The following is a 69307-nucleotide window of genomic DNA, read 5'->3' as shown; positions in this document are numbered from 1 at the left end:
GGGACGATTGAGGATAACACTGGGTAGGTACGTTTTTAAGACAGTTAATGGTGTTCTACTAACATAATGTTAACTTTCTCTAGCCGACTCTTGACGAATTACACGATTCCATTCAGTATACAGGGTCCAAAAATTAGTGTCATCATGATCATCGCGATCGGCCCTACTGTTATGTTTTCTCTTATCACTCGATCACTTGCAAGGTCCCGTAGGATCCACCTGTATGGCTGATGGTGATGGTAATTTAGTTTTGCCTGTCCTATAGTGCCAAGCTCCAAAATCAAGATCACACAAAGGCATCATAGCCCCCCTTTGCGGAGGCTATACTGCCATTGTCTGGGTTCTGCCAGTGAGGAACTTCCAGGCTTGGACTGGACGTTTGCTGACTTGTCATCTTCTATTGTCACCGGGGTGTACGGGTTACAAGGGTGTCCGATGATCCAGTCCTGTGAACAAAAACTCACAGTTTTCATTAGTTTTATTCTGGCTAGTATGGTGTGAAGAGCCACCTGGATCGGGGTTAGATGTTCTTCCTTCGCGACATGCTTAATCATGTTCGCGATACTCGACCCCGCTGGTAGTGATCGCAGGATTTCTTTGGTTGTCGAATTACACTGCTGACGTAAACATTCTGCTACGACTGGGCCTTTTGCCTCCACAGGCAAGGCCGAAGAATCGACCGCTGCTTGGAGACGATCCACAAATTTTGTGAAGCTCTCACTTTCACTTTGCTTTATTGTGGACCGTGGCGATGGTTTGGCAATGACTCTAGAGGCCATGCGAATAGCTTCTCTGGCTGCACGAGTGGTTGCCATAACTTCATGGGCCCGCAGGGCTTGGGCTTGTGCTTGGGGAGTAATCATTGTGGGATCTGTGCCCATTAATCGCTGCAGGCTGGAGCCATGCAGTGGATGATCCGCCCCAGTTACTTGGGCCAGTTGCTTTGCGCAGTTGTCCTCCCATTCTTGTTTAAAAACGATCATCCCTGCCCCGTCAAAGATCAATCTACAAGTTCGTTTTATATCGAACGGGAGCATATTGTCTCCCCTGAATATACCATCTATGAGGGCGGAGACCATGGCAGAATTAAGGCCTTTATCCACGATTGCCTTAACAATCGCTTGTATATCTTTAGGGTTTATCGGTGTGTGGACCCTCTGTCCCCCGTCCGTCACCCGGACCGGGAACGCTAGCGCAGCCGATGGGGCCCAGTCGGTGCACGCAATCTTTATTTTCCTCCAGTCCGTGAGAGGGATTTCTCCCCCTCGTGGTTCCTCTTTAATTTGGATGGGGATATTTTGGCTCTTGACTTTATTTATCTCTGTTTCCTTCTCTTCTAAGTTTAAATCAGTTACGAGCCACTCGTCCCCGCTAGTGTCTGAATCGGAGTCGGAACTCGACTGACTGGTGACTTCCGGTCTCCAGTACCTTTTTGCCGAGCTCCGGCCCCCTCCCCTATGGGCGGGCTGCTCCTCCCCCCCGGGCCCGCCCTGCCCTCCGCTCGGCGGGGTGCCCACCCCACAGGCGCACCTTTTGAAATGCACGCTCTGGTTGGCTCTCTGCCCCCCGCTCGCCCCCCTTTTCTCTTCTGCCTCCCGTTTGTGGGCGCTTGATAACTTTAGCGTTTCCTCCCTGTTATCGCGAAAGGAATTTTCGCCTCGCCCTTCTCCTTTGTGCTCGGCGCCATCTTGGGGCGCATAGGGCGGTGGTGTGGGCCAGACTTCCTCAGACTCTGTTTCTTTCGCGGTGCCCCTAGCCTCCTCGGCTGACCCGCCCCAGAAGGGTTTAGCTTGTTTCTCTCCCTCTGTAAGCGGGTCGGGGTCCGGGAGTTGAGGGGACGTGTCACCCTTTTGCTGATTTTTAGGCTCAGCAGAGCCATTATCGTCTGGGGGTGCAAAGTCTGTGTGGCTGTCCCGATTCCCAATTTTGGGGTGGCAAATAAACAGTTATTTGCCGCCTTCCAGGTCTCCTGCTCTTGTCTAGCTTTCTGCAGGGCCTGCACGACTTTCCCCCACGACTTAAGGTTTTTCCCACAACCCGAGGACATCATCTCCTCGGCTAACGCTTTAGTACACTTATCCCACACTTCAGGGTGGAGAATATCCACCGGCTGGTCAATGACCCCAATTTGCAAAAGCCTCACAACTGCGAGTGTAAAATCTTTGGGCTTACAATTGATACCCCACTGCTTATGTAATTGCGATACGACCTTCACAAGGGCTTCCATCCTCCTTGTTGGTCCGGGAGCGTCTTCCCCGCCGGGCTGGTCCTGCCGCTCCGGCCGCCGTTCACCCGATTCCAGGCTAGTCTTTCCCGGGTTTCGGCACCACTTGTTGCCTTCGTAGGCGTGGCGACCTGGTTCAGGGACGGCTCGGCGACCACCCCCCGGCCGCTCGGGCCATCAGCTCGCAGACACCAATGTGGTGGACAGCAAATGGCATTTATTGATAAATAACACAGCATTATATAGCTTAGGTTTACAGCGTCACTTCCGTCTGCTTACGTCATGGGCTAAGCGCTATTGGCTATCAGGAGAGGAGGGGGGGCCTACCTTTCCGTACAGCGCGACATCTTCCGACCGCCAGGCCCTAACTATCCACACCCCATCCCCCAGTCATCTCAGTAGCCAAACTACACCCAAGCAGTTACTCCATCAACGTCAAAGCTCTACAATGGTATGCTGGTCTCCAGTTCCTCTTGTCTGTGCACCAGCCAGAGTACAGTGGTGCACATGTGGCCTGCAGCCCCTCAGCCCCCTCAAGGGCCAAGCTGAGATATATCATGGGGAAACCTGGTATGCAGTGCCCAAGACCCTGTGTGTGCAAAAGCTTTGCTTTAGAGCAGAGACATGCAGGAGTAGATGGCAATGTAAAGACGAGATAAGGTGCCCGCACAGAGAGCAAGGAGAGCAAATTCTGCTGTCCCAAGGTCAGAGACAAACAGGGCTGAGTTGTGCAGCCCTGGCAGGAGAGGTGTTTGGTGTTTGTGGTGTCTCTGGAGCTCCTGAGGGCCTGTAGCAGAGAGGAGGCACTGATCTCCAGGAAGGATGAGGTGGTGCTGAAAGTGTCTTTGGATGTGGACATGCTGTGATCCATGCACACTGTGAAAATCGTTGACCTGTTCCTTGACTGTGTCATCAAGGGGATGAGTAAAAGGTTAGAGAGAGAAGTAGGTGTGTAGGCCCAGGAGCAGAGACCCTGGTGCAATGTGCTTCTTGTTCACGGACTGCTTGCATCTACTGGATGGAGATAGGACAGACCTGGCATCACTGCAGTCATGGGAGTCATTCACTTGCACACAGACACTGGATCTTTCTGAGATGCCCTGTGATGTCTCTTTGCTCCCACAATGAGCAAGATCAGATTTTGTCTTGGTCCTGTGCTGTCTCAGCAAACCCGTATGCCCTTGTGCTGAAGAGCCTTGACATCTAACGTAGCTCTCACTGCTGCATGTATCTGGCCATAAAAATGAATAGCTTTAATAAACATGTGGTGTGCGTGGAGGGAGCTGGGTACCCTTCCAGCCCCAGGACTACAAACCCTGACTGAGATGGCCCCATTGACTCAGCTGGAGAAAGGACATCCCTCCCTATCGCTCTCCAGGTGTCCTGTCTAATAGTGGGAAGAGGAAAGGTGATTATAAAACCTAACTGTCTCTGAAAGAAGAAAAGACATTGCTGGAAAGCAGTGTCTCTGCAGAGATGAGAGATGGAAGATCAGTGATTACTTCTGTTTCTTTCCAAGTAGTTTCCTGGAGAGCTCCAGGGACATCTGGAGGGAGCTCAGAGTGGGGTGGAGAAGGTAGAGAGAGCGATGCCTTCAGCTAGTCCTCTGCTGCTGAGTTGTGCTGGGCTCCTGGGACAAAGGGACCTCTCCGCAGCTAGGCAGTCCTGCAGAGAGACAGCTCTGCTGAGGAGAAGCTTCTTGGCAAAGCACAGCAGGGCTGAGGGCACTGCCTGCAGGCACCAACAGAGAGGAGTGAGGCAGATAGAGGTTAAAGGCAGTCTGGGGTGGGAGGATGCTGAGAGTTCGCTGGGGGAGAAGCCTTTGCAGCCCTTGATGTGGTAAGTTCCTGGGTGCAGGGCGATGCAACTGCAGTTCCTCGGTGGATCTCATAAATCTGACATAGCCCACAGCCTGTGGTATCTGGTAGCTGGAATCTCAAATCTTTTTGGTGTAGTGGAGGAGGGCATCCTCCAGAGCAGGGCTTCCCTGCTGCACCATCAGAGGGACAGCGCATGACAACTCCCTTCTCCTGTGGATGACTGCAGGGCTGTGCGTAGAAGTGTGCAACCAGGGGTGCCCGGGGCTGTCCATTAGGCAAGGTGCCTGCGCCCCAGGGGTTGTGTGCCAGGGCAGGGACTCTGCCACCTAACAGGGTCAGCACTCGGCCTGCCTGGGGAGCTCCCCACAGCACCGTGGGGCGAAGCCATGGGTAGAAGGAGGGCAGGGCAGGGTCCTTCTGCTGTGGAGAGGGTGCTGCATGGGTCAGGCTTTTTACAGCTCCAGATCACCCCAGAAGATTTCCAAGGGGACTTTTCAAGAAGGACATCAAGACAGGGGCTACCTGGAAGGAAGTTGTCTGCTGGGGTCTATGCTTTCAGTTTCCTGCTGTGATTGTGGGGGAAATGATAATCAAGCTGTTACATTTGCACAAGAGATCCAGACTCCTACAGGATTACCCTGAGAGATCAGTAGGTCCGTGAGGAACCTGATGCAGACCCTTCACCCATTCCTTTGCCTACAGCCAGTCCTGTCCATTCTGTGGTCTCCTCAGCATTTATCCAACCTGAGGACTTCCCAACACAGTGCTGCTCCTGGGCAGGTGTCTGCATGGCAGAGGTGAGTGCACAGCAGATGGGACGGGGGCTGTGAGCACTGGCAGGGAGGAGACCTTAGTACAGGGAAACAGCTCCCAGCAGAGACAACTCCAGACAACAGAGACAGGGCCAGGGGCTGAGAGGAAACTGCTGACAGCAAAGGGTGGGAGGAGGGATTTGGGCACCCTTCTGTCAGCGCATCAGTCAGTATGCTTTTCCCCTAGCAAGTCCCCTGGTTTAATCTCCCACTCAGCAAAGCCTCTGCCCTCAAGGCGGTGGGGTCCAGGGCAGAAGCAGCTTCCTCTGTATGCAGAGCTCCAGCAGAAGGGACTTACTCTCCTGAGTGCCTATCTATCACTCCCTGGCCTTGTCTCCTTTCAGAGAAGCGCTGGGGCATTCCTCCTTCTTTCTCCATCCACTGCTGCTGCTGCTGTTCTTGTTTTTGGGCTCTCTGGGGATGGGGTTTGTAGCTGCAGCTCAGAAACTAAGCCTGCAGGTCCTGCCATGCAGGTGGGTCCATGGGAGCAAGGTGTCCAAGCTCCTTCAAACCTGTCAGTCTGGGAAATGGGGTCCACGGCGGGGGATAAACCCAACTCTCCGTTCAGGCACCCCATCTTCAGGGTATCCAGAAGTGCAGGGCTCTTCTCTGGGGAGGGGATTGTGCAGATCATCTACACTTTAAAACGGGACTCCTCTGCTCTCAGTAGTATCCAATTTCCTTGCAGGGGAACATCTGAGTGTGATTGTCCTCCAGCTCAAATAGGTGAAGGCAAGAACAGCTGACAGCAAGACTGACGGACAGACTGACTCTCCTACCTGTGCACTGCAGGCTTGTCCCTTTTCTGCCCAGTGCTCTCAGCATAGCACTCACAGTGTAGCAGAAATACCAGGGATGTCTGCCTTCACAAAACACTCCCCAGATGTGAATGGGGAAAGGGGAACAAAATAAAACCCCCACAGATCTGTTCTGCAGTCAAGTGAACTGGGAGAAGCAATGCTGAAAAGCTCTTTGATGTTGTGACTGGATTTAATCAGAGAAAACTTTTGGTTCCCATTTGTCTCTTGGTGCACAGCAGGACTGACTCCTCCACAGAAGTGTTCCCTGCTGCCCATTACACCCCAAGCCAGCACTAACCAGAGCTTGGTTCAGGGAGATGTAAAACGTCTTAATAGAAAGACAGGCTGGGGGCAGGGGAGGGGAGGGGGAGGGTACGGGGAGGGGGAGGGTGGCACCTTGTGTAAGGAATAGGACAGGTTTTGGTTAAAGACTGCCCTCACTTGTCACTGACTGTTCCTCTTTAGCTAGGTCCCTGTGCCCCAAGGAATCTGATGTCCAACAGCAGCTCCATCACTGAGTTTCTGCTCCTGGCATTCACAGACACACGGGAGCTGCAGCGCTTGCACTTCTGGCTCTTCCTGGGCATCTATGTGGCTGCCCTCCTGGGCAATGGCCTCACCATCACAGCTGTAGCCTGTGACCACCGCCTATACACCCCCATGTACTTCTTCCTCCTCCACCTCTCCCTCCTCGACCTGGGCTCCATCTCCACCACTGTCCCCAAAGCCATGGCCAATTCTTTCTGGGACACCAGGGACATCTCCTACACAGGATGTGCTACACAAGTCTTCTTCTTTCTTCTTTTCTTGTCAGCAGAGTTTTGTCTTCTTACTGTCATGGCCTATGACCGCTATGTTGCCATCTGCAAACCCCTGCACTATGGGACCTTGCTGGACAGTAGAGCTTGTGTCCAGATGGCAGCAGCTGCCTGGGGCAGTGGCTTTCTCTATGCTGTGCTGCACACTGCCAATACATTTTCACTACCCCTCTGCCAAGGGAATGCCCTGGAGCAGTTCTTCTGTGAAATCCCCCAGATCCTCAAGCTCTCCTGCTCAAATGCGTACCTCAGGGAAGTCTGGCTTCTCATGGTTAGTGGCATTTTACTCTCTGGTTGTTTTGTTTTCATCGTGCTGTCCTATGTGCACATCTTCAGGGCTGTGCTGAGGATCCCCTCTGAGCATGGACGGCAGAAAGCCTTTTCCACGTGCCTGCCTCACCTGGCTGTGGTGTCCCTGTTTGTCAGCACTGGCATGTTTGCCTACCTGAAGCCCCACTCCATCTCCTTCCAGTTGCTGGACCTGGTGGTGGCAGTTGTGTACTCAGTGGTGCCTCCAGCAGTGAACCCCCTCATCTACAGCATGAGGAACAAGGAACTAAAGGATTCCTTGAGGAACCTATTTGAATACATGCTACTTCAGCATCACTAACGTTCCAATCATCCTCACAATAGCTCTGGGGTATCTCAGGGAAAGACATGAGTATATTATGTTCTTCTGTGGTTTTGGGTGTTGTTTTTTAATTATGATTCTACAGCTGATAATATTATTTCCCTTTAGATAATTATATTCTTGGTCTCTTCCTTCCTTTATTCTGACTCAAAGACATCATGTACATATGGAACCTGTCTCCCTGATTAGGCAAACTCAATAAAGAAACCAATAGAAAATGGTTTGTCTCCATTCCCATCTCTTGTATCTCTTCTTCAGCCAGGGGTGCAGCACCAGCGGGCAGGAGGGATTTAGAAGCCAAGAGCCCACTTGTCTTATGGAGAAGCCCCAGTGGCCCTTGGGGGCTCAAGACACTGCCCTTCAGTGAGTCAGTGGACAGACTCTGTGACCTGCAAGTCAGGGCTGCTGGTTCCCAGGAGTCACGGCCATGGCAAACAGCAGGATGCCATTCAGTGCTGGTCTCTCCTCAATTCCACACTGTCCTGATGTGCCATTGCCTTTTCGTTATCATTAAGGTGTTGTGTAACTTGTGACAGTCCTGTTGCCTCCCCAGTGGTATCCCTATGGTTGCAGGCAGGAGCTGGCAATGTAAACCGCTGTGTCAGAGCTGATGTCCCTCCTAACACAGTCGTGACCATAGGGTCTCCTCAGAGCAGGGCCAGAAGACCATGTGCCTCTTCCAAAGCTAGTTTCAGGAATACACCCAAGGAGCTGTGTCATGAGAAGTCCTCTTGCTGTTCTGGGGTCCTCAACAGATTCAGAAGGACAAACTCAGAGTCCCAGGGAAATCTCCTAGGGATCAAGTGCTGGATCAAGAGCTCCCTTCTTGGTGGCATGTGCTCAAGCAGACAGCAACTGGTCTTTGACTGATCTGTATGGCACTGTCCCACCTGTGATGGGGCTGATGGCAGGTGGCATCCTGGAGAGGAACTGGGATCTGCCAGAAAAGCTCAAGGGATCTCCAAGAACAGTGTGTGAGTCCAAATGGGTGAGTGGCAAATCATAAAATGCGCAGGAGCGAGGACGCTGGCCTGTGTCGTTGGTGGCATGGACAGAGCAGACAAGATGCCCAGGGCATTCATCACCACCCAGCCTCTCCCACCACTCTTGCCAGCACTGACCACTCACCCCAGTTTATGGCTGAGGTTTGCTTTCTGGCCATCTCTTGCTAATCTCCGTCAGCCCTGACAGGCCTTTGTTCTTGCCCAGACCTTAGCAGCACACAGAACTGGGCTGTCTGCGAGCCCTTGCGTGGGACATGACAAGGACTGGGAAGGGTCCAGGCACTGAGGGAGGACAGCAAAACAGGAGGGCAGACAGGGACAGAGGGCTGTCAAGGTACAGTGCCATGGGGACGTGAGACAGCTGTAAACACACCCATCCTGTGCGGTGGGACCATTGGACCGTGTGTGGGGTAGGGACAGGTAACTGATAGGGGCCTGTGTTTGAATCCTCCTGTGTCTTATGTGACCATCTAAAACAAGTCAGGTGAACATCTCCTCCATTCTGCTGACTGTAAGGCAAGCCTGGGAGGCACTGCCTCAGGCAGCTCTGCATTACCCCTGAAGCTCATTGTGTGCACCTTTAACACCCTCAAAGGCCACAGCTGTATCATGAAGTTCCTGCTTGTAGGTTTTTGGCATCAGGGAAGCCGAATGCCACCTGTGACTATTAAATATATTCCTGGTGTTCATGGACAGCAAGGAGTTCCTCCTTCCGGTACACCTCCACGTCACATGGACTGTAAACTGGGAAATTCTTGGCCACGAGCTGGCAGGGCTCATTGAGAGGGCTTTAAACCAGGTTCGAAGGGGGAAGGGGATATTGCCCAGCTCACTAGGGATGAGCCTAGGCTTGGAGTGCCAAGGCCAGGGGTGAGATTGACAGCCCAGCTCAAGTGTGTTTACACCAATGCATGTAGCATGGGCATTAAACAGGAGGAGTTGGAAGCCATTATACAGCAGGACGGCTACGACTTGGTCGCCATCACAGAAATGTGGTGGGACAACTCACATGACTGGCATGCTGTCATGGATGGCTACAGACTCTTTAGGAAAGACAGACCAACAAGGAGAGGTGGGGGAGTTGCTCTGTATGTGAGGGAGCAACTGGAATGCATTGAGCTTGGCCTGGGGGCAAATGAGGAACAAGTTGAAAGCTTGTGGGTTAGAATTAAGGGACAGGCTCATAAGGGTGACATTACGGTGGGTGTGTACTACAGGCCACCTGACCAGCAGGAGGAGGTTGATGAGGCCTTCTACAGGCAGCTGCAAGCAGCCTCACAGTCACAGGCCCTGGTTCTCATGGGGGACTTCAACCACCCTGACATCAGCTGGGAAGACCATACAGCTAGGCAGGCGCAATCCAGGAGATTCCTACAGAGCATCGATGATAACTTTCTGATGCAAGTGGTGGAGGAACCAACAAGGAAAGGCGCGCTGCTGGACCTTGTGTTAACAAACAAGGAGGGACTGGTGAAGGATGTGAAGGTCGGAGGTAGACTCGGCTGGAGTGACCATGAAATGGTCGAGTTCAGGATCCTGTGTGGAGGAAGCAGGGCGATAAGCAGGATCAAAACCCTGGACCTCAGGAGGGCTGACTTTACCCTCTTCAAGGAGCTACTGGGAGGAATCCCGTGGGCCAGGGCTCTCGAAGGCAGGGGGGTCCATGAGTGCTGGTCGCTCTTTAAACAACACTTCTTCCATGCACAGGAGCAATGCATCCCCCTGAGAAAGAAATCGAGCAAAGGAGGCAGGAGACCTGCATGGTTAAACAAGGAGCTTCTAGCAGAGATCAGGCAGAAGAGAAAGGTCCATGGAATATGGAAAGAGGGGCAGGCCACTTGGGAAGAGTACAGAAACGTGGTGAGAGCATGCAGGGATGCGACGAGGAAAACCAAGGCCCACCTGGAATTGAATCTGGCAAGGGATGTCAAAGACAACAAGAAGGGCTTCTTCAACTACATCAGCAGCAAAAGGAAGGCTAGGGACAATGTGGGGCCACTGCTGAATGAGGCGGGTGTCCTGGTGACGGAGGATGTGGAGAAGGAAGAGTTACTGAATGCCGCCTTTGCTTCAGTCTTCAGTGCTAAGACTGGCCCTCAGGAATCCCAGGCCCCGGAGGTAAGAGAAGAAGCCTACAAAGAGGACAACTTTCCCTTGGTCGAGGAGGACTGTGTGAGGGATCGCTTAAGCAATCTGGACGTCCACAAATCCATGGGCCCCGATGGAATGCACCCATGAGTGCTGAGAGAGCTGGCGGATGTCATTGCTGAGCCACTCTCCATCGCCTTTGAGAGGTCCTGGAGGATAGGAGAGGTGCCCGAGGACTGGAAAAAGGCCAATGTCACTCCAATCTTCAAAAAGGGCAAGAATGAGGACCCAGGGAACTACAGGCCGGTCAGCCTCACCTCCATCCCGGGAAAGGTGATGGAGCAGCTAATCCTGGAGGCCACCATGAAGCAAGTGGAAGAAAAGAAGGTTATGAGGAGTAGTCAGCATGGGTTCACCAAGGGGAAATCATGCCTGACCAATCTGATAGCTTTCTACGATGACATGACTGGCTGGGTAGATGAAGGGAGAGCCGTGGATGTTGTCTACCTTGACTTCAGCAAGGCTTTCGACACAGTCTCCCATGATATCCTCCTAGGGAAGCTGAGGAAGTGTGGGCTGGATGAGTGGTCGGTGAAGTGGATAGAGAACTAGCTGAATGGCAGAACTCAGAGGGCTGTCATCAGCGGCGCTGGGTCTAGTTGGAGGCTGGTAACAAGTGGTGTCCCCCAGGGGTCAGTACTGGGCCCAGTCTTGTTTAACTTCATCAACGACCTGGATGAAGAGTTAGAATGTACCCTCAGCAAGTTTGCTGATGACACCAAACTGAGAGGTGTGGTAGACACACCAGAAGGCTGTGCTGCCATTCAGCGTGACCTGGATAGGCTGGAGAGTTGGGCAGAGAGGAACCTGATGAGGTTCAACAAAGGCAAATGCAGGGTCCTGCACCTGGGGAGGAACAACCACATGCACCAGTACAGGCTTGGGGTAGACCTGCTGGAGAGCAGCTGTGCGGAGAGGGACCTGGGTGTCCTGGTGGACGACAGGTTAACCATGAGCCAGCAGTGTGCCCTGGCTGCCAAGAAAGCCAATGGGATCCTGGGGTGCATCAAGAAGAGTGTGGCCAGCAGGACGAGGGAGGTTCTCCTTCCCCTCTACACTGCCCTGGTGAGGCCTCATCTGGAGTACTGTGTCCAGTTCTGGGCTCCCCAGTTCAAGAAAGATGAAGAGCTACTGGAGAGAGTCCAGCGGAGGGCTACAAGGATGATGAGGGGACTGGAACATCTCCCCTACGAGGAGAGGCTGAGGGAGCTGGGCTTGTTCAGCCTGAAGAAGAGAAGGCTGCGAGGGGACCTAATAAATGCTTATAAATATCGCAAGAGTGGGTGTCAGGAGGATGGGGCCAAGCTCTTTTCAGTGGTGCCCAGTGACAGGACAAGGGGCAATGGGCACAAACTGAGGCACAGGAAGTTCCGTCTGAACATGAGGAAGAACTTCTTCCCTCTGAGGGTGATGGAGCACTGGAACAGGCTGCCCAGGGAGGTTGTGGAGTCTTCTTCTCTAGACATATTCAAGACCCGCCTGGACAAGGTCCTGTGCAGCCTGCTGTAGGTGACCCTGCTTCGGCAGGAGGGTTGGACTAGATGACCCACAGAAGTCCATTCCAAACCCTACTATTCTGTGATTCTGTGTTGCTGGGTCTTTTAGTTTGCAATGTGTGTTGAGTCTTTTATGTGGCAATGTGTTGTGTAGGGTCTTTTAGGTGGCAATGTGTGTTGGGTCTTTGAGGTAGCAATGTGTGGTTTGGGGTCTTTTTGGTAGCAATGTGTGTTGCTGGGTCTTCTAGGTTGCAATATGTGTTGTTTTGTTTTCAATGTGGCAATGTGTGTTTAGTGTTTTAGGTGACAATGAGTACATTTAGGTTTTTTAGGTGGCAATGCTGTTGGGTGTTTTAGGTGGCAGTGTGTGTTGCTGGGTCTTTTAGGTGGCAATGTGTGTTGGGCCTTTTAGGTGTCAATGTGTGTTGGTTCTTTTAGGTGGCAATGTGTGTTGTTGGTTTTTTTAGGTGGCAAAGTGTGGTGGGTCTTTTAGGTGGCAATGTGTGTTGTTGGGTCTTTGAGGTGGCAATGTTTGTTGGGTCTTTTAGGTGGCAATGTGTGTTGTCGGGTCTTTGAGGTGGCAATGTTTGTTTGGTCTTTTTGGTTGCAATGTGTGTTGTTTGCTCTTTTAGATGGCAATATGTGTTGGGTGTTTTAGGTGGCAATATGTGTTGGGTCTTTTAGGTGGCAATGTTTGCTTTGTGTCTTAGGTGGCAATGTCTGGTGTTGGGTGTTTTTGGTGGCACTGTTTGTTGCTGGGTCTTTTAGGTGGCAATGTGTGTTGTTTGCTCTTTTAGGTGGCTATGTGTGTTGTGTCTTTCAGGTGACAATGTGTGTTGCGTCTTTTAGGTGGCAATGTGTGTTGTTGGGTCTTTTAGTTGGCAATGTGTGGTTTTGGGTCTTTTAGGTGGCACTGTGTGTTGCTGGGTGTTGTAGGTGTCAATGTGTGGTTTTGGGTCTTTTAGGTGGCAATGTGTGGTGTTGGGTGTTTTAGGTGGCAGTCTCTGTTGTCGGGTGTTTTATTTGGCAAAGTGTGTTGCTGGGTCTTTTAGGTGGCAATCTGTGTTGTCTGATCTTTTAGGTAGCAATGTGTGTTGGGTCTTTTACGTTGCAATATGTGTTGTTGGGTCTTTTAGGTGGCAATGTGTGTTGGTTATTTTAGGTGGCAATGTGTGTTGTTGTGTCCTTTAGGTGGCAATGTCTGGTGTTAGGTCTTTTAGGTGGCAATGTGTGTTGCTGGGTCTTTTAGGTGGCAAAATGTGTTGTGACTTTTAGGTGGCGATGTGTGTTGTTGGGTCTTTGAGTTTTCTATGGGTGTTTGGTCATTTAGGTGGCAATGTGTGTTGTTGGGTCTTTTAGGTGGCAATGTGTGTTGCTACATCTTTTAGGTAGCAATGTGTTGTTGAGTCTTTTAGGTGGCAATGTGTGTTCTTGCGTCTTTTAAGTGGCAATGTGTGTTGCTGGGTCTTCTATGTGGCAATGTGTGGTGTTGAGTCTTTTAGGTGGCACTGTATGTTGCTCGGTGTTGTAGGTGGCAATGTGTGGTATTGGGTCTTTTAGGTGGCAATGTGTGGTGTTGGGTCTTTTAGGTGGCAATAGGTGTTGTTGGGACTTTTAAGTGGCAATGTGTGGTTTTGGGTCTTTCCGGTGCCAATGTGTGTTTGGTCTTTTAGGTGGCAATGTGTGTTGGTTATTTTAGGTGGCAATGCGTGTTGCTGGGTCTTTTAGGTGGCAATGTGTGGTTTTGGGTCCTTTTGGTGGCAATGTTTGTTGCTGGGTCTTTTAGGTGCCAATGTGTGTTGGGTCTTTTAGGTGGCAATGTGTGTTGTTTGGTCTTTGACGTGGCAATGTGTGGTTTTGGGTCTTTTTGGTGACAATGTCTGGTGTTGTGTCTTTTAAGTAGGAATGTGCGGTGTTGGGTCTTTGAGGTGGAAAGTGTGTTGCTGGGTCTTTTAGGTGGCACTCTGTGTTGTTGGGTGTTTTAGGTGGCAATGAATGTTGGGTCTTTTTGGTGGCAATGTGTATTGTAGGGTCTTTTAGGTGGCAATATGTGTTGGGTCCTTTAGGTGGCAATGATTGCTGTTGGGTCTTTTAGGTGGCAATGTCTGGTGTTGGGTGTTTTTGGTGGCACTGTTTGTTGCTGGGTCTTTTAGGTGGCAATGTGTGTTGTTTGCTCTTTTAGGTGGCTATGTGTGTTGTGTCTTTCAGGTGACAATGTGTGTTGCGTCTTTTAGGTGGCAATGTGTGTTGTTGGGTCTTTTAGTTGGCAATGTGTGGTTTTGGGTCTTTTAGGTGGCACTGTGTGTTGCTGGGTGTTGTAGGTGTCAATGTGTGGTTTTGGGTCTTTTAGGTGGCAATGTGTGTTGTTGGGTCTTTGAGTTGGCTATGTGTAATTGTTTATTTAGGTGGAAATGGTGGTTGTTTGGTCTTTAAGTTTCAAGTTTTGTTGGGTCTTTGAGGTGGCAATGTGTGTTGCTGGGTCTTTTTGGTGGCAATGTTTGTTGCTGGTTCTTTGAGGTGGCAATGTGTGGTGTCCTGTCTTTTAAGTGGCAATGTGTGTGGTTGGGTCTTTTAGGATGGCAAAGTCTGTTTTCTGATCTTTTAGGTAGCAATGTGTGTTGGGTCTGTTACGTGGCAATATGTGTTGTTTTGGGTCTTTTAGTTTGCAATGTGTGTTGTTGGGTCTTTTAGGTGGCAATGTGTGTTGGGTCTTTTAGGTGGCAATTTGTGTTCTTGCGTTTTTAGGTAGCCATGAGTGGTTATGGGTCTTTTAGTTTGCAATGTGTGTTGTTGGGTCTTTTAGGTGGAAGTGTGTGTTGGGTATTTGAGGTGGCAATGGGTGTTGTTGGGTCTTTAAGTTTCAAGTTTTCTTTGGTCTTTCAGGTGGCAATGTGTGTTGCGTGTTTTAGGTGGCAATATCTATTGCTATGTTCTTTAGGTGGCAATATGCGTTATTGGGTCTGTTAGGTGGCAATTTGTGTTGTTGGGTCTTTTTGGTGGCAATGTGTGTTGCTGGGTCTTTTAGGTGGCAATGTGTGTTGTTAGGTGTTTGAGGTGGCAATGTGTGTTGGAGCTTTTAGTTTGCAATGTGTGTTGTTGGCTCTTTTAGGTGGCAATGAGTGTTGATTCTTTTAGGTGGCAATGTGTGTTGTTGGTTGTTTGAGGTGGTAATGTGTGTTGGGTCTTTTAGGTGGCACTGTGTGGTGTTTGGTCTTTTAGGTGGCAATGTGTGTTGTTGGGTCTTTGAGGTGGCAATGTGTGGTGTTGTGTCTTTTAGGTGGCAATATGTGTTGTTGGATCTTTGAGGTGGCAATGTGTGTTCTTGCGTCTTTTAGGTGGCAATGAGTGTTGTTGGGTCTTTTAGGTTGCAATGTGTGTATTTGGGTTTTGGGGTGGCAATGTGTGTTGGCTGTTTTAGGTGGCAATGTGTGTTGCTGGGTCTTTAAGTTTCAATATGTGTTGGGTGTTTTAGGTGGCAGTGTGTGGTGTTGGGTCTTTTTGGTGGCAATGTGTGTTGTTGCATCTTTTAGGTGGCAAGGTGTGGTGTGTGGTGTTTTAGGTGGCAATGTGTGTTGCTGGGTCTTTTAGATGGCAATGCGTGTTGCTGGGTCTTTCAGGTGGCAATGCGTGGTGTTGGGTATTTGAGGTGGCAGCGTGTGTTTTTGGGTGTTTTGACCCACATGAACACGGATGCACAGACGTGAACACGCATGCCCAGCTCTCCCCAGCCGCCCTTCCGACCCTGCACTGCTGCCACGACCCCAAACCCTCCGACCCTGCATCCCGAGCCCTTCCCAAGCTGCTCCTCAGTGCCGTGGCCCTCGGGTGCTGCCGCCAGCCCAGCCGCTCGCCCACCGGCACATCCTGGGGCACTCGGCACCCCCACACCCTCCGGCCACTGCAGCCTCGGGGCCAGCCTGAAGCCACGCCAGGTCACACTGCCCTGCAATGAGTGCCAGCGCTCTTTAAAGGGGGGTCCTTCCCTTCCCACAGAGCACCCCCTTATTCCCGCAGGGGTATTATTTTTTGGCTGCTCCAGCCGCCCTGGAGACCCTACCCTGCCCTGCACCTCCACCAGCCACTGGTGAGCCCCCCCCTCTGAAAACAGGGGTGCAACGCCTGACCCAGCGCAAGAGCACGTCCCCAGGCGCCTGAGCATCCCCCCGGCTCTGACCTTACCCCCGGGGAGCCGCCGGCCGGAGCGCAGGAGGAAAGGAAGACATTTCTCCATGCCCTGCAGAAAAGCAGAGCTGGCAGTTTAAAACCAACAATTAAAAAAAAAAAAAAAAAAGAAAAAAAAAAGGGGTGAGTAGCTGAAAGCAGGCTGCCGAGGAGAGAGGGCGGCTCAGTGGGACGGGAGCTGCTCCCTCGCTGGCACCGTCTCTCCCCGGCCCGAGCTGCTCCCTGCCCGCTGCAGCCCCTCGAAGCGCAGCTGGGGATGTCCCCGAGCACGGGACGGCGTGGGTCCCTGTGCCCGGGAGATGCCTCCCAGACCCCCGGGAGGGGGATTTGTGGGATCGACCCCAACATCAGAGAAAGACCCGCAGCTCCGAAGGGAGGGACGAGGTCAAAACGCAACTCCCGTTGTCGAAAACGCGACCGAGGGCCTTTTGTTCACAGCATGAAACGAGCTGAACTCGGCAAAGCGGCCGCAGATACAAAGAGTCCTTTGGAAAGCTGGGCAGAGAGGAACCTGATGAGGTTCAACAAAGGCAAATGCAGGGTCCTGCACCTGGGGAGGAACAACCCCATGCACCAGTACAGGCTTGGGGTGGACCTGCTGGAGAGCAGCTCTGCGGAGAGGGACCTGGGTGTCCTGTGGGAAGACAGGGTGACCATGAGCCAGCAGTGTTCCCTGGCTGCCAAGAAGGCCAATGGGATCCTGGGGTGCATTAGGAGGAGTGTGGGCAGCAGGGCGAGGGAGGTTCTCCTCCCCCTCTGCTCTGCCCTGGGGAGGCCCCATCTGGAGTCCTGTGTCCAGTGCTGGGCTCCCCAGTTCAAGAAAGATGAGGAGCTACTGGAGAGAGTCCAGCGGAGGGCTACGAGGATGATGAGGGGACAGGAGCATCTCCCCTACGAGGAGAGGCTGAGGGAGCTGGGCTTGTTCAGTCTGAAGAAGAGAAGGCTGCGAGGGGACCTTATAAATGCCTACAAATATCTGCAGGGTGGGTGTCAGGAGGATGGGGCCAAGCTCTTTTCAGTGGTGCCCAGTGACAGGACAAGGGGCAATGGGCACAAACTGAAGCACAGGAAGTTCCATCTGAACATGAGGAAGAACTTCTTCCCTCTGAGGGTGACGGAGCCCTGGCCCAGGCTGCCCAGGGAGGCTGTGGAGTCTCCTTCTCTGGAGATATTCAAGACCCGCCTGGACAAGGTCCTGTGCAGCCTGCTGTAGGTGACCCTGCTTCGGCAGGAGGGTTGGACTAGATGACCCACAGAGATCCCTTCCAACCCCTATTATTCTGTGATTCTGTGATTCTGTCAGGGAGGGAGGAAAAAATGTCAGAGGAGAAACCAAGAGTCGGGGAAACAAAAGTCCGTGTGTCAGTCAGATGTCCTTGAGCATGTCCTGGGTGAAGCAACCTCACGTTTGATTTAATACCTTAAAAAACAAATCTTCAACAAACCCTCCCAACCCCAGACCTACAAGATCAGCAAAACCCTGGAAACCAGCCACAGGGACGAGTCCTGATCTTGTCAGTAGCCAGAAATGGTGGGGGGTTGGGGGGGGTGGGAAGAAAGAAGGAGGATGGGGGGGACGTGGGGTACAGCAGGTCCGAGGGGTGCAGCTCAGGCTTGGTCAGCCACCAGGACCACGGGGGCTACCAGGTGCTTCCCAGTAGCCACTGCCTTGACCAAGTTGCTCTTCTGCTGCCGCTTGGCCAGCTTGGACTCAGAGTGGGGGTAGAGCTGCATGGCCCATGAGGTAGCACTGATGATGTTGGGCCGTGCTTCCTCCTCCGCCTCCTCTTCCTCGTCCTTGTCGCACCATGTCAGCTGGTGGTTGACAGCAACGGCCTCTGCGGCGAAGGAGGTGAGCTCTTTGGCACTGCTCTTCCTGCGGGGAGAAAGTGGCTCAGGGTGGGATGCGGGGGGCTGGAGGGAGGTTGGGGGGCAAATATCAGGGTGTCCCCTCGCGCGCATGCCATGCCAGATGGGTCAGGCACCAAAAACATGGCTCCAGCCCGAATCACGTGCTGCAACCGCTGCCCAGATGGCGAGAGCCGCAGCCGAGCAGAGCCGAGAGCAGCTCACTGGGGAGAGGAGCCAGGATATGGGGGGCTGGAATGTGTCCCCCACCCCCACCCCAGGGCCACCCATGCTCACCTCTACAAGATGATGGGGGTCAGCAGGGTGTTACCCAGGGCACACTGCAACGAAACGCAGCCAGGTCAGAGCCGAGCACCCCGCAATGGGGTGTCCCCCCACCCTGGCATTCGGGAGTGGAGGGGGGGAGGGGGGGGCAGCAGCACTCACCCCCTGCACCCAGGGGTGCTCCAGGACCTGGGCCGCGCTGAGCCGCTTCTTGGCATCTCGCACCAGCAGCCTGGAAATGAGATCTTTGGCCCCAGAGGAGATGTGCGCCCAGTCCTTGTCGCGAAACTCGTACTTCCCGTCCTGGATGCTCTCCAAGAGCATCTCCTGGGTGGGGGGGGAGGAAATAAAAAAGGGGCTGAGCTGGGAAGGGTGCTGCCAAACCAGCGGCGGGTTTCGGCACTGCCGGGGTCCGCCACGCACCTTGCAGCTGTCGCACGACCCGCCGCTGTCCCAGTCGCAGCCGCAGTCGCCCATGAAGGGGGGGTACCCGCTCAGCATGATGTACAGGAGGACACCCAGGCTCCACAGGTCGCAGCGCTTGTCGTAGGTGGGCGTCTCCTCGTTCTCATATAAAGTTTCCACCACCTCCGGGGCCATGTACTCGGGGGTGCCGCACTGCGGGGAGAGGCGGGGGTGAGCCCCAAAGGACAGGGGAGCGATGGGGCAGAGCTGAGAGACTGGGGGGGGCGTCTGCCAGAACTAAGGGGCTACCCCCTCCAAAATGAGGGTGCAGACACGGCCGCTTCCCGGGTTTGGTCCTGGCAGGGCAGATCATCCCGGCCAGGTTTCCCATCGCCACGTGGGAGATGCCATAGCCCTGCCACCCCGAAAAAAATAAAACCCTGAAGGGGTGCAACACTCACCCCAGACCCCCCCCCAGCACTGCCGCCACCGGGCCGGCTCAGCGGGGCAGCGTCCGTCCCATCACCCAGGACACGGCGGCGGGGACGGAGCCGGCTCTGCCTGTTCCCCTGCCTGACGCGGGCAGGGCCGCCGCAGCGGGCGCCGGATCCGGTGCCGGAGGAGCTAACGCTGACGCGAGGCGAGAGCCAGCGGTCCCGTTCCCCCACGGTTCCCCCACGGCTCCCGGGGCTCTGGGGCTTTCCAGCGCACGTGACCCGACCCGCAGCCCGCACCGCCTCGTGACCAGGGGAGAGCAGAGCTGCAGCCAGCAGATAATCACCCCGTAACATAACGAGAGGCCTCCTAACGAGACGCCTCGCCAGCCCTGGCAGCTGATGCCACCGCAAGAAGAAATAAAAAACCCCACGCAAGCCCAACCCGCAGCAACCCTGCATGGGCTTCCACCCGGCAGGGACCACAGCACCCACCCCCCTCTGCCCCCGCTGCTGAGAACGGGAAACTCGGGACACCTCAGAAATTCAGGTCCTCCCCCTGGCGGAGGGGAAACGCGGAGGAACGAGGAGGGGGGGGTGTTTTGGCCCCCACCTCTGCTGTTGGGCACCCTGCGTTGGCCAGGCTCTGCCCCCTCCCCAGCACGTGAGCACCCCAGAAACACCGTGAGCACCCCGAAAACAGCGGGGCACAGGGCAACACCCTGCGCCGGGGGGGCCCTGCTGCTGGTGATAAGAGGAGCAGGGTTTTCTGCAGGGGGGGGCAGGCTTGGTATGTGCCCCCCCCCAAATGTGAGACAGCTCCTTGCAACACAGGGGTTCCCCAGAAGCTTTCGGGGTGCCCACCCTGCAGGGGCTGCACCGCACGCAAGCAGCCCCAGCTCCCTCTCACCCGCAACCAGAGTAGGGGGGGGGGATCACGGTGGCCCCCCCAGCCCCTCGCCTGACCCACTTCTCCCCAAAAGCACAGCCTCTGCACAGCTGCCTCCGCCGGGGCCGGCTGTTGCTAAGGCTCACAGCAGCCCGGGCTCTGCGCCAGCCCCCCCTGCGCCGCCCGGCCCCCCCACGTTACAGAACCGCATCTCGCCCGCCGCCGCCGAGGGGGGGTCCCGCAGCGATGGGAGCGACGAGCAGCGGGGGGCTGCACGCAGCCCCAAAGCCTGGGGGGCCCCTCCAGGGACATTCCCCCCTCCATGGACATTCCACCCCCCCCCGAACCCCCCCATCGACATTATAGCCCCTCTGCCCCGTGGTTTGCACGCTTACCAGCGAGAGCAGCTCCGGGGTGGAAATGGGGGAGCAATTGCCATTGAGTCTGATGCCGCTTGCCAGGTCAAAGTCGCAGATCTTTACCGGGAAGACCTGGGGAGGGGGGGGAGCAGCGGCCAGTGACCCCCCCCAGCAGCCCCCAGGTACCCTCAGCCCCACGTTCGTGCCCCAGCTGCCGCAGCAACATCCCCCGCGGGGAACCAGGGCCCCCCCAGCCCCAGCAGCACCCCCTGCTCCCCGCTCACCTGGTCCGGGCGCTCGCACAGAATATTTGCTGGTTTTAAATCCCTGTGAGCAATTCCTGGGAGGGGGGAGAAGAGGCGATGAGTGGAAAAGCCTGCCCACCCCCCCCCCCCAAGATTTCCACAGCAGAAGGTCTGCACCCCGGGGTGGCTCGGCTCACCTTTGCTGTGCAAAAAGTGCAGGGCGCTGGCGATGTCCCGCACCACCATGCTGGCCTCCAGCTCGTTGAAGCGGCATCTCTGCAGGATGTGGGTCACGATGGAGCCTGCGGCCGGGCGAGAGCGGAGTGGGGGCTCGTGGGTGTTGTGGGGGCTCCCTCCGCCCCCGCTCCCCCCGCCCCGGCACCGCACTCACCTCCCCTCATCTTCTCAACCACCAGGTAAAACCTCTCCTCCTCCTCGAAGAACTCGATCAGCTGGAGGATGTTCCTGCGGGGACGGCGGCGTCAGCCCGGCGTCCTCCCAAAGAGATCGCGGGGTCCCCCCCTCCCCGCAGCCCCCCACCCCGCACGGCTCCCCGGGGGAGGGCCAACGGAGGAGAAAATCGGGTTTCCAGCGACTGAAACCACGCGGCTGGGGCCCCCGGCCACATTCCAGCAGGGAGAGGGGCTTCCAGCGCCGGGCCCCGCTCCCTAATTGCTCGCAGACCCTCCTGGCTCGCTCGCCCCGCTCCAGAAACAGCCCCGCTCAGCAGCTCTCCGCGGCGGGACGGCGAACGCCGCGGCGGCAGCTCGGCTCGCCCCTCGGCACCACTCCAACTCGGCCGCCGCGGCCCCCGTCGTCATGGCAAGCGGCTCCACGTCGCCTCGGGATGCTCCCGGCGAGGCCACGCGGAGGGAGAGCCGCGCAGGAGGGCGGCCTGCCTGCCGCCCATGGGTGTCGCGAGCGTCAGCCCGGTCTCAGCCCGCGCCCTGTGCCCACGGTGGGGGACGGGGACGGCGGCTGCCCTGCGGTACCTGTGTCCCTGGCACAGATTCAGCATCGCCACCTCCCGGAAGACCCTGTTGCGGACTCGGCCCTGGCGCTTCTCGATGATCTGCAAGGCAAAGCGGGCGAGACTCAGGGACAGGCACCGCTGCCGGGGAGGGACCGGGGCCGGCAACCACCGCGCCCCAACCCAGCCGGCGCTGGGGACCCCCGGGGCCGGGCAGAGGCAGGCAGGGTGTGCCCGAAGAGGTTAAGGCAGCAGAACAGGCTGTTCCCGGCGGCGGGGCCAAGCCGCTCCCACCCGGGGCCCGCGGCCAAGGCGAGCTCTGCGGCCGAGCCCCGGCGCAGCCGCCCCGGCAGCGGAGCACGGCCCTTCGCCCCGCCGGGCGCTGGCACAGCGGGTGCCTGGTGGACGTGCCATGGGGTGAGCAGGGGGTCCCCACCCGCGGGGGAGAGCTGGGTGGTCCCACTGACCCCCAGCCCTTCGGGGCACACTGAGCACCCAACCGCCATGCAGCCCTCCCCCTGCCTCAGTTTCCCTGCTTGGGCACCCAAAAGCAGCCCCGGGGCAACAGGGGAAGCCAAGTGCCCCTTGCGTTTGGACACAGGGCCTGTCCCAGCCGCCCCACGCCGTGACTGGGAGCCTGTGGGGTGCAGGGACGCGGCACCACCATCCCTGACCCCAAAAGCAGCTGGCTCACCCCGACCCCTCTAGTGTTTGTGGGGGCACAAAGACCTCCCTGGGGCGAGCGGGGGCTGGCCACCCTGCCACACCACATGCCCCTGCTTGCCCCAAGTCCCTAGACGCGGCGCAAGCGTCAATTTAATCTCGCGTCTGCCCTAATTTACAGGGATAGGAGCGTGGCTAAGGGGGTTGACAAAGGTCCTGCAGCTGGGCGGTGGCAGAGGACAGCGTGCCACCTGCGTGGCCTGGCCCCGCCCCGCTCCTGCCCCTCTCCATCCCCTCTACCCCGTGAAACCGTCGTCCTGTGCCAGCTCCGCACAGCCAGGAGAGCCAGGAGCCCAGGATGTGGAGGGCAGAAGGGGAAACTGAGACAGGGGGTGGGCAGGAGCCGGCTCTGCAGCCCCAAGCCGCAGAGCTTTACCTTCACTGCGTACTCCTTGTTGGTGACGAGGTTAACGCAGGTCTGGATTCTGCCTTGGGCCCCTTCTCCCAGCACCTCGTCGTGCAGCTGGTAAACATCTGGCAGGAGAGAGGGCGCCTGAGCTGCCGGCCCCACCGAGGCACGGGACACCACGGCTGTCCCCGAGCCTGGGGACACCAGGAAGGCTCCCAGCCCTGCCACAGCCCAGGGGGGGGGCCCCTGGGGTCCCTGGGCAGCCTTGCTCACCTTTGAACCTGCCGGAGAAGCTGTTCTTCTTGCTCCTTTTCTTGGCATTGGGGATGTCGATGGCCTGACTCAAAGGCACGTCTGCGCCGGAGCAAAGCCACCGGAGTGAGTCACCTCGGCCACCCTGCGCTCCCCCCAGCATCACCACCCCCGGGGCAGCCCCCCAACGCCTTCGGGGCAACGCAGAGGGCCGACATCCCGGGGTCCAGGGTGAGGGGACCCCGCCGGGCGGACATCCGCAGCTCACCAGGACGGGACGGGCACTCAAAGACGGGCTCCAGGTCATTGGACTTGTCGAGCTTCAGGTCAAACGCCAGCTCAAAGGGGTTTTGTTCCTGCAAGGGCCAAGAACACGAGTGAGACGGCAGCTGCTGGACCAGCCGACACCGCCCACCCGGTCCAGGCACGCCGCTGGCCTTGGCACACGCTCTGCTCGTGCAGGGCACCGGCTCACGGCACTGCTGCCAGAGGGACGCGGCAGAGCCGGAGGAGGAGGAGGAGGAGGAAGGGTTTGACCACGTCTCCTGCCGGGGATGTTGCCGCGGGGTCATGCCTCTGCGCCAGCAGCCCCAGGCCGGAACGCGGGCGATGATGAGAGGGACTGGGGCTGCGCGTACCAACCCAGCCCCGAATATCCACCCTGACCCTGTAGACAGCGAGGGGGGGAGGAAGAAGAGCCACAGGGCAGGACGGGCTCCGGAGCCACCGCACCGCGTCCTCCCGCCTCCCCGCAAGGTCACGGGGGGCCGGAGCCCACTCAGCGCCGCTCCGGTGAGCGCCGTGCCCGTGGCTGCGTGACGCCCGTGACCTGGCAGGATTGGGCCCCGCTCCCAACCCTCCCTGCACCCCGCATGGGTGATGGGTGTGGGAATCACTGCCTCCCCCACCCAAAACCCAGCGCCTCCTCCCCCAGCACCCCAAAGGGGACATGGGGACCTTCAACCCCCCCTGAGCCACCCCACCGCGGGACGGGGCAGTGCCGGGGGCACCCGGCCGGGAGGTGAAAGGGCCCCGTCCTCCGTGGGGTTACGAAATCTGTTTGGGTGGAGGCAGCAGCTCCCGGCGGCGTTCCCCAACCCGCCCCGGTGCCCCGGTGCCCGGGCCGGCTGCCAGCCCCAGCGCGGCGCGGGAGCAGCCAGCCCCGGCCACCGCCACCAGAAACAGCCCGAGAGCGCCTGTTTGCTGCCGGGGCGGCTCTCGGGGGGCTGGGGGGTCCCCATCGTGGTGGCGATGGTGGTGGCTGATGCCTGAAAACGCTCCTGCGCAGCGTTTGGCCAGATTCCCCCCCCAGCCCCCTAAAAAAAGACAGTATCAGGGTTTGCGGAGTGCAGTGTCACCCTCCAGCCCCCCTCAAGGCCCCCACGTCATGGCGGGGACGAGCGGCTTGGGCCCAAGTCCCTGCACCGTGGGCAGGATGAGGCCTCCCAGGGGGGCACCAGGGGGTTACATGGGGGACAGGGGGCCCTGCCCGCTGCCACAGCACCGGCGCACAAAAGGTTTGGGGGATGGGACGCGCAGGGCAGACGCTGCGCGGCGGCTCCGGCAGCGCATCCAAGGTGTCCCCCGTGTCCCCTCTGTCCTGGTCCCCAACCACCTGGGGTGGGGGGGATGGAGGGGGGGCCCAAACCCCAGCCAGAAGTCCTCAGAGCAGGATTAGGTGTCAGCTAAAATAAGCCGGGCAGGTTTCGGGTGAGCTCCCAGCATCCCTCGCAGCCCCGGGGGCCAAACTAAACAAAGCTCCCATGAAGTTGCCCGGCTGACGAGAGCCAGTGTTTGGGGGGACTCAGACACCCCCCTCGCACCCCCCTCGCCTGACAGTGGCCGGGAGGGACAGGGGTCCTGGTGCCCGGGCTGCAACCCCCCCTGCCAGGATCTGGCCCTCGCACAACAGGTCCCGGGCTGGGCCCGGCAGCCCCCCACCCCCTGCTTGCAGACGTGCGGTGAATGGGTGCAGCTGGGGGGGGGACACGACATGCAGCCCACCCGCTGACCCACCCCACGGGGGACACCCGTGGGAGCTGCAGCGGGGTGAGCAAAGCCTTGCTGTGGGGGGGGGGTGTGGGGGGGGTGTTTGACCCCCCCTCGGGGAGCACCCCGACCCCCGGGGCAGGGGGACAGGGCGGTCCTGCAGCCCTGGTTGGGTGGCAGCACCCCGGGCGCTCCCCTCTCTCCTCGGGGTGGGGGGGGAAGGGGGGAGGTGGCTGATGTGTGTCCGTGCCCCCCCCACCCCGGGCAGGGGATGCGGCGCAGAGCGCTGCAGAGCGCAGGATCCAGCCGCTGCGGACCTGCACCCCAACCCAGCACCCTCCCGTCCCGTCCCCCCCCCGGAGCACTCTCCCCCCGCCCCCTCTGGAGCATCACGGGGGCGGGGAGCACCCCCTTACCTTGAAGGAGCGGTGGAAACCGGGGATGTCAGAATCCTTTTGCACCATCTTGCTGCGGGGGGGTGGAAGGCAGAAACAAGGGAGGGGTGCGGGGTGGGCAAAAGCCCAACCAACCAACCAACAAAACAGGGAAAATAAACCGGGAGGGGGGGGAGGGATGCGGAGGGGCGGGCAGAGCGATCGCGGGGGGGCCGGAGGTGAGACGAGACCTGTGGAGAGAGGAGGCGGGGGGGGCGGGTGTCAGGGGGCTGCAGCCCGCACGGGGCCCGCACGGATCCCCCCCGGTCCCAAAACCCCCCCGGCGCTCACCGGCCCCGCAGAGCCGCCGCGGCGCCCAGGGGCGGGGACCCCCCCAGCCCCCCCCGCTGCACTGGGCGGGGTGCGGGGAGCCCCAGGGACCCCCCCCGGGGTCTCCCCCCACCCCAGCCCACGCGTGTCACGAGCGGGGCGGTGCTCAGCCGCGAGGCCTGCGCGCGGCAGGGGGTCACAGCACACTCCACACCCCCCCCCCGGCCCCACCCCGGCTGGGTGGCACCGTGGGAGCCCGTCACGGCGCGGGTGTCCCCCCCTCCCCTCCCCTCCCCTCCCCCCCACCCCACGTCTCGCGTGACGCCGACCCAGGCTGAGAACGCACGCGCCGAGTGGCGGCGCCTCGGCCAATGGCTGCGCATGACGTCACCGCCTGCGCGGCCTATTGGCTGCTCACCCCCTTCCCTCCCGAGCAGCCATCGCCCCGCCCCCCTGCACCCCGCCCCTCCCAGGCACCGCATCACGCTCCGCCCCCCTACCCGCAGTCCGGGTCTGGCCCCCCCCCACAAAGAGCCGGTGGGGACACAGCGGGGGGATCGCGACCCCCCCAGCCCCCCCAAATCCCACCCCCCTCGCAGCCGGGGCAATCACGGCCCCGCTCTACATTAGCGCTGCTAACGAGGGCACCCCAATTAGCGACACTCCTGCTAATGCACCCCAGGATGCCATTGGCCTTCTTGGCAGCCAGGGCACGCTGCTGGCTCATGGTCACCCTGTCGTCCACCAGCACCCCAGTCCCTCTCCGCAGAGCTGCTCTCCAGCAGGGCCGCCCCAAGCCTGTACTGGTGCCTGGGGTTGTTCCTCCCCAGGTGCAGGACCCTGCATTTGCCTTTGTTGAACCTCATCAGGTTCCTCTCTGCCCAACTCTCCAGCCTATCCAGGTCACACTGAACGGCAGCACAGCCTGCTGGTGTGTCTACCACACCTCCCAGTTTGGTGTCATCAGCAAACTTGCTGAGGGTACATTCTAACTCTTCATCCAGGTCACTGATGAAGAAGTTAAACAAGACTGGGCCCAGCACTGACCCCTGGGGCACACCACTGGTTACCGGTCTCCAACCAGACTCAGCGCCGCTGATGTCACCCTCTGAGCTCTGCCATTCAGCCAGTTCTCAATCCACCTCACCGACCACTCGCCCAGCCCACCCTTCCTGAGCTCCCCTAGGAGGATGTGATGGGAGACCGTGTCCAAAGCCTTGCTGAAGTCGACGTAGACAACACCCACGGCTCTCCCCTCATCTACCCAGCCAGTCACGCCATCGTAGAAAGCTCCCTGCACGCTCCTGGCCTGTCTGCACACTCACTGCACGCTTAATGCACACTTACCGCGTGCTCCTTGCATGGTCACTGCTCACGCTCCACGCTCACGACTTGCTCTCTGTGCACGCCTGGCCTCTCTGCACACTCCCTGCACGCTCCCTGCACGCTCCCCTGAACCACGGAACCACGGAATGTCTGGGGTTCCAAGGGGCCTCTGAGAGTAACGGAACCACGGAATGTTTGGGGTTCCAAGGGGCCTCTGAGAGTAACGGAACCACGGAATGTTTGGGGTTCCAAGGGGCCTCTGAGAGTAACTGAACCACGGAATGTTTGGGGTTCCCAGGGACCTCTGGGGTCATCCAGCCCAACCCCCTGCCCAAGCAGGGTCACCCAGAGCAGGCTGCACAGCACTGTGGCCAGGCGGGCCTTGAATATCTCCAGAGAAGGAGACTCCACAACCTCCCTGGGCAGCCTGGGCCAGGGCTCCGTCACCCTCAGAGGAAAGAAGTTCTTCCTCGGCTTCAGCTCGAGCTTCCTCTGCTTCAGTTTGTGCCCGTTGCCCCTTGTCCTGTCGCTGGGCACCACTGAACAGAGTCTGGCCCTGTCCTCCTGACACCCACCCTGCAGATATTTAGAGGCATTTCGAAGGTCGCCTCTCAGCCTTCTCTTCTCCAGGCTGAACAAGCCCAGCTCCCTCAGCCTTTCCTCGTAGGAGAGGTGCTCCAGTCCCCTCATCATCCTCCTAACCCTCCTCTGGACTCTCTCCAGTAGCTCCTCATCTTTCTTGAACTGGGAAGCCCAGAACTGGCCCTGGCACTTCAAATGAACCTTGAAATAAGGAGGAAGATTCAGGATACCAAGGCAAAAACTAAAAACTGAGGGCAGCACACTAAGGCACATATAGCAAGGCTATGCAAAAAGCTAAAGATCTAAAGCAAAACTAGCAATACCTACAAATAGAGGCAATGATTTCAAAAACTTAGCCTTCTATAAGATCTCAATAGGGAGGAGGATGAAGGCAGTCAAGGGAAATACTAAAGAAAAGAGTGGCAGCAGACTGAAACAGCTGTGGAAAGACAATGTAAAAAGTCAGCATAAAGACGCAAACCATGACAGAATGACTACAACAGAAAGGAACACCAAGAAATGTATGTCAAAATGTGAAAAACTGACAGAGATTAAAGAAACAAAGGAAAAAAATATAGGGAAATACAAGGACCACAAACTAAAAGAGAGATTTCGAAAGAAAATCTATAATACTAACGACCTAAGGAATGACGCAAAACTCTTCAAGACAGCGATTTCAAAACCTTACACTTCAAATGAACCTTGAAATAGGGAGGAAGATTCAGGAAACCAAGGCAAAAACTAAAAACTGAGGGCAGCACAGTAAGGCACACATGGCAAGGCTATGCAAAAAGCTAGAGATCTAAAGCAAAACTAGCAATACCTACAAATACAGGCAATGATTTCAAAAACTTAGCCTTAAATAAGATCTCAATAGGGAGGAGGATGAAGGAAGTCAAGGGAAATACTAAACAAAAGAGTGGCAGCAAACTGAAACAGCTGTGGAAAGACAATGGAAAAAGCCAGCATAAAGACGCACACCAAGACAGAATGACTCCAACAGAATGGAAGACCAGGAAATGTATGTCAAAATGTGAAAAACTGACAGAGATTAAAGAAACAAAGGAAAAAAATATAGGGAAATACAATCACCGCGAACTAAAAGAGAGATTTCGAAAGAAAATCTGTAATACTAACGACCTAAGGAATGACACAAAACTCTTGAAGTCAGCGATTTCAAAACCTTACACTTCAAATGAATCTTGAAATAGGGAGGAAGATTCAGGAAACCAAGGCAAAAACTAAAACCTGAGGGCAGAACACTAAAGCAGACATAGCAAGGTTATGTAAAAAGCTAGAGATCTAAAGCAAAACTAGCAATACCTACAAATACAGGCAATGATTTCAAAAACTTAGCCTTCAATGAGATATCAATATGGAGAAGGATGAAGGAAGTCAAGGGAAATACTAAACAAAAGAGTGGCAGCAAACTAAAATGAGATGTAGAACGACAATGTAAAAAGCCAGGGTGTTCTGGAAAAACAACAAAAAGTGACTAGAATAGAATGGAAGACGAGGACATGAACGTTGACAAGTGAAAAACCAACAGAGATTAGGGAACAAAAGAAAAAATACAGGGAAATACAATCACCGTGAACTAAGAGAGAGATTTCAAAAGAAAATCTATAATACTAACGACCTAAGGACTGACACAAAACTCTTCAAGACAGCGATTTCAAAACCTTACACTTCAAATGAACCTTGAAATAGGGAGGAAGATTCAGGATACCAAGGCAAAAACTAAAAACTGAGGGCAGAACACTAAGGCAGACATAGCAAGGCTATGCAAAAAGCTAAAGATCTAAAGCAAAACTAGCAATACCTACAAACAGAGGCAATGATTTCAAAAACTTAGCCTTCTATAAGATCTCAATAGGGAGGAGGATGAAGGAAGTCAAGGGAAATACTAAAGAAAAGAGTGGCAGCAGACTGAAACAGCTGTGGAAAGACAATGTAAAAAGCCAGCATAAAGACGCAAACCATGACAGAATGACTACAACAGAAAGGAAGACCAGGAAATGAATGTCAAAATGTGCAAAACCGACAGAGATTAAAGAAACAAAGAAGAAAAAATAGAACAACACAAGTAACTACTAAGGAATGACACAAAACTCTTGAAGAAAACAATATATGAAATTCTCAGACTTCATATGAACACTGAAATTGGGAGGAAGACTAAGGAAGTAAAGGGCAAATCTAATAACCCACGGCAGCAAACTAAAACAGCCGTAGAAAGACAATGTAGAATGCACGGCCACTCTGGAAACCCTTCGACTTAGAAAGAAAACTTAACTAGGGAGGAAGATTAAGGAAGTCAAGGCAAAACCTAAAAACTGAGGGCAGCACACTAACACAGACATAGCAAGGCTATGCAAAAAGCTAGAGATATAAAGGAAAACAAGCAATACCTACAAATATAGGCAATGATTTCAAAAACTTAGCCTTCAATAAGATCTCAATAAAAAGGAGGATGAAGGAAGTCAAGGGAAATACTAAACAAAAGAGTGGCAGAAAACTAAAGCAGATGTAGAAAGGCAATGTCAAAAGCCAGGGTTCTTAAGGTGCCAGTCTTTAACATCAATGTCTCTGTATTTCAAGGTCAGGACTTCAACAGTTCTGCTGTCTGTGTACACCAGTGAGAGATGACCTGCTTTTCATTCGTTCAGGCACTGCACCTACACTTAGTCACAGATCTCATTTTTTTTTATGTTTTACCCTCCAAGATGTAATAGACAACAGGGCACTCTTTAAGTGAAACTAAATAGCAGTTCTACTGATTTAAATACAAAAAGTTTTCTCCTGTGGTACATTCATCCACAAGAACTTTAACACCTCTTGATAGAAGGAATAATAAGAAACATGAAAGTTGACCAAACTAGCTGCAGTGCTATTTTCTATTAGTTTTAACAAAGCACCTGTGTGGAAGTTGCAAGCTGTCCTTATAGATTCGCAAACTTAGCAAGGACAAGACAGTGACAAGAGCAGGAGCTGCAACCAAGAACCAGCAAAAAGCAGCTTTGCAGTTTTGCAATGAGATAGAACGAACCGAGCATGCGCAGCACTCCAGAGGTAACTCACAGGCAAATGAGGAAGACTACCAAAAGAGATGAAGTAACAACCTAAGACCACCAGAGACCACCCGGGAGCTGTAATACACCTGCCTAAAGGAGAATTTGAATAGATTCATACTCTCTCTTAAATATAACGCTTAATATGCATATTGTAGTTATATTTAACCTGAAATTAAAGGGTGTTTGGCGCACACGTTTGGAGGAGAGATCCCCTGTGTGCCCAGCGCCGTAATAAAGGACACCTGGTTAACAGTATACATGGTACTGTTAGGTTATTACCAGATCTGTGAATCACTCTAACCAGCATTTTCCTTTTTGACTAGAAAATGAAAATCTTCAACAGCAGATAGCCCTGAAATAAGCTTCAGTCAAATGTGGACCAAATACAGGGTGTGCGTTATGATATGACACAGAGCTGGACTTGACTCTTCAAAGCAATCATGCACTAAGGAAAATTTTAGGTTGTTATGCAGAGTTTTAACTAGAGTCTTGGCAACCGAATTTGGGACATGAAAGGTATTAGCACTACAGTACTACGTGCAGTAGAGAAAACTGCTCTTGCAGTTCAATTCCAACACCGCATCCTCAAACAAATTGAAGCTGCTGTGTTTGAGCAACATGGGTGGAAATCTCACCTGCCACGCTGAAGTGACGCTGGGGCATTTCTTCACCTTGTAGTCTCTTTAGTCAGGCTTACTGAATCTCTCCCAGAGTCTGAGGCAAAGCCCATGGATTTCTCCTGTTTGCAACAGGGGATGTCTGAGCCGTCACATGGTGGTTTGTTGTGGGGTACCACTTGTACCCTGGATTTGCCTTCATAAGTGCATCCCTGCACTAGAAAGAAAAGCAAAACTTCCAGTCAGGTCACTCATGAGAATGGACTATCCACAGGGCAACAGAGTGCACTGCTTGTAATGGGATTTACGACAGTAAAGAATCCTGAAATAGCTTGATTTTTAACATTTAATCACATGTTTAGAGTCTGACTGCCAACACAACCGAACAAAAGAAACAGGACGATAAGATGAGCTGTATTTCAAAAAGCGAGGTTTCTCTTTACCCACCTGACGGTCTATCACCCAGAGCAGGCTGAAGTTCTGATCCTGCAAACTGCTCCCCACTGCTTCTCTGCTCACCTTGGCAAACAAGGACAGCTGTTCCCATTCTTTTGCAGGTACAATATTTCCAGTTTTACACTGCAGTTTGAATGAAATGAAGACATACATTTAGCAATACATGCAGAACGATGCTCCCAGACCAGGCACAGAAAAAAACCCACGACCAGGATCACCTCATTTTCAGCAACTTTGGATATGTCATCCCCGTGTTCCCACCAAAATGTACCACGCTGCATCAAATCAACCAGGAAAAAAAATCTTCAGGTAATGCTGACCCACAGACACGCTGTATCTTCAGAACAGGGCGTCTGTATGAAACCTGCACACTCAGGGCTGCGACCCCTCTCCCCTCACCCCTTTTCTCTCTCCCTCAGCCCGGGCTGGGAGCTCACCTCACCAGTGAAGGACACCAGGGAAGGACACCAGCCTCACCGAGGGACAGGGAGGGGAAAAGGGAGCAAAGGCAAAGGCAACGCACAAAGGAGCAGCTCTGCCTTCCCTCGCTCAGCCCACAGCCCGCTGGTGCCTGTGCCTGTGCCTGGGGGCTCCGTCTCCGTCCCCTGCCCCTCCCCAGCTCTGGGCTCACCCCCGGGGCTGCCCCGGCTGGGCCCGGCTCCAGCAGGGAGCTCCCCCCCGCCCCCCTGGCACGGCCAGCAGGCAGCAGAGTCCCCAGTGCCCACCCCAGGGCCCCGCTCCCCTCACGGGCAGCCCCAGCCCTCACCTCAGCCAGGGCCTGGAGTGGATCCTGTCCCTGCCACACCAACATGGCCACCCAGCAGCCCCTGCCCCGGGCCTACAGCTCCCAGCATGCCCCGGGAACCAACATGGCCAGCAGCAGCCCTGCCACAGGGCAGGCCCCAGGCCTACAGCTCCCAGCATGCCCTGGGAACCAACATGGCCACCCAGCAGCCCCTGCCACAGGGCAGGCCCCAGGCCTACAGCTCCCAGCATGCCCTGGGAACCAACATGGCCACCCAGCAGCCCCTGCCACAGGGCAGGCCCCAGGCCTACAGCTCCCAGCATGCCCCGGGAACCAACATGGCCGCCAGCTGCTTCAAGCAGGACAGAGGGATGGGAGCAGGACAGGGACAGGGAGTGGGGGACGCAGGGCAGGGGCAGGGGGCAGCCAGGAACGTTGTGATGAGCAACAGGACAGACGGACAGAGAGCAGAGGAGGGCAGAGGAAGGACAGGGGGTCAGACCGACACAGGCTGGGCGAGGGAGCAGAGCAGAGGGAAAAGGATGGGAGGAAACAGGAAGGGCAGAGGGAGGGGAGAGGCAGGGCCAGAGAGGAGTAAACATGGAAGAGAAGCAAACGATCTGCAGAACGGCCAGGACTGTGAACCAGCAGCTCAGTGCCTCTTCTCTCAAAAGGTGTGAACACTGCAGCTGGTGACGCCAGAAGCAGCTGCAGGAGCCAGGGGCCTGCTGCTGCCCCACTGTAATGGAACAGTTCTTCCCCTGGAAAGAAGGGGTATCGTCTGTGTTTAATTAGCCTCCCTTCCATCAAGTATTTTTTTAATTAGTGCAGGACAAGCATTATATTAACATTTAACCGAAGTTCAAAGACAGGATATCGTGGCCACCTGCACTATCCGTTTAATCAAGGACAAATGCTCCTTCTGGAAGAAACAAAGGAAAGTTGGCAGAAGAAAGTAGTCTTAAGTTGTCCTTAGGTGACATGTGACCAGATGTGGATGAAAGCAGTTAGGGTACTTCACCCGGGAGGACCACCAAGGACCACCAGAAGAGGAACACACACGCAGAACGGGTCTGAAAAGGAGCCAAGAACAACAACGCCACGTCATTAAGTAATTCACATAGATTAGAATGAATAAGTATTAGACAGACAGAATATTCATGAATTCAATGTGTAAGTGCAATGGAGAAGATGTCTTTGGCTGTGCTTGATCTGTGGGAAGTCCACCGAGCACCCAGGCCTGAATAAAGCAATATCTCTCCTGGGTGTGTGAGGCTTGGCTGATTGCACACCGGGTAAAGAATGCGCTTTTCGGACAACACTGTCACCTATTCCGCAATCGGTGACATCAGAAGAAGCGTCACAAGCACGGTGACCTCACATTCCCGATGAGCTACTCAGGGACATGGGACATCGCCAGCACCTGCACAAGCCTGGGGCCGGCTCTGACGCCAACAGCTACTCCGGCACCAGTGACCTCACGAGCCCCTGCACAGCAGGAGCCTCCTCACTGCCCACACCCTCGATTTTTCACCTCCATCTCTCTCTCCCACCTCCCCGTGCTCACCTCTCTCCCAGGCACCTTTCTCACCTGCTCCACGGCCTCCCAATGCCTCTATCTGTCTCGGTGTTTGTGTGGCACATGTTACCTCAGAAGAACTGTCCCAGCCGGGTCACCCGCATCTCCTTCTCTTCTCCCTCTGCTGCCATCATGACGTCATCAAGAGTCTGATGCGACCTCAGAGGCCCCTCCATCCTGCCTCCCTTCTGCTGGTAAATCCTGTTCCTGCAAGAGAAGTGACAACCGGTCGGTGTCCTCTCCGAGGCATCTTGCCCGCATCTTCTTGAGCTGGACAGATGGTGGGACCTGTCACCACCAGCCCCGGCTGTGCTTGAAGTCTTCTCCTGGCACAGGCGCAGCTCTGGCTGTGCTTGGTGCGTGTCGTGCTTGCTGAAGGAGAACAGCAACGCCCCGAGTTGCTCCTGGGCAGTGTCCTGCTGGCAGAGCTCGTATCAAGGCAGGTTTGTCGCAGGTCCCGAGGCTGGTCCCGGGGTACCCCCGGTCCTCCAGCTCGGCCACAGGTCCCACATCTGGCTCCTGGGAAAGCCCGTTCCCAGCTGTGAGCCAGGCCAAGGGCATGGGGCACAAACAGCCCCAACTCCGAGGGCCCCAGCCCCCAACGGGCTCTGCGCCCAAACCACTCAAACTTCCAAACAGGCTCTCCCTCTGACTGCACTGTCTTCAGTTTTAAGGAACGAGACTGTGTGCTCCCAGATTCCACAGTCCGACCTAAACTGTTAAGAGGGAGATTAGGGATCCAGAACAAAAGAATTTCCATTACAGAATCTCAGCCACCACTTTCATGATCGTCTTCACTCACCCACAAAAGCTGCGTTGTAAAAAATCTTACAGCTAATTAAAATTATCCTTTCCTCCCCAAATCTTTGTTCTTCTCATACCCTCAGACTAAAGCAGTAATGATCATAGAACTATTCTGTAATCACCACCAAAGGCAAAGGGGACATGGCAGGCCCCAGGGAAGCAGGGTTACCCAGGGAACGTCCCGATACCCTCCCTTCCCAGCAGCCCACGGCAGCACAGCGCATGCTCTTTCACTCTTTAAGTGAAACTAAATAGCAGTTCTACTGATTTAAATACAAAAAGTTTTCTCCTGTGGTACATTCATCCACAAGAACTTTAACACCTCTTGATAGAAGGAATAATAAGAAACATGAAACTTGACCAAAGTAGCTGCAGTGCTATTTTCTATTAGTTTTAACAAAGCACCTGTGTGGAAGTTGCAAGCTGTCCTTATAGATTCGCAAACTTAGCAAGGACAAGACAGTGACAAGAGCAGGAGCTGCAACCAAGAACCAGCAAAAAGCAGCTTTGCAGTTTTGCAATGAGATAGAACGAACCGAGCATGCGCAGCACTCCAGAGGTAACTCACAGGCAAATGAGGAAGACTACCAAAAGAGATGAAGTAACAACCTAAGACCACCAGAGACCACCCGGGAGCTGTAATACACCTGCCTAAAGGAGAATTTGAATAGATTCATACTCTCTGTTAAATATAACGATTAATATGCATATTGTAGTTATATTTAACCTGAAATTAAAGGGTGTTTGGCACACACGTTTGGAGGAGAGATCCCCTGTGTGCCCGGCGCCGTAATAAAGGACACCTGGTTAACAGTATACATGGTACTGTTAGGTTATTACAAGATCTGTGAATCACTCTAACCAGCATTTTCCTTTTTGACTAGAAAATGAAAATCTTCAACAGCAGATAGCCCTGAAATAAGCTTCAGTCAAATCTGGAGCAAATACAGGGTGTGCGTTATGATATGACACAGATTTGGACTTGACTCTTCAAAGCAATCATGCACTAAGGAAAATTTTAGGTTGTTATGCAGAGTTTTAACTAGAGTCTTGGCAACCGAATTTGGGACATGAAAGGTATTAGCACTACAGTACTACGTGCAGTAGAGAAAACTGCTCTTGCAGTTCAATTCCAACACCGCATCCTCAAACAAATTGAAGCTGCTGTGTTTGAGCAACATGGGTGGAAATCTCACCTGCCACGCTGAAGTGACGCTGGGGCATTTCTTCACCTTGTAGTCTCTTTCCTCAGGCTTACTGAATCTCTCCCAGAGTCTGAGGAAAAGCCCATGGATTTCTCCTGTTTGCAACAGGGGATGTCTGAGCCGTCACATGGTGGTTTGTTGTGGGGTACCACTTGTACCCTGGATTTGCCTTCATAAGTGCATCCCTGTACTAGAAAGAAAAGCAAAACTTCCAGTCAGGTCACTCATGAGAATGGACTATCCACAGGGCAACAGAGTGCACTGCTTGTAATGGGATTTAAGACAGTAAAGAATCCTGAAATAGCTTGATTTTTAACGTTTAATCACATGTTTAGAGTCTGACTGCCAACACAACCGAACAAAAGAAACAGGACGATAAGAAGAGCTGTATTTCAAAAAGCGAGGTTTCTCTTTACCCACCTGAGGGTCTATCACCCAGAGCAGGCTGAGTTCTGATCCTGCAAACTGCTCCCCACTGCTTCTCTGCTCACCTTGGCAAACAAGGACAGCTGTTCCCATTCTTTTGCAGGTACAATATTTCCAGTTTTACACTGCAGTTTGAATGAAATGAAGACATACATTTAGCAATACATGCAGAACAATGCTCCCAGACCAGGCACAGAAAAAAACCCACGACCAGGATCACCTCATTTTCAGCAACTTTGGATATGTCATCCCCGTGTTCCCACCAAAATGTACCACGCTGCATCAAATCAACCAGGAAAAAAAATCTTCAGGTAATGCTGACCCACCGACACGCTGTATCTTCAGAACAGGGCGTCTGTATGAAACCTGCACACTCAGGGCTGCGACCCCTCTCCCCTCACCCCTTTTCTCTCTCCCTCAGCCCGGGCTGGGAGCTCACCTCACCAGGGAAGGACACCAGGGAAGGACACCAGCCTCACCGAGGGACAGGGAGAGGAGAAGGGAGCAGAGGGAAAGGCAACGCACAAAGGAGCAGCTCTGCCTTCCCTCGCTCAGCCCACAGCCCGCTGGTGCCTGTGCCTGTGCCTGGGGGCTCCGTCTCCGTCCCCTGCCCCTCCCCAGCTCTGGGCTCACCCCCGGGGGTGCCCCGGCCGGGCCCGGCTCCAGCAGGCAGCTCCCCCCCGCCCCCCTGGCACGGCCAGCAGGCAGCAGAGTCCCCAGTGCCCACCCCAGGGCCCCGCTCCCCTCACGGGCAGCCCCAGCCCTCACCTCAGCCAGGGCCTGGAGTGGATCCTGTCCCTGCCACACCAACATGGCCACCCAGCAGCCCCTGCCCCGGGCCTACAGCTCCCAGCATGCCCCGGGAACCAACATGGCCAGCAGCAGCCCTGCCACAGGGCAGGCCCCAGGCCTACAGCTCCCAGCATGCCCTGGGAACCAACATGGCCACCCAGCAGCCCCTGCCACAGGGCAGGCCCCAGGCCTACAGCTCCCAGCATGCCCCGGGAACCAACATGGCCACCCAGCAGCCCCTGCCACAGGGCAGGCCCCAGGCCTACAGCTCCCAGCATGCCCCGGGAACCAACATGGCCACCCAGCAGCCCCTGCCACAGGGCAGGCCCCAGGCCTACAGCTCCCAGCATGCCCCGGGAACCAACATGGCCACCAGCCACTTCAAGCAGGACAGAGGGATGGGAGCAGGACAGGGACAGGGAGTGGGGGACGCAGGGCAGGGGCAGGGGGCAGCCAGGAACGTTGTGATGAGCAACAGGACAGAGGGACAGAGAGCAGAGGAGGGCAGAGGAAGGACAGGGGGTCAGACCGACACAGGCTGGGCGAGGGAGCAGAGCAGAGGGAAAAGGATGGGAGGAAACAGGAAGGGCAGAGGGAGGGGAGAGGCAGGGCCAGAGAGGAGTAAACATGGAAGAGAAGCAAACGATCTGCAGAACGGCCAGGACTGTGAACCAGCAGCTCAGTGCCTCTTCTCTCAAAAGGTGTGAACACTGCAGCTGGTGACGCCAGAAGCAGCTGCAGGAGCCAGGGGCCTGCTGCTGCCCCACTGTAATGGAACAGTTCTTCCCCTGGAAAGAAGGGGTATCGTCTGTGTTTAATTAGCCTCCCTTCCATCAAGTATTTTTTTAATTAGTGCAGGACAAGCATTATGTTAACATTTAACCGAAGTTCAAAGACAGGATATCGTGGCCACCTGCACTATCCGTTTAATCAAGGACAAATGCTCCTTCTGGAAGAAACAAAGGAAAGTTGGCAGAAGAAAGTAGTCTTAAGTTGTCCTTAGGTGACATGTGACCAGATGTGGATGAAAGCAGTTAGGGTACTTCACCCGGGAGGACCACCAAGGACCACCAGAAGAGGAACACACACGCAGAACGGGTCTGAAAAGGAGCCAAGAACAACAACGCCACGTCATTAAGTAATTCACATAGATTAGAATGAATAAGTATTAGACAGACAGAATATTCATGAATTCAATGTGTAGGTGCAATGGAGAAGATGTCTTTGGCTGTGCTTGATCTGTGGGAAGTCCACCGAGCACCCAGGCCTGAATAAAGCAATATCTCTCCTGGGTGTGTGAGGCTTGGCTGATTGCACACCGGGTAAAGAATGCGCTTTTCGGACAACACTGTCACCTATTCCGCAATCGGTGACATCAGAAGAAGCGTCACATGCACGGTGACCTCACATTCCCGATGAGCTACTCAGGGGCATGGGACATCGCCAGCACCTGCACAAGCCTGGGGCCGGCTCTGACGCCAACAGCTACTCCGGCACCAGTGACCTCACGAGCCCCTGCACAGCAGGAGCCTCCTCACTGCCCACACCCTCGATTTTTCACCTCCATCTCTCTCTCCCACCTCCCCGTGCTCACCTCTCTCCCAGGCACCTTTCTCACCTGCTCCACGGCCTCCCAATGCCTCCATCTGTCTCGGTGTTTGTGTGGCACATGTTACCTCAGAAGAACTGTCCCAGCCGGGTCACCCGCATCTCCTTCTCTTCTCCCTCTGCTGCCATCATGACGTCATCAAGAGTCTGATGCGACCTCAGAGGCCCCTCCATCCTGCCTCCCTTCTGCTGGTAAATCCTGTTCCTGCAAGAGAAGTGACAACCGGTCGGTGTCCTCTCCGAGGCATCTTGCCCGCATCTTCTTGAGCTGGACAGATGGTGGGACCTGTCACCACCAGCCCCGGCTGTGCTTGAAGTCTTCTCCTGGCACAGGCGCAGCTCTGGCTGTGCTTGGTGCGTGTCGTGCTTGCTGAAGGAGAACAGCAACGCCCCGAGTTGCTCCTGGGCAGTGTCCTGCTGGCAGAGCTCGTATCAAGGCAGGTTTGTCGCAGGTCCCGAGGCTGGTCCCGGGGTACCCCCGGTCCTCCAGCTCGGCCACAGGTCCCACATCTGGCTCCTGGGAAAGCCCGTTCCCAGCTGTGAGCCAGGCCAAGGGCATGGGGCACAAACAGCCCCAACTCCGAGGGCCCCAGCCCCCAACGGGCTCTGCGCCCAAACCACTCAAACTTCCAAACAGGCTCTCCCTCTGACTGCACTGTCTTCAGTTTTAAGGAACGAGACTGTGTGCTCCCAGATTCCACAGTCCGACCTAAACTGTTAAGAGGGAGATTAGGGATCCAGAACAAAAGAATTTCCATTACAGAATCTCAGCCACCACTTTCATGATCGTCTTCACTCACCCACAAAAGCTGCGTTGTAAAAAATCTTACAGCTAATTAAAATTATCCTTTCCTCCCCAAATCTTTGTTCTTCTCATACCCTCAGACTAAAGCAGTAATGATCATAGAACTATTCTGTAATCACCACCAAAGGCAAAGGGGACATGGCAGGCCCCAGGGAAGCAGGGTTACCCAGGGAACGTCCCGATACCCTCCCTTCCCAGCAGCCCACGGCAGCACAGCGCATGCTCTTTCACTCTTTAAGTGAAACTAAATAGCAGTTCTACTGATTTAAATACAAAAAGTTTTCTCCTGTGGTACATTCATCCACAAGAACTTTAACACCTCTTGATAGAAGGAATAATAAGAAACATGAAACTTGACCAAAGTAGCTGCAGTGCTATTTTCTATTAGTTTTAACAAAGCACCTGTGTGGAAGTTGCAAGCTGTCCTTATAGATTCGCAAACTTAGCAAGGACAAGACAGTGACAAGAGCAGGAGCTGCAACCAAGAACCAGCAAAAAGCAGCTTTGCAGTTTTGCAATGAGATAGAACGAACCGAGCATGCGCAGCACTCCAGAGGTAACTCACAGGCAAATGAGGAAGACTACCAAAAGAGATGAAGTAACAACCTAAGACCACCAGAGACCACCCGGGAGCTGTAATACACCTGCCTAAAGGAGAATTTGAATAGATTCATACTCTCTGTTAAATATAACGATTAATATGCATATTGTAGTTATATTTAACCTGAAATTAAAGGGTGTTTGGCACACACGTTTGGAGGAGAGATCCCCTGTGTGCCCGGCGCCGTAATAAAGGACACCTGGTTAACAGTATACATGGTACTGTTAGGTTATTACAAGATCTGTGAATCACTCTAACCAGCATTTTCCTTTTTGACTAGAAAATGAAAATCTTCAACAGCAGATAGCCCTGAAATAAGCTTCAGTCAAATCTGGAGCAAATACAGGGTGTGCGTTATGATATGACACAGATTTGGACTTGACTCTTCAAAGCAATCATGCACTAAGGAAAATTTTAGGTTGTTATGCAGAGTTTTAACTAGAGTCTTGGCAACCGAATTTGGGACATGAAAGGTATTAGCACTACAGTACTACGTGCAGTAGAGAAAACTGCTCTTGCAGTTCAATTCCAACACCGCATCCTCAAACAAATTGAAGCTGCTGTGTTTGAGCAACATGGGTGGAAATCTCACCTGCCACGCTGAAGTGACGCTGGGGCATTTCTTCACCTTGTAGTCTCTTTCCTCAGGCTTACTGAATCTCTCCCAGAGTCTGAGGAAAAGCCCATGGATTTCTCCTGTTTGCAACAGGGGATGTCTGAGCCGTCACATGGTGGTTTGTTGTGGGGTACCACTTGTACCCTGGATTTGCCTTCATAAGTGCATCCCTGTACTAGAAAGAAAAGCAAAACTTCCAGTCAGGTCACTCATGAGAATGGACTATCCACAGGGCAACAGAGTGCACTGCTTGTAATGGGATTTAAGACAGTAAAGAATCCTGAAATAGCTTGATTTTTAACGTTTAATCACATGTTTAGAGTCTGACTGCCAACACAACCGAACAAAAGAAACAGGACGATAAGAAGAGCTGTATTTCAAAAAGCGAGGTTTCTCTTTACCCACCTGAGGGTCTATCACCCAGAGCAGGCTGAGTTCTGATCCTGCAAACTGCTCCCCACTGCTTCTCTGCTCACCTTGGCAAACAAGGACAGCTGTTCCCATTCTTTTGCAGGTACAATATTTCCAGTTTTACACTGCAGTTTGAATGAAATGAAGACATACATTTAGCAATACATGCAGAACAATGCTCCCAGACCAGGCACAGAAAAAAACCCACGACCAGGATCACCTCATTTTCAGCAACTTTGGATATGTCATCCCCGTGTTCCCACCAAAATGTACCACGCTGCATCAAATCAACCAGGAAAAAAAATCTTCAGGTAATGCTGACCCACCGACACGCTGTATCTTCAGAACAGGGCGTCTGTATGAAACCTGCACACTCAGGGCTGCGACCCCTCTCCCCTCACCCCTTTTCTCTCTCCCTCAGCCCGGGCTGGGAGCTCACCTCACCAGGGAAGGACACCAGGGAAGGACACCAGCCTCACCGAGGGACAGGGAGAGGAGAAGGGAGCAGAGGGAAAGGCAACGCACAAAGGAGCAGCTCTGCCTTCCCTCGCTCAGCCCACAGCCCGCTGGTGCCTGTGCCTGTGCCTGGGGGCTCCGTCTCCGTCCCCTGCCCCTCCCCAGCTCTGGGCTCACCCCCGGGGGTGCCCCGGCCGGGCCCGGCTCCAGCAGGCAGCTCCCCCCCGCCCCCCTGGCACGGCCAGCAGGCAGCAGAGTCCCCAGTGCCCACCCCAGGGCCCCGCTCCCCTCACGGGCAGCCCCAGCCCTCACCTCAGCCAGGGCCTGGAGTGGATCCTGTCCCTGCCACACCAACATTGCCACCCAGCAGCCCCTGCCCCGGGCCTACAGCTCCCAGCATGCCCCGGGAACCAACATGGCCAGCAGCAGCCCTGCCACAGGGCAGGCCCCAGGCCTACAGCTCCCAGCATGCCCTGGGAACCAACATGGCCACCCAGCAGCCCCTGCCACAGGGCAGGCCCCAGGCCTACAGCTCCCAGCATGCCCCGGGAACCAACATGGCCACCCAGCAGCCCCTGCCACAGGGCAGGCCCCAGGCCTACAGCTCCCAGCATGCCCCGGGAACCAACATGGCCACCAGCCACTTCAAGCAGGACAGAGGGATGGGAGCAGGACAGGGACAGGGAGTGGGGGACGCAGGGCAGGGGCAGGGGGCAGCCAGGAACGTTGTGATGAGCAACAGGACAGAGGGACAGAGAGCAGAGGAGGGCAGAGGAAGGACAGGGGGTCAGACCGACACAGGCTGGGCGAGGGAGCAGAGCAGAGGGAAAAGGATGGGAGGAAACAGGAAGGGCAGAGGGAGGGGAGAGGCAGGGCCAGAGAGGAGTAAACATGGAAGAGAAGCAAACGATCTGCAGAACGGCCAGGACTGTGAACCAGCAGCTCAGTGCCTCTTCTCTCAAAAGGTGTGAACACTGCAGCTGGTGACGCCAGAAGCAGCTGCAGGAGCCAGGGGCCTGCTGCTGCCCCACTGTAATGGAACAGTTCTTCCCCTGGAAAGAAGGGGTATCGTCTGTGTTTAATTAGCCTCCCTTCCATCAAGTATTTTTTTAATTAGTGCAGGACAAGCATTATGTTAACATTTAACCGAAGTTCAAAGACAGGATATCGTGGCCACCTGCACTATCCGTTTAATCAAGGACAAATGCTCCTTCTGGAAGAAACAAAGGAAAGTTGGCAGAAGAAAGTAGTCTTAAGTTGTCCTTAGGTGACATGTGACCAGATGTGGATGAAAGCAGTTAGGGTACTTCACCCGGGAGGACCACCAAGGACCACCAGAAGAGGAACACACACGCAGAACGGGTCTGAAAAGGAGCCAAGAACAACAACGCCACGTCATTAAGTAATTCACATAGATTAGAATGAATAAGTATTAGACAGACAGAATATTCATGAATTCAATGTGTAGGTGCAATGGAGAAGATGTCTTTGGCTGTGCTTGATCTGTGGGAAGTCCACCGAGCACCCAGGCCTGAATAAAGCAATATCTCTCCTGGGTGTGTGAGGCTTGGCTGATTGCACACCGGGTAAAGAATGCGCTTTTCGGACAACACTGTCACCTATTCCGCAATCGGTGACATCAGAAGAAGCGTCACATGCACGGTGACCTCACATTCCCGATGAGCTACTCAGGGGCATGGGACATCGCCAGCACCTGCACAAGCCTGGGGCCGGCTCTGACGCCAACAGCTACTCCGGCACCAGTGACCTCACGAGCCCCTGCACAGCAGGAGCCTCCTCACTGCCCACACCCTCGATTTTTCACCTCCATCTCTCTCTCCCACCTCCCCGTGCTCACCTCTCTCCCAGGCACCTTTCTCACCTGCTCCACGGCCTCCCAATGCCTCCATCTGTCTCGGTGTTTGTGTGGCACATGTTACCTCAGAAGAACTGTCCCAGCCGGGTCACCCGCATCTCCTTCTCTTCTCCCTCTGCTGCCATCATGACGTCATCAAGAGTCTGATGCGACCTCAGAGGCCCCTCCATCCTGCCTCCCTTCTGCTGGTAAATCCTGTTCCTGCAAGAGAAGTGACAACCGGTCGGTGTCCTCTCCGAGGCATCTTGCCCGCATCTTCTTGAGCTGGACAGATGGTGGGACCTGTCACCACCAGCCCCGGCTGTGCTTGAAGTCTTCTCCTGGCACAGGCGCAGCTCTGGCTGTGCTTGGTGCGTGTCGTGCTTGCTGAAGGAGAACAGCAACACCCCGAGTTGCTCCTGGGCAGTGTCCTGCTGGCAGAGCTCGTATCAAGGCAGGTTTGTCGCAGGTCCCGAGGCTGGTCCCGGGGTACCCCCGGTCCTCCAGCTCGGCCACAGGTCCCACATCTGGCTCCTGGGAAAGCCCGTTCCCAGCTGTGAGCCAGGCCAAGGGCATGGGGCACAAACAGCCCCAACTCCGAGGGCCCCAGCCCCCAACGGGCTCTGCGCCCAAACCACTCAAACTTCCAAACAGGCTCTCCCTCTGACTGCACTGTCTTCAGTTTTAAGGAACGAGACTGTGTGCTCCCAGATTCCACAGTCCGACCTAAACTGTTAAGAGGGAGATTAGGGATCCAGAACAAAAGAATTTCCATTACAGAATCTCAGCCACCACTTTCATGATCGTCTTCACTCACCCACAAAAGCTGCGTTGTAAAAAATCTTACAGCTAATTAAAATTATCCTTTCCTCCCCAAATCTTTGTTCTTCTCATACCCTCAGACTAAAGCAGTAATGATCATAGAACTATTCTGTAATCACCACCAAAGGCAAAGGGGACATGGCAGGCCCCAGGGAAGCAGGGTTACCCAGGGAACGTCCCGATACCCTCCCTTCCCAGCAGCCCACGGCAGCACAGCGCATGCTCTTTCACTCTTTAAGTGAAACTAAATAGCAGTTCTACTGATTTAAATACAAAAAGTTTTCTCCTGTGGTACATTCATCCACAAGAACTTTAACACCTCTTGATAGAAGGAATAATAAGAAACATGAAACTTGACCAAAGTAGCTGCAGTGCTATTTTCTATTAGTTTTAACAAAGCACCTGTGTGGAAGTTGCAAGCTGTCCTTATAGATTCGCAAACTTAGCAAGGACAAGACAGTGACAAGAGCAGGAGCTGCAACCAAGAACCAGCAAAAAGCAGCTTTGCAGTTTTGCAATGAGATAGAACGAACCGAGCATGCGCAGCACTCCAGAGGTAACTCACAGGCAAATGAGGAAGACTACCAAAAGAGATGAAGTAACAACCTAAGACCACCAGAGACCACCCGGGAGCTGTAATACACCTGCCTAAAGGAGAATTTGAATAGATTCATACTCTCTGTTAAATATAACGATTAATATGCATATTGTAGTTATATTTAACCTGAAATTAAAGGGTGTTTGGCACACACGTTTGGAGGACAGATCCCCTGTGTGCCCGGCGCCGTAATAAAGGACACCTGGTTAACAGTATACATGGTACTGTTAGGTTATTACAAGATCTGTGAATCACTCTAACCAGCATTTTCCTTTTTGACTAGAAAATGAAAATCTTCAACAGCTGATAGCCCTGAAATAAGCTTCAGTCAAATGTGGACCAAATACAGGGTGTGCGTTATGATATGACACAGAGGTGGACTTGACTCTTCAAAGCAATCATGCACTAAGGAAAATTTTAGGTTGTTATGCAGAGTTTTAACTAGAGTCTTGGCAACCGAATTTGGGACATGAAAGGTATTAGCACTACAGTACTACGTGCAGTAGAGAAAACTGCTCTTGCAGTTCAATTCCAACACCGCATCCTCAAACAAATTGAAGCTGCTGTGTTTGAGCAACATGGGTGGAAATCTCACCTGCCACGCTGAAGTGACGCTGGGGCATTTCTTCACCTTGTAGTCTCTTTCCTCAGGCTTACTGAATCTCTCCCAGAGTCTGAGGAAAAGCCCATGGATTTCTCCTGTTTGCAACAGGGGATGTCTGAGCCGTCACATGGTGGTTTGTTGTGGGGTACCACTTGTACCCTGGATTTGCCTTCATAAGTGCATCCCTGTACTAGAAAGAAAAGCAAAACTTCCAGTCAGGTCACTCATGAGAATGGACTATCCACAGGGCAACAGAGTGCACTGCTTGTAATGGGATTTAAGACAGTAAAGAATCCTGAAATAGCTTGATTTTTAACGTTTAATCACATGTTTAGAGTCTGACTGCCAACACAACCGAACAAAAGAAACAGGACGATAAGAAGAGCTGTATTTCAAAAAGCGAGGTTTCTCTTTACCCACCTGAGGGTCTATCACCCAGAGCAGGCTGAGTTCTGATCCTGCAAACTGCTCCCCACTGCTTCTCTGCTCACCTTGGCAAACAAGGACAGCTGTTCCCATTCTTTTGCAGGTACAATATTTCCAGTTTTACACTGCAGTTTGAATGAAATGAAGACATACATTTAGCAATACATGCAGAACAATGCTCCCAGACCAGGCACAGAAAAAAACCCACGACCAGGATCACCTCATTTTCAGCAACTTTGGATATGTCATCCCCGTGTTCCCACCAAAATGTACCACGCTGCATCAAATCAACCAGGAAAAAAAATCTTCAGGTAATGCTGACCCACCGACACGCTGTATCTTCAGAACAGGGCGTCTGTATGAAACCTGCACACTCAGGGCTGCGACCCCTCTCCCCTCACCCCTTTTCTCTCTCCCTCAGCCCGGGCTGGGAGCTCACCTCACCAGGGAAGGACACCAGGGAAGGACACCAGCCTCACCGAGGGACAGGGAGAGGAGAAGGGAGCAGAGGGAAAGGCAACGCACAAAGGAGCAGCTCTGCCTTCCCTCGCTCAGCCCACAGCCCGCTGGTGCCTGTGCCTGTGCCTGGGGGCTCCGTCTCCGTCCCCTGCCCCTCCCCAGCTCTGGGCTCACCCCCGGGGGTGCCCCGGCCGGGCCCGGCTCCAGCAGGGAGCTCCCCCCCGCCCCCCTGGCACGGCCAGCAGGCAGCAGAGTCCCCAGTGCCCACCCCAGGGCCCCGCTCCCCTCACGGGCAGCCCCAGCCCTCACCTCAGCCAGGGCCTGGAGTGGATCCTGTCCCTGCCACACCAACATGGCCACCCAGCAGCCCCTGCCCCGGGCCTACAGCTCCCAGCATGCCCCGGGAACCAACATGGCCAGCAGCAGCCCCTGCCACAGGGCAGGCCCCAGGCCTACAGCTCCCAGCATGCCCCGGGAACCAACATGGCCACCCAGCAGCCCCTGCCACAGGGCAGGCCCCAGGCCTACAGCTCCCAGCATGCCCCGGGAACCAACATGGCCACCAGCTGCTTCAAGCAGGACAGAGGGATGGGAGCAGGACAGGGACAGGGAGTGGGGGACGCAGGGCAGGGGCAGGGGGCAGCCAGGAACGTTGTGATGAGCAACAGGACAGAGGGACAGAGAGCAGAGGAGGGCAGAGGAAGGACAGGGGGTCAGACCGACACAGGCTGGGTGAGGGAGCAGAGCAGAGGGAAAAGGATGGGAGGAAACAGGAAGGGCAGAGGGAGGGGAGAGGCAGGGCCAGAGAGGAGTAAACATGGAAGAGAAGCAAACGATCTGCAGAACGGCCAGGACTGTGAACCAGCAGCTCAGTGCCTCTTCTCTCAAAAGGTGTGAACACTGCAGCTGGTGACGCCAGAAGCAGCTGCAGGAGCCAGGGGCCTGCTGCTGCCCCACTGTAATGGAACAGTTCTTCCCCTGGAAAGAAGGGGTATCGTCTGTGTTTAATTAGCCTCCCTTCCATCAAGTATGTTTTTAATTAGTGCAGGACAAGCATTATATTAACATTTAACCGAAGTTCAAAGACAGGATATCGTGGCCACCTGCACTATCCGTTTAATCAAGGACAAATGCTCCTTCTGGAAGAAACAAAGGAAAGTTGGCAGAAGAAAGTAGTCTTAAGTTGTCCTTAGGTGACATGTGACCAGATGTGGATGAAAGCAGTTAGGGTACTTCACCCGGGAGGACCACCAAGGACCACCAGAACAGGAACACACACGCAGAACGGGTCTGAAAAGGAGCCAAGAACAACAACGCCACGTCATTAAGTAATTCACATAGATTAGAATGAATAAGTATTAGACAGACAGAATATTCATGAATTCAATGTGTAGGTGCAATGGAGAAGATGTCTTTGGCTGTGCTTGATCTGTGGGAAGTCCACCGAGCACCCAGGCCTGAATAAAGCAATATCTCTCCTGGGTGTGTGAGGCTTGGCTGATTGCACACCGGGTAAAGAATGCGCTTTTCGGACAACACTGTCACCTATTCCGCAATCGGTGACATCAGAAGAAGCGTCACAAGCACGGTGACCTCACATTCCCGATGAGCTACTCAGGGACATGGGACATCGCCAGCACCTGCACAAGCCTGGGGCCGGCTCTGACGCCAACAGCTACTCCGGCACCAGTGACCTCACGAGCCCCTGCACAGCAGGAGCCTCCTCACTGCCCACACCCTCGATTTTTCACCTCCATCTCTCTCTCCCACCTCCCCGTGCTCACCTCTCTCCCAGGCACCTTTCTCACCTGCTCCACGGCCTCCCAATGCCTCTATCTGTCTCGGTGTTTGTGTGGCACATGTTACCTCAGAAGAACTGTCCCAGCCGGGTCACCCGCATCTCCTTCTCTTCTCCCTCTGCTGCCATCATGACGTCATCAAGAGTCTGATGCGACCTCAGAGGCCCCTCCATCCTGCCTCCCTTCTGCTGGTAAATCCTGTTCCTGCAAGAGAAGTGACAACCGGTCGGTGTCCTCTCCGAGGCATCTTGCCCGCATCTTCTTGAGCTGGACAGATGGTGGGACCTGTCACCACCAGCCCCGGCTGTGCTTGAAGTCTTCTCCTGGCACAGGCGCAGCTCTGGCTGTGCTTGGTGCGTGTCGTGCTTGCTGAAGGAGAACAGCAACGCCCCGAGTTGCTCCTGGGCAGTGTCCTGCTGGCAGAGCTCGTATCAAGGCAGGTTTGTCGCAGGTCCCGAGGCTGGTCCCGGGGTACCCCCGGTCCTCCAGCTCGGCCACAGGTCCCACATCTGGCTCCTGGGAAAGCCCGTTCCCAGCTGTGAGCCAGGCCAAGGGCATGGGGCACAAACAGCCCCAACTCCGAGGGCCCCAGCCCCCAACGGGCTCTGCGCCCAAACCACTCAAACTTCCAAACAGGCTCTCCCTCTGACTGCACTGTCTTCAGTTTTAAGGAACGAGACTGTGTGCTCCCAGATTCCACAGTCCGACCTAAACTGTTAAGAGGGAGATTAGGGATCCAGAACAAAAGAATTTCCATTACAGAATCTCAGCCACCACTTTCATGATCGTCTTCACTCACCCACAAAAGCTGCGTTGTAAAAAATCTTACAGCTAATTAAAATTATCCTTTCCTCCCCAAATCTTTGTTCTTCTCATACCCTCAGACTAACGCAGTAATGATCATAGAACTATTCTGTAATCACCACCAAAGGCAAAGGGGACATGGCAGGCCCCAGGGAAGCAGGGTTACCCAGGGAACGTCCCGATACCCTCCCTTCCCAGCAGCCCACGGCAGCACAGCGCATGCTCTTTCACTCTTTAAGTGAAACTAAATAGCAGTTCTACTGATTTAAATACAAAAAGTTTTCTCCTGTGGTACATTCATCCACAAGAACTTTAACACCTCTTGATAGAAGGAATAATAAGAAACATGAAACTTGACCAAAGTAGCTGCAGTGCTATTTTCTATTAGTTTTAACAAAGCACCTGTGTGGAAGTTGCAAGCTGTCCTTATAGATTCGCAAACTTAGCAAGGACAAGACAGTGACAAGAGCAGGAGCTGCAACCAAGAACCAGCAAAAAGCAGCTTTGCAGTTTTGCAATGAGATAGAACGAACCGAGCATGCGCAGCACTCCAGAGGTAACTCACAGGCAAATGAGGAAGACTACCAAAAGAGATGAAGTAACAACCTAAGACCACCAGAGACCACCCGGGAGCTGTAATACACCTGCCTAAAGGAGAATTTGAATAGATTCATACTCTCTGTTAAATATAACGATTAATATGCATATTGTAGTTATATTTAACCTGAAATTAAAGGGTGTTTGGCACACACGTTTGGAGGAGAGATCCCCTGTGTGCCCGGCGCCGTAATAAAGGACACCTGGTTAACAGTATACATGGTACTGTTAGGTTATTACAAGATCTGTGAATCACTCTAACCAGCATTTTCCTTTTTGACTAGAAAATGAAAATCTTCAACAGCAGATAGCCCTGAAATAAGCTTCAGTCAAATCTGGACCAAATACAGGGTGTGCGTTATGATATGACACAGATTTGGACTTGACTCTTCAAAGCAATCATGCACTAAGGAAAATTTTAGGTTGTTATGCAGAGTTTTAACTAGAGTCTTGGCAACCGAATTTGGGACATGAAAGGTATTAGCACTACAGTACTACGTGCAGTAGAGAAAACTGCTCTTGCAGTTCAATTCCAACACCGCATCCTCAAACAAATTGAAGCTGCTGTGTTTGAGCAACATGGGTGGAAATCTCACCTGCCACGCTGAAGTGACGCTGGGGCATTTCTTCACCTTGTAGTCTCTTTCCTCAGGCTTACTGAATCTCTCCCAGAGTCTGAGGAAAAGCCCATGGATTTCTCCTGTTTGCAACAGGGGATGTCTGAGCCGTCACATGGTGGTTTGTTGTGGGGTACCACTTGTACCCTGGATTTGCCTTCATAAGTGCATCCCTGCACTAGAAAGAAAAGCAAAACTTCCAGTCAGGTCACTCATGAGAATGGACTATCCACAGGGCAACAGAGTGCACTGCTTGTAATGGGATTTAAGACAGTAAAGAATCCTGAAATAGCTTGATTTTTAACGTTTAATCACATGTTTAGAGTCTGACTGCCAACACAACCGAACAAAAGAAACAGGACGATAAGAAGAGCTGTATTTCAAAAAGCGAGGTTTCTCTTTACCCACCTGAGGGTCTATCACCCAGAGCAGGCTGAGTTCTGATCCTGCAAACTGCTCCCCACTGCTTCTCTGCTCACCTTGGCAAACAAGGACAGCTGTTCCCATTCTTTTGCAGGTACAATATTTCCAGTTTTACACTGCAGTTTGAATGAAATGAAGACATACATTTAGCAATACATGCAGAACAATGCTCCCAGACCAGGCACAGAAAAAAACCCACGACCAGGATCACCTCATTTTCAGCAACTTTGGATATGTCATCCCCGTGTTCCCACCAAAATGTACCACGCTGCATCAAATCAACCAGGAAAAAAAATCTTCAGGTAATGCTGACCCACCGACACGCTGTATCTTCAGAACAGGGCGTCTGTATGAAACCTGCACACTCAGGGCTGCGACCCCTCTCCCCTCACCCCTTTTCTCTCTCCCTCAGCCCGGGCTGGGAGCTCACCTCACCAGGGAAGGACACCAGGGAAGGACACCAGCCTCACCGAGGGACAGGGAGAGGAGAAGGGAGCAGAGGGAAAGGCAACGCACAAAGGAGCAGCTCTGCCTTCCCTCGCTCAGCCCACAGCCCGCTGGTGCCTGTGCCTGTGCCTGGGGGCTCCGTCTCCGTCCCCTGCCCCTCCCCAGCTCTGGGCTCACCCCCGGGGGTGCCCCGGCCGGGCCCGGCTCCAGCAGGCAGCTCCCCCCCGCCCCCCTGGCACGGCCAGCAGGCAGCAGAGTCCCCAGTGCCCACCCCAGGGCCCCGCTCCCCTCACGGGCAGCCCCAGCCCTCACCTCAGCCAGGGCCTGGAGTGGATCCTGTCCCTGCCACACCAACATGGCCACCCAGCAGCCCCTGCCCCGGGCCTACAGCTCCCAGCATGCCCCGGGAACCAACATGGCCACCCAGCAGCCCCTGCCACAGGGCAGGCCCCAGGCCTACAGCTCCCAGCATGCCCCGGGAACCAACATGGCCACCCAGCAGCCCCTGCCACAGGGCAGGCCCCAGGCCTACAGCTCCCAGCATGCCCCGGGAACCAACATGGCCGCCAGCCGCTTCAAGCAGGACAGAGGGATGGGAGCAGGACAGGGACAGGGAGTGGGGGACGCAGGGCAGGGGCAGGGGGCAGCCAGGAACGTTGTGATGAGCAACAGGACAGAGGGACAGAGAGCAGAGGAGGGCAGAGGAAGGACAGGGGGTCAGACCGACACAGGCTGGGCGAGGGAGCAGAGCAGAGGGAAAAGGATGGGAGGAAACAGGAAGGGCAGAGGGAGGGGAGAGGCAGGGACAGAGAGGAGTAAACATGGAAGAGAAGCAAACGATCTGCAGAACGGCCAGGACTGTGAACCAGCAGCTCAGTGCCTCTTCTCTCAAAAGGTGTGAACACTGCAGCTGGTGACGCCAGAAGCAGCTGCAGGAGCCAGGGGCCTGCTGCTGCCCCACTGTAATGGAACAGTTCTTCCCCTGGAAAGAAGGGGTATCGTCTGTGTTTAATTAGCCTCCCTTCCATCAAGTATTTTTTTAATTAGTGCAGGACAAGCATTATATTAACATTTAACCGAAGTTCAAAGACAGGATATCGTGGCCACCTGCACTATCCGTTTAATCAAGGACAAATGCTCCTTCTGGAAGAAACAAAGGAAAGTTGGCAGAAGAAAGTAGTCTTAAGTTGTCCTTAGGTGACATGTGACCAGATGTGGATGAAAGCAGTTAGGGTACTTCACCCGGGAGGACCACCAAGGACCACCAGAAGAGGAACACACACGCAGAACGGGTCTGAAAAGGAGCCAAGAACAACAACGCCACGTCATTAAGTAATTCACATAGATTAGAATGAATAAGTATTAGACAGACAGAATATTCATGAATTCAATGTGTAAGTGCAATGGAGAAGATGTCTTTGGCTGTGCTTGATCTGTGGGAAGTCCACCGAGCACCCAGGCCTGAATAAAGCAATATCTCTCCTGGGTGTGTGAGGCTTGGCTGATTGCACACCGGGTAAAGAATGCGCTTTTCGGACAACACTGTCACCTATTCCGCAATCGGTGACATCAGAAGAAGCGTCACAAGCACGGTGACCTCACATTCCCGATGAGCTACTCAGGGACATGGGACATCGCCAGCACCTGCACAAGCCTGGGGCCGGCTCTGACGCCAACAGCTACTCCGGCACCAGTGACCTCACGAGCCCCTGCACAGCAGGAGCCTCCTCACTGCCCACACCCTCGATTTTTCACCTCCATCTCTCTCTCCCACCTCCCCGTGCTCACCTCTCCCCCAGGCACCTTTCTCACCTGCTCCACGGCCTCCCAATGCCTCTATCTGTCTCGGTGTTTGTGTGGCACATGTTACCTCAGAAGAACTGTCCCAGCCGGGTCACCCGCATCTCCTTCTCTTCTCCCTCTGCTGCCATCATGACGTCATCAAGAGTCTGATGCGACCTCAGAGGCCCCTCCATCCTGCCTCCCTTCTGCTGGTAAATCCTGTTCCTGCAAGAGAAGTGACAACCGGTCGGTGTCCTCTCCGAGGCATCTTGCCCGCATCTTCTTGAGCTGGACAGATGGTGGGACCTGTCACCACCAGCCCCGGCTGTGCTTGAAGTCTTCTCCTGGCACAGGCGCAGCTCTGGCTGTGCTTGGTGCGTGTCGTGCTTGCTGAAGGAGAACAGCAACGCCCCGAGTTGCTCCTGGGCAGTGTCCTGCTGGCAGAGCTCGTATCAAGGCAGGTTTGTCGCAGGTCCCGAGGCTGGTCCCGGGGTACCCCCGGTCCTCCAGCTCGGCCACAGGTCCCACATCTGGCTCCTGGGAAAGCCCGTTCCCAGCTGTGAGCCAGGCCAAGGGCATGGGGCACAAACAGCCCCAACTCCGAGGGCCCCAGCCCCCAACGGGCTCTGCGCCCAAACCACTCAAACTTCCAAACAGGCTCTCCCTCTGACTGCACTGTCTTCAGTTTTAAGGAACGAGACTGTGTGCTCCCAGATTCCACAGTCCGACCTAAACTGTTAAGAGGGAGATTAGGGATCCAGAACAAAAGAATTTCCATTACAGAATCTCAGCCACCACTTTCATGATCGTCTTCACTCACCCACAAAAGCTGCGTTGTAAAAAATCTTACAGCTAATTAAAATTATCCTTTCCTCCCCAAATCTTTGTTCTTCTCATACCCTCAGACTAAAGCAGTAATGATCATAGAACTATTCTGTAATCACCACCAAAGGCAAAGGGGACATGGCAGGCCCCAGGGAAGCAGGGTTACCCAGGGAACGTCCCGATACCCTCCCTTCCCAGCAGCCCACGGCAGCACAGCGCATGCTCTTTCACTCTTTAAGTGAAACTAAATAGCAGTTCTACTGATTTAAATACAAAAAGTTTTCTCCTGTGGTACATTCATCCACAAGAACTTTAACACCTCTTGATAGAAGGAATAATAAGAAACATGAAACTTGACCAAAGTAGCTGCAGTGCTATTTTCTATTAGTTTTAACAAAGCACCTGTGTGGAAGTTGCAAGCTGTCCTTATAGATTCGCAAACTTAGCAAGGACAAGACAGTGACAAGAGCAGGAGCTGCAACCAAGAACCAGCAAAAAGCAGCTTTGCAGTTTTGCAATGAGATAGAACGAACCGAGCATGCGCAGCACTCCAGAGGTAACTCACAGGCAAATGAGGAAGACTACCAAAAGAGATGAAGTAACAACCTAAGACCACCAGAGACCACCCGGGAGCTGTAATACACCTGCCTAAAGGAGAATTTGAATAGATTCATACTCTCTGTTAAATATAACGATTAATATGCATATTGTAGTTATATTTAACCTGAAATTAAAGGGTGTTTGGCACACACGTTTGGAGGAGAGATCCCCTGTGTGCCCGGCGCCGTAATAAAGGACACCTGGTTAACAGTATACATGGTACTGTTAGGTTATTACAAGATCTGTGAATCACTCTAACCAGCATTTTCCTTTTTGACTAGAAAATGAAAATCTTCAACAGCAGATAGCCCTGAAATAAGCTTCAGTCAAATCTGGACCAAATACAGGGTGTGCGTTATGATATGACACAGATTTGGACTTGACTCTTCAAAGCAATCATGCACTAAGGAAAATTTTAGGTTGTTATGCAGAGTTTTAACTAGAGTCTTGGCAACCGAATTTGGGACATGAAAGGTATTAGCACTACAGTACTACGTGCAGTAGAGAAAACTGCTCTTGCAGTTCAATTCCAACACCGCATCCTCAAACAAATTGAAGCTGCTGTGTTTGAGCAACATGGGTGGAAATCTCACCTGCCACGCTGAAGTGACGCTGGGGCATTTCTTCACCTTGTAGTCTCTTTCCTCAGGCTTACTGAATCTCTCCCAGAGTCTGAGGAAAAGCCCATGGATTTCTCCTGTTTGCAACAGGGGATGTCTGAGCCGTCACATGGTGGTTTGTTGTGGGGTACCACTTGTACCCTGGATTTGCCTTCATAAGTGCATCCCTGCACTAGAAAGAAAAGCAAAACTTCCAGTCAGGTCACTCATGAGAATGGACTATCCACAGGGCAACAGAGTGCACTGCTTGTAATGGGATTTAAGACAGTAAAGAATCCTGAAATAGCTTGATTTTTAACGTTTAATCACATGTTTAGAGTCTGACTGCCAACACAACCGAACAAAAGAAACAGGACGATAAGAAGAGCTGTATTTCAAAAAGCGAGGTTTCTCTTTACCCACCTGAGGGTCTATCACCCAGAGCAGGCTGAAGTTCTGATCCTGCAAACTGCTCCCCACTGCTTCTCTGCTCACCTTGGCAAACAAGGACAGCTGTTCCCATTCTTTTGCAGGTACAATATTTCCAGTTTTACACTGCAGTTTGAATGAAATGAAGACATACATTTAGCAATACATGCAGAACGATGCTCCCAGACCAGGCACAGAAAAAAAACCACGACCAGGATCACCTCATTTTCAGCAACTTTGGATACGTCATCCCCGTGTTCCCACCAAAATGTACCACGCTGCATCAAATCAACCAGTAAAAAAAATCTTCAGGTAATGCTGACCCACAGACACGCTGTATCTTCAGAACAGGGCATCTGTATGAAACCTGCACACTCAGGGCTGCGACCCCTCTCCCCTCACCCCTTTTCTCTCTCCCTCAGCCCGGGCTGGGAGCTCACCTCACCAGGGAAGGACACCAGGGAAGGACACCAGCCTCACCGAGGGACAGGGAGAGGAGAAGGGAGCAGAGGGAAAGGCAACGCACAAAGGAGCAGCTCTGCCTTCCCTCGCTCAGCCCACAGCCCGCTGGTGCCTGTGCCTGTGCCTGGGGGCTCCGTCTCCGTCCCCTGCCCCTCCCCAGCTCTGGGCTCACCCCCGGGGCTGCCCCGGCTGGGCCCGGCTCCAGCAGGGAGCTCCCCCCCGCCCCCCTGGCACGGCCAGCAGGCAGCAGAGTCCCCAGTGCCCACCCCAGGGCCCCGCTCCCCTCACGGGCAGCCCCAGCCCTCACCTCAGCCAGGGCCTGGAGTGGATCCTGTCCCTGCCACACCAACATGGCCACCCAGCAGCCCCTGCCCCGGGCCTACAGCTCCCAGCATGCCCCGGGAACCAACATGGCCAGCAGCAGCCCCTGCCACAGGGCAGGCCCCAGGCCTACAGCTCCCAGCATGCCCTGGGAACCAACATGGCCACCCAGCAGCCCCTGCCACAGGGCAGGCCCCAGGCCTACAGCTCCCAGCATGCCCCGGGAACCAACATGGCCACCCAGCAGCCCCTGCCACAGGGCAGGCCCCAGGCCTACAGCTCCCAGCATGCCCCGGGAACCAACATGGCCACCAGCTGCTTCAAGCAGGACAGAGGGATGGGAGCAGGACAGGGACAGGGAGTGGGGGACGCAGGGCAGGGGCAGGGGGCAGCCAGGAACATTGTGATGAGCAACAGGACAGAGGGACAGAGAGCAGAGGAGGGCAGAGGAAGGACAGGGGGTCAGACCGACACAGGCTGGGCGAGGGAGCAGAGCAGAGGGAAAAGGATGGGAGGAAACAGGAAGGGCAGAGGGAGGGGAGAGGCAGGGACAGAGAGGAGTAAACATGGAAGAGAAGCAAACGATCTGCAGAACGGCCAGGACTGTGAACCAGCAGCTCAGTGCCTCTTCTCTCAAAAGGTGTGAACACTGCAGCTGGTGACGCCAGAAGCAGCTGCAGGAGCCAGGGGCCTGCTGCTGCCCCACTGTAATGGAACAGTTCTTCCCCTGGAAAGAAGGGGTATCGTCTGTGTTTAATTAGCCTCCCTTCCATCAAGTATTTTTTTAATTAGTGCAGGACAAGCATTATGTTAACATTTAACCGAAGTTCAAAGACAGGATATCGTGGCCACCTGCACTATCCGTTTAATCAAGGACAAATGCTCCTTCTGGAAGAAACAAAGGAAAGTTGGCAGAAGAAAGTAGTCTTAAGTTGTCCTTAGGTGACATGTGACCAGATGTGGATGAAAGCAGTTAGGGTACTTCACCCGGGAGGACCACCAAGGACCACCAGAAGAGGAACACACACGCAGAACGGGTCTGAAAAGGAGCCAAGAACAACAACGCCACGTCATTAAGTAATTCACATAGATTAGAATGAATAAGTATTAGACAGACAGAATATTCATGAATTCAATGTGTAAGTGCAATGGAGAAGATGTCTTTGGCTGTGCTTGATCTGTGGGAAGTCCACCGAGCACCCAGGCCTGAATAAAGCAATATCTCTCCTGGGTGTGTGAGGCTTGGCTGATTGCACACCGGGTAAAGAATGCGCTTTTCGGACAACACTGTCACCTATTCCGCAATCGGTGACATCAGAAGAAGCGTCACAAGCACGGTGACCTCACATTCCCGATGAGCTACTCAGGGACATGGGACATCGCCAGCACCTGCACAAGCCTGGGGCCGGCTCTGACGCCAACAGCTACTCCGGCACCAGTGACCTCACGAGCCCCTGCACAGCAGGAGCCTCCTCACTGCCCACACCCTCGATTTTTCACCTCCATCTCTCTCTCCCACCTCCCCGTGCTCACCTCTCCCCCAGGCACCTTTCTCACCTGCTCCACGGCCTCCCAATGCCTCTATCTGTCTCGGTGTTTGTGTGGCACATGTTACCTCAGAAGAACTGTCCCAGCCGGGTCACCCGCATCTCCTTCTCTTCTCCCTCTGCTGCCATCATGACGTCATCAAGAGTCTGATGCGACCTCAGAGGCCCCTCCATCCTGCCTCCCTTCTGCTGGTAAATCCTGTTCCTGCAAGAGAAGTGACAACCGGTCGGTGTCCTCTCCGAGGCATCTTGCCCGCATCTTCTTGAGCTGGACAGATGGTGGGACCTGTCACCACCAGCCCCGGCTGTGCTTGAAGTCTTCTCCTGGCACAGGCGCAGCTCTGGCTGTGCTTGGTGCGTGTCGTGCTTGCTGAAGGAGAACAGCAACGCCCCGAGTTGCTCCTGGGCAGTGTCCTGCTGGCAGAGCTCGTATCAAGGCAGGTTTGTCGCAGGTCCCGAGGCTGGTCCCGGGGTACCCCCGGTCCTCCAGCTCGGCCACAGGTCCCACATCTGGCTCCTGGGAAAGCCCGTTCCCAGCTGTGAGCCAGGCCAAGGGCATGGGGCACAAACAGCCCCAACTCCGAGGGCCCCAGCCCCCAACGGGCTCTGCGCCCAAACCACTCAAACTTCCAAACAGGCTCTCCCTCTGACTGCACTGTCTTCAGTTTTAAGGAACGAGACTGTGTGCTCCCAGATTCCACAGTCTGACCTAAACTGTTAAGAGGGAGATTAGGGATCCAGAACAAAAGAATTTCCATTACAGAATCTCAGCCACCACTTTCATGATCGTCTTCACTCACCCACAAAAGCTGCGTTGTAAAAAATCTTACAGCTAATTAAAATTATCCTTTCCTCCCCAAATCTTTGTTCTTCTCATACCCTCAGACTAAAGCAGTAATGATCATAGAACTATTCTGTAATCACCACCAAAGGCAAAGGGGACATGGCAGGCCCCAGGGAAGCAGGGTTACCCAGGGAACGTCCCGATACCCTCCCTTCCCAGCAGCCCACGGCAGCACAGCGCATGCTCTTTCACTCTTTAAGTGAAACTAAATAGCAGTTCTACTGATTTAAATACAAAAAGTTTTCTCCTGTGGTACATTCATCCACAAGAACTTTAACACCTCTTGATAGAAGGAATAATAAGAAACATGAAACTTGACCAAAGTAGCTGCAGTGCTATTTTCTATTAGTTTTAACAAAGCACCTGTGTGGAAGTTGCAAGCTGTCCTTATAGATTCGCAAACTTAGCAAGGACAAGACAGTGACAAGAGCAGGAGCTGCAACCAAGAACCAGCAAAAAGCAGCTTTGCAGTTTTGCAATGAGATAGAACGAACCGAGCATGCGCAGCACTCCAGAGGTAACTCACAGGCAAATGAGGAAGACTACCAAAAGAGATGAAGTAACAACCTAAGACCACCAGAGACCACCCGGGAGCTGTAATACACCTGCCTAAAGGAGAATTTGAATAGATTCATACTCTCTGTTAAATATAACGATTAATATGCATATTGTAGTTATATTTAACCTGAAATTAAAGGGTGTTTGGCACACACGTTTGGAGGAGAGATCCCCTGTGTGCCCGGCGCCGTAATAAAGGACACCTGGTTAACAGTATACATGGTACTGTTAGGTTATTACAAGATCTGTGAATCACTCTAACCAGCATTTTCCTTTTTGACTAGAAAATGAAAATCTTCAACAGCAGATAGCCCTGAAATAAGCTTCAGTCAAATGTGGAGCAAATACAGGGTGTGCGTTATGATATGACACAGAGCTGGACTTGACTCCTCAAAGCAATCATGCACTAAGGAAAATTTTAGGTTGTTATGCAGAGTTTTAACTAGAGTCTTGGCAACCGAATTTGGGACATGAAAGGTATTAGCACTACAGTACTACGTGCAGTAGAGAAAACTGCTCTTGCAGTTCAATTCCAACACCGCATCCTCAAACAAATTGAAGCTGCTGTGTTTGAGCAACATGGGTGGAAATCTCACCTGCCACGCTGAAGTGACGCTGGGGCATTTCTTCACCTTGTAGTCTCTTTCCTCAGGCTTACTGAATCTCTCCCAGAGTCTGAGGAAAAGCCCATGGATTTCTCCTGTTTGCAACAGGGGATGTCTGAGCCGTCACATGGTGGTTTGTTGTGGGGTACCACTTGTACCCTGGATTTGCCTTCATAAGTGCATCCCTGCACTAGAAAGAAAAGCAAAACTTCCAGTCAGGTCACTCATGAGAATGGACTATCCACAGGGCAACAGAGTGCACTGCTTGTAATGGGATTTACGACAGTAAAGAATCCTTAAATAGCTTGATTTTTAACATTTAATCACATGTTTAGAGTCTGACTGCCAACACAACCGAACAAAAGAAACAGGACGATAAGAAGAGCTGTATTTCAAAAAGCGAGGTTTCTCTTTACCCACCTGACGGTCTATCACCCAGAGCAGGCTGAAGTTCTGATCCTGCAAACTGCTCCCCACTGCTTCTCTGCTCACCTTGGCAAACAAGGACAGCTGTTCCCATTCTTTTGCAGCTGCAATATTTCCAGTTTTACACTGCAGTTTGAATGAAATGAAGACATACATTTAGCAATACATGCAGAACGATGCTCCCAGACCAGGCACAGAAAAAAACCCACGACCAGGATCGCCTCATTTTCAGCAACTTTGGATACGTCATCCCTGTGTTCCCACCAAAATGTACCACGCTGCATCAAATCAACCAGGAAAAAAAATCTTCAGGTAATGCTGACCCACAGACACGCTGTATCTTCAGAACAGGGCGTCTGTATGAAACCTGCACACTCAGGGCTGCGACCCCTCTCCCCTCACCCCTTTTCTCTCTCCCTCAGCCCGGGCTGGGAGCTCACCTCACCAGGGAAGGACACCAGGGAAGGACACCAGCCTCACCGAGGGACAGGGAGAGGAGAAGGGAGCAGAGGGAAAGGCAACGCACAAAGGAGCAGCTCTGCCTTCCCTCGCTCAGCCCACAGCCCGCTGGTGCCTGTGCCTGTGCCTGGGGGCTCCGTCTCCGTCCCCTGCCCCTCCCCAGCTCTGGGCTCACCCCCGGGGCTGCCCCGGCCGGGCCCGGCTCCAGCAGGGAGCTCCCCCCCGCCCCCCTGGCACGGCCAGCAGGCAGCAGAGTCCCCAGTGCCCACCCCAGGGCCCCGCTCCCCTCACGGGCAGCCCCAGCCCTCACCTCAGCCAGGGCCTGGAGTGGATCCTGTCCCTGCCACACCAACATGGCCACCCAGCAGCCCCTGCCCCGGGCCTACAGCTCCCAGCATGCCCCGGGAACCAACATGGCCAGCAGCAGCCCCTGCCACAGGGCAGGCCCCAGGCCTACAGCTCCCAGCATGCCCTGGGAACCAACATGGCCACCCAGCAGCCCCTGCCACAGGGCAGGCCCCAGGCCTACAGCTCCCAGCATGCCCTGGGAACCAACATGGCCACCCAGCAGCCCCTGCCACAGGGCAGGCCCCAGGCCTACAGCTCCCAGCATGCCCCGGGAACCAACATGGCCGCCAGCTGCTTCAAGCAGGACAGAGGGATGGGAGCAGGACAGGGACAGGGAGTGGGGGACGCAGGGCAGGGGCAGGGGGCAGCCAGGAACGTTGTGATGAGCAACAGGACAGACGGACAGAGAGCAGAGGAGGGCAGAGGAAGGACAGGGGGTCAGACCGACACAGGCTGGGCGAGGGAGCAGAGCAGAGGGAAAAGGATGGGAGGAAACAGGAAGGGCAGAGGGAGGGGAGAGGCAGGGACAGAGAGGAGTAAACATGGAAGAGAAGCAAACGATCTGCAGAACGGCCAGGACTGTGAACCAGCAGCTCAGTGCCTCTTCTCTCAAAAGGTGTGAACACTGCAGCTGGTGACGCCAGAAGCAGCTGCAGGAGCCAGGGGCCTGCTGCTGCCCCACTGTAATGGAACAGTTCTTCCCCTGGAAAGAAGGGGTATCGTCTGTGTTTAATTAGCCTCCCTTCCATCAAGTATTTTTTTAATTAGTGCAGGACAAGCATTATGTTAACATTTAACCGAAGTTCAAAGACAGGATATCGTGGCCACCTGCACTATCCGTTTAATCAAGGACAAATGCTCCTTCTGGAAGAAACAAAGGAAAGTTGGCAGAAGAAAGTAGTCTTAAGTTGTCCTTAGGTGACATGTGACCAGATGTGGATGAAAGCAGTTAGGGTACTTCACCCGGGAGGACCACCAAGGACCACCAGAAGAGGAACACACACGCAGAACGGGTCTGAAAAGGAGCCAAGAACAACAACGCCACGTCATTAAGTAATTCACATAGATTAGAATGAATAAGTATTAGACAGACAGAATATTCATGAATTCAATGTGTAGGTGCAATGGAGAAGATGTCTTTGGCTGTGCTTGATCTGTGGGAAGTCCACCGAGCACCCAGGCCTGAATAAAGCAATATCTCTCCTGGGTGTGTGAGGCTTGGCTGATTGCACACCGGGTAAAGAATGCGCTTTTCGGACAACACTGTCACCTATTCCGCAATCGGTGACATCAGAAGAAGCGTCACATGCACGGTGACCTCACATTCCCGATGAGCTACTCAGGGACATGGGACATCGCCAGCACCTGCACAAGCCTGGGGCCGGCTCTGACGCCAACAGCTACTCCGGCACCAGTGACCTCACGAGCCCCTGCACAGCAGGAGCCTCCTCACTGCCCACACCCTCGATTTTTCACCTCCATCTCTCTCTCCCACCTCCCCGTGCTCACCTCTCTCCCAGGCACCTTTCTCACCTGCTCCACGGCCTCCCAATGCCTCTATCTGTCTCGGTGTTTGTGTGGCACATGTTACCTCAGAAGAACTGTCCCAGCCGGGTCACCCGCATCTCCTTCTCTTCTCCCTCTGCTGCCATCATGACGTCATCAAGAGTCTGATGCGACCTCAGAGGCCCCTCCATCCTGCCTCCCTTCTGCTGGTAAATCCTGTTCCTGCAAGAGAAGTGACAACCGGTCGGTGTCCTCTCCGAGGCATCTTGCCCGCATCTTCTTGAGCTGGACAGATGGTGGGACCTGTCACCACCAGCCCCGGCTGTGCTTGAAGTCTTCTCCTGGCACAGGCGCAGCTCTTGCTGTGCTTGGTGCGTGTCGTGCTTGCTGAAGGAGAACAGCAACGCCCCGAGTTGCTCCTGGGCAGTGTCCTGCTGGCAGAGCTCGTATCAAGGCAGGTTTGTCGCAGGTCCCGAGGCTGGTCCCGGGGTACCCCCGGTCCTCCAGCTCGGCCACAGGTCCCACATCTGGCTCCTGGGAAAGCCCGTTCCCAGCTGTGAGCCAGGCCGAGGGCATGGGGCACAAACAGCCCCAACTCCGAGGGCCCCAGCCCCCAACGGGCTCTGCGCCCAAACCACTCAAACTTCCAAACAGGCTCTCCCTCTGACTGCACTGTCTTCAGTTTTAAGGAACGAGACTGTGTGCTCCCAGATTCCACAGTCCGACCTAAACTGTTAAGAGGGAGATTAGGGATCCAGAACAAAAGAATTTCCATTACAGAATCTCAGCCACCACTTTCATGATCGTCTTCACTCACCCACAAAAGCTGCGTTGTAAAAAATCTTACAGCTAATTAAAATTATCCTTTCCTCCCCAAATCTTTGTTCTTCTCATACCCTCAGACTAATGCAGTAATGATCATAGAACTATTCTGTAATCACCACCAAAGGCAAAGGGGACATGGCAGGCCCCGGGGAAGCAGGGTTACCCAGGGAACGTCCCGATACCCTCCCTTCCCAGCAGCCCACGGCAGCACAGCGCATGCTCTTTCACTCTTTAAGTGAAACTACATAGCAGTTCTACTGATTTATATACAAAAAGTTTTCTCCTGTGGTACATTCATCCACAAGAACTTTAACACCTCTTGATAGAAGGAATAATAAGAAACATGAAAGTTGACCAAACTAGCTGCAGTGCTATTTTCTATTAGTTTTAACAAAGCACCTGTGTGGAAGTTGCAAGCTGTCCTTATAGATTAGCAAACTTAGCAAGGACAAGACAGTGACAAGAGCAGGAGCTGCGACCAAGAACCAGCAAAAAGCAGCTTTGCAGTTTTGCAATGAGATAGAACGAACCGAGCATGCGCAGCACTCCAGAGGTAACTCACGGGCAAATGAGGAAGACTACCAAAAGAGATGAAGTAGCAACCTAAGACCACCAGAGACCACCCGGGAGCTGTAATACACCTGCCTAAAGGAGAATTTGAATAGATTCATACTCTCTCTTAAATATAACGCTTAATATGCATATTGTAGTTATATTTAACCTGAAATTAAAGGGTGTTTGGCGCACACGTTTGGAGGAGAGATCCCCTGTGTGCCCGGCGCCGTAATAAAGGACACCTGATTAACAGTATACATGGTACTGTTAGGTTATTACCAGATCTGTGAATCACTCTAACCAGTATTTTCCTTTTTGACTAGAAAATGAAAATCTTCAACAGCAGATAGCCCTGAAATAAGCTTCAGTCAAATGTGGAGCAAATACAGGGTGTGCGTTATGATATGACACAGAGCTGGACTTGACTCTTCAAAGCAATCATGCACTAAGGAAAATTTTAGGTTGTTATGCAGAGTTTTAACTAGAGTCTTGGCAACCGAATTTGGGACATGAAAGGTATTAGCACTACAGTACTACGTGCAGTAGAGAAAACAGCTCTTGCAGTTCAATTCCAACACCGCATCCTCAAACAAATTGAAGCTGCTGTGTTTGAGCAACGTGGGTGGAAATCTCACCTGCCACGCTGACGTGACGCTGGGGCATTTCTTCACCTTGTAGTCTCTTTCCTCAGGCTTACTGAATCTCTCCCAGAGTCTGAGGAAAAGCCCATGGATTTCTCCTGTTTGCAACAGGGGATGTCTGAGCCGTCACATGGTGGTTTGTTGTGGGGTACCACTTGTACCCTGGATTTGCCTTCATAAGTGCATCCCTGTACTAGAAAGAAAAGCAAAACTTCCAGTCAGGTCACTCATGAGAATGGACTATCCACAGGGCAACAGAGTGCACTGCTTGTAATGGGATTTAAGACAGTAAAGAATCCTTAAATAGCTTGATTTTTAACAGTTTAATCACATGTTTAGAGTCTGACTGCCAACACAACCAAACAAAAGAAACAGGACGATAAGAAGAGCTGTATTTCAAAAAGCGAGGTTTCTCTTTACCCACCTGACGGTCTATCACCCAGAGCAGGCTGAAGTTCTGATCCTGCAAACTGCTCCCCACTGCTTCTCTGCTCACCTTGGCAAACAAGGACAGCTGTTCCCATTCTTTTGCAGGTACAATATTTCCAGTTCTACACTGCAGTTTGAATGAAATGAAGACATACATTTAGCAATACATGCAGAACGATGCTCCCAGACCAGGCACAGAAAAAAACCCACGACCAGGATCACCTCATTTTCAGCAACTTTGGATATGTCATCCCCGTGTTCCCACCAAAATGTACCACGCTGCATCAAATCAACCAGGAAAAAAAATCTTCAGGTAACGCTGACCCACAGACACGCTGTATCTTCAGAACAGGGCGTCTGTATGAAACCTGCACACTCAGGGCTGCGACCCCTCTCCCCTCACCTCTTTTCTCTCTCCCTCAGCCCGGGCTGGGAGCTCACCTCACCAGGGAAGGACACCAGGGAAGGACACCAGCCTCACCGAGGGACAGGGAGAGGAGAAGGGAGCAGAGGGAAAGGCAACGCACAAAGGAGCAGCTCTGCCTTCCCTCGCTCAGCCCACAGCCCGCTGGTGCCTGTGCCTGGGGGCTCCGTCTCCGTCCCCTGCCCCTCCCCAGCTCTGGGCTCACCCCCGGGGCTGCCCCGGCCGGGCCCGGCTCCAGCAGGGAGCTCCCCCCACCCCCCTGGCGTGGCCAGCAGGCAGCAGAGTCCCCAGTGCCCACCCCAGGGCCCCGCTCCCCTCACGGGCAGCCCCAGCCCTCACCTCAGCCAGGGCCTGGAGTGGATCCTGTCCCTGCCACACCAACATTGCCACCCAGCAGCCCCTGCCCCGGGCCTACAGCTCCCAGCATGCCCCGGGAACCAACATGGCCAGCAGCAGCCCCTGCCACAGGGCAGGCCCCAGGCCTACAGCTCCCAGCATGCCCTGGGAACCAACATGGCCACCCAGCAGCCCCTGCCACAGGGCAGGCCCCAGGCCTACAGCTCCCAGCATGCCCCGGGAACCAACATGGCCACCCAGCAGTCCCTGCCACAGGGCAGGCCCCAGGCCTACAGCTCCCAGCATGCCCCGGGAACCAACATGGCCAGCAGCTGCTTCAAGCAGGACAGAGGGATGGGAGCAGGACAGGGACAGGGAGTGGGGGACGCAGGGCAGGGGCAGGGGGCAGCCAGGAACGTTGTGATGAGCAACAGGACAGACGGACAGAGAGCAGAGGAGGGCAGAGGAAGGACAGGGGGTCAGACCGACACAGGCTGGGTGAGGGAGCAGAGCAGAGGGAAAAGGATGGGAGGAAACAGGAAGGGCAGAGGGAGGGGAGAGGCAGGGACAGAGAGGAGTAAACATGGAAGAGAAGCAAACGATCTGCAGAACAGCCAGGACTGTGAACCAGCAGCTCAGTGCCTCTTCTCTCAAAAGGTGTGAACACTGCAGCTGGTGACGCCAGAAGCAGCTGCAGGAGCCAGGGGCCTGCTGCTGCCCCACTGTAATGGAACAGTTCTTCCCCTGGAAAGAAGGGGTATCGTCTGTGTTTAATTAGCCTCCCTTCCATCAAGTATTTTTTTAATTAGTGCAGGACAAGCATTATATTAACATTTAACCGAAGTTCAAAGACAGGATATCGTGGCCACCTGCACTATCCGTTTAATCAAGGACAAATGCTCCTTCTGGAAGAAACAAAGGAAAGTTGGCAGAAGAAAGTAGTCTTAAGTTGTCCTTAGGTGACATGTGACCAGATGTGGATGAAAGCAGTTAGGGTACTTCACCTGGGAGGACCACCAAGGACCACCAGAAGAGGAACACACACGCAGAATGGGTCTGAAAAGGAGCCAAGAACAACAACGCCACGTCATTAAGTAATTCACATAGATTAGAATGAATAAGTATTAGACAGACAGAATATTCATGAATTCAATGTGTAAGTGCAATGGAGAAGATGTCTTTGGCTGTGCTTGATCTGTGGGAAGTCCACCGAGCACCCAGGCCTGAATAAAGCAGTATCTCTCCTGGGTGTGTGAGGCTTGGCTGATTGCACACCGGGTAAAGAATGCGCTTTTCGGACAACACTGTCACCTATTCCGCAATCGGTGACATCAGAAGAAGCGTCACAAGCACGGTGACCTCACATTCCCGATGAGCTACTCAGGGACATGGGACATCGCCAGCACCTGCACAAGCCTGGGGCCGGCTCTGACGCCAACAGCTACTCCGGCACCAGTGACCTCACGAGCCCCTGCACAGCAGGAGCCTCCTCACTGCCCACACCCTCGATTTTTCACCTCCATCTCTCTCTCCCACCTCCCCGTGCTCACCTCTCTCCCAGGCACCTTTCTCACCTGCTCCACGGCCTCCCCATGCCTCTATCTGTCTCGGTGTTTGTGTGGCACATGTTACCTCAGAAGAACTGTCCCAGCCGGGTCACCCGCATCTCCTTCTCTTCTCCCTCTGCTGCCATCATGACATCATCAAGAGTCTGATGCGACCTCAGAGGCCCCTCCATCCTGCCTCCCTTCTGCTGGTAAATCCTGTTCCTGCAAGAGAAGTGACAACCGGTCGGTGTCCTCTCCGAGGCATCTTGCCCGCATCTTCTTGAGCTGGACAGATGGTGGGACCTGTCACCACCAGCCCCGGCTGTGCTTGAAGTCTTCTCCTGGCACAGGCGCAGCTCTTGCTGTGCTTGGTGCGTGTCGTGCTTGCTGAAGGAGAACAGCAACGCCCCGAGTTGCTCCTGGGCAGTGTCCTGCTGGCAGAGCTCGTATCAAGGCAGGTTTGTCGCAGGTCCCGAGGCTGGTCCCGGGGTACCCCCGGTCCTCCAGCTCGGCCACAGGTCCCACATCTGGCTCCTGGGAAAGCCCGTTCCCAGCTGTGAGCCAGGCCAAGGGCATGGGGCACAAACAGCCCCAACTCCGAGGGCCCCAGCCCCCAACGGGCTCTGCGCCCAAACCACTCAAACTTCCAAACAGGCTCTCCCTCTGACTGCACTGTCTTCAGTTTTAAGGAACGAGACTGTGTGCTCCCAGATTCCACAGTCCGACCTAAACTGTTAAGAGGGAGATTAGGGATCCAGAACAAAAGAATTTCCATTACAGAATCTCAGCCACCACTTTCATGGTCGTCTTCACTCACCCACAAAAGCTGCGTTGTAAAAAATCTTACAGCTAATTAAAATTATCCTTTCCTCCCCAAATCTTTGTTCTTCTCATACCCTCAGACTAATGCAGTAATGATCATAGAACTATTCTGTAATCACCACCAAAGGCAAAGGGGACATGGCAGGCCCCGGGGAAGCAGGGTTACCCAGGGAACGTCCCGATACCCTCCCTTCCCAGCAGCCCACGGCAGCACAGCGCATGCTCTTTCACTCTTTAAGTGAAACTAAATAGCAGTTCTACTGATTTAAATACAAAAAGTTTTCTCCTGTGGTACATTCATCCACAAGAACTTTAACACCTCTTGATAGAAGGAATAATAAGAAACATGAAAGTTGACCAAACTAGCTGCAGTGCTATTTTCTATTAGTTTTAACAAAGCACCTGTGTGGAAGTTGCAAGCTGTCCTTATAGATTAGCAAACTTAGCAAGGACAAGACAGTGACAAGAGCAGGAGCTGCGACCAAGAACCAGCAAAAAGCAGCTTTGCAGTTTTGCAATGAGATAGAACGAACCGAGCATGCGCAGCACTCCAGAGGTAACTCACGGGCAAATGAGGAAGACTACCAAAAGAGATGAAGTAGCAACCTAAGACCACCAGAGACCACCCGGGAGCTGTAATACACCTGCCTAAAGGAGAATTTGAATAGATTCATACTCTCTCTTAAATATAACGCTTAATATGCATATTGTAGTTATATTTAACCTGAAATTAAAGGGTGTTTGGCACACACGTTTGGAGGAGAGATCCCCTGTGTGCCCGGCGCCGTAATAAAGGACACCTGGTTAACAGTATACATGGTACTGTTAGGTTATTACCAGATCTGTGAATCACTCTAACCAGTATTTTCCTTTTTGACTAGAAAATGAAAATCTTCAACAGCAGATAGCCCTGAAATAAGCTTCAGTCAAATGTGGAGCAAATACAGGGTGTGCGTTATGATATGACACAGAGCTGGACTTGACTCTTCAAAGCAATCATGCACTAAGGAAAATTTTAGGTTGTTATGCAGAGTTTTAACTAGAGTCTTGGCAACCGAATTTGGGACATGAAAGGTATTAGCACTACAGTACTACGTGCAGTAGAGAAAACAGCTCTTGCAGTTCAATTCCAACACCGCATCCTCAAACAAATTGAAGCTGCTGTGTTTGAGCAACGTGGGTGGAAATCTCACCTGCCACGCTGACGTGACGCTGGGGCATTTCTTCACCTTGTAGTCTCTTTCCTCAGGCTTACTGAATCTCTCCCAGAGTCTGAGGAAAAGCCCATGGATTTCTCCTGTTTGCAACAGGGGATGTCTGAGCCGTCACATGGTGGTTTGTTGTGGGGTACCACTTGTACCCTGGATTTGCCTTCATAAGTGCATCCCTGTACTAGAAAGAAAAGCAAAACTTCCAGTCAGGTCACTCATGAGAATGGACTATCCACAGGGCAACAGAGTGCACTGCTTGTAATGGGAT

General features: G+C 53.8%; 2 protein-coding genes and 3 long non-coding RNA genes across 5 annotated transcripts; 1 reads left to right on the top strand and 4 right to left on the bottom strand.

Annotated features, from left to right (window-relative positions):
• The first annotated feature begins 6148 nt into the window (after positions 1 to 6148).
• On the top strand, positions 6149 to 7084 carry LOC104328503 (olfactory receptor 14A16). Its single transcript, XM_009933531.2, has one exon. The coding sequence runs from the start codon at positions 6149 to 6151 to the stop codon at positions 7082 to 7084; it is 936 nt and encodes a 311-aa protein (XP_009931833.2).
• Positions 7085 to 17329: 10245 nt separating this feature from the next.
• LOC142365234 (MAP kinase-interacting serine/threonine-protein kinase 2-like) lies at positions 17330 to 46355 on the bottom strand. Its single transcript, XM_075445893.1, has 24 exons — positions 45787 to 46355; positions 45358 to 45556; positions 42665 to 43564; positions 41026 to 41156; positions 40597 to 40795; positions 37904 to 38803; positions 36193 to 36323; positions 35764 to 35962; positions 33071 to 33970; positions 31431 to 31562; positions 31002 to 31200; positions 25100 to 25308; positions 22963 to 23050; positions 22716 to 22796; positions 22470 to 22567; positions 21393 to 21472; positions 20792 to 20865; positions 20598 to 20702; positions 20440 to 20495; positions 20192 to 20287; positions 18492 to 18686; positions 18231 to 18395; positions 18081 to 18124; positions 17330 to 17811 (listed from the first exon to the last, which is right to left on the bottom strand). The coding sequence occupies exons 11-23, from the start codon at positions 31027 to 31029 to the stop codon at positions 18083 to 18085; spliced, it is 1317 nt and encodes a 438-aa protein (XP_075302008.1). The 5' UTR covers positions 31030 to 31200; positions 31431 to 31562; positions 33071 to 33970; positions 35764 to 35962; positions 36193 to 36323; positions 37904 to 38803; positions 40597 to 40795; positions 41026 to 41156; positions 42665 to 43564; positions 45358 to 45556; positions 45787 to 46355; the 3' UTR covers positions 17330 to 17811; positions 18081 to 18082.
• A 1176-nt stretch (positions 46356 to 47531) lies between these two features.
• On the bottom strand, positions 47532 to 51038 carry LOC142365237 (uncharacterized). The gene is made up of 3 exons (XR_012766410.1): positions 50477 to 51038; positions 50048 to 50246; positions 47532 to 48254 (listed from the first exon to the last, which is right to left on the bottom strand). It is a non-coding gene; the product is annotated as an uncharacterized LOC142365237 (long non-coding RNA).
• A 447-nt stretch (positions 51039 to 51485) lies between these two features.
• On the bottom strand, positions 51486 to 55310 carry LOC142365236 (uncharacterized). The gene is made up of 3 exons (XR_012766409.1): positions 55168 to 55310; positions 54739 to 54937; positions 51486 to 52945 (listed from the first exon to the last, which is right to left on the bottom strand). It is a non-coding gene; the product is annotated as an uncharacterized LOC142365236 (long non-coding RNA).
• Positions 55311 to 56466: 1156 nt separating this feature from the next.
• LOC142365235 (uncharacterized) lies at positions 56467 to 60073 on the bottom strand. Its single transcript, XR_012766408.1, has 3 exons — positions 59931 to 60073; positions 59502 to 59700; positions 56467 to 57708 (listed from the first exon to the last, which is right to left on the bottom strand). It is a non-coding gene; the product is annotated as an uncharacterized LOC142365235 (long non-coding RNA).
• Positions 60074 to 69307: the final 9234 nt, after the last annotated feature.

This window comes from Opisthocomus hoazin, chromosome 33 (assembly GCF_030867145.1).
Source record: "Opisthocomus hoazin isolate bOpiHoa1 chromosome 33, bOpiHoa1.hap1, whole genome shotgun sequence".
Lineage (NCBI taxonomy): Eukaryota > Metazoa > Chordata > Aves > Opisthocomiformes > Opisthocomidae > Opisthocomus > Opisthocomus hoazin.
Note: the sequence above shows the minus strand (reverse complement) of the source record. Positions and strands in the feature narration are given on the sequence as shown.

Bases quoted from the DNA above. Each gene is read 5' to 3' on its own strand.
- LOC104328503 (XM_009933531.2), top strand. From the start codon at position 6,149: ATGTCCAACAGCAGCTCCATCACTGAGTTTCTGCTCCTGGCATTCACA.
- LOC142365234 (XM_075445893.1), bottom strand. From the start codon at position 31,029: ATGCCCCAGCGTCACTTCAGCGTGGCAG. The intron at 20,703-20,791 runs GTGAGTGCGGTG...GCCCGGCCGCAG, and splicing joins GGTTGAGAAGATGAGGGGAG to GCTCCATCGTGACCCACATC. The intron at 20,496-20,597 runs GTGAGCCGAGCC...CCCCCCTCCCAG, and splicing joins GCACTTTTTGCACAGCAAAG to GAATTGCTCACAGGGATTTA.